Source organism: Spermophilus citellus (assembly GCF_964194105.1).
Source record: "Spermophilus citellus genome assembly, chromosome: 6".
Taxonomy (NCBI): Eukaryota; Metazoa; Chordata; class Mammalia; order Rodentia; family Sciuridae; genus Spermophilus; species Spermophilus citellus.
This window is the reverse complement of record NC_138187.1, coordinates 114,851,412-114,923,500: the sequence shown is the minus strand read 5'-3', so window position 1 is coordinate 114,923,500 and position 72,089 is coordinate 114,851,412. Positions and strand designations below refer to the sequence as shown.

Below are 72,089 nucleotides of genomic sequence, written 5' to 3'. Positions count from 1 at the left end.
TTTTGTAGGGGTCTACATAACAGTATTACATATACATTGTGTGTGTGTGTGTGTGTGTGTGTGTGTGTATGAGTTCACAGAAAGTACTTTTTGTCCCATTTTTTTATAGACTAGTCAGAGGTTTTATAAGTTTTACCACCAAAGCAGAAGTGACATCATCAAGTCTGTGGCAGAGAGATAATTGCAGAAGCAAACCACGTGGTTGAAGAGAAGGATAAGGAATCAGCCCACAGGAGGAGTGTGGATGAAGACAAGGACAGGAAACATTCTCCTGGACTCCTTCTTCCATATATCCCTAACCTCTTATCTCTAGTCTATCATCTTGATGTCTTAAATCTTGAATCAATCAGTAAATGTGATTTATTCATCTCATAATGTTGATCATTTTTATTGCCATTTTTTTTCATTCTCATCATGTCACTCCCAACCAAATTATTGCAAATCTTCTGCTCTATAAAATATGATCAAAATGTATGCTTTAGCCAGACGCAGTGTACATGCCTGTAATCACAGCACCTCAGGAAACTGAGGCAGGAAGATCTCAAATTCAAGGCCAGCCTCAGCAATTTAGCCAGGTCCTCAGCAATTTAGAAAGACACTGTCTCAAAATGAAAAAATGTTTTAAAAAGGGCTGGAGTTGTGGTGAGCACCACTGGGTTTAATAATAATAATAATAAGTGTGCTTTAATGTTCATACACAATCAGGCTGACCCCCTTCCCCATGCAGATTATTAGGAGGACCAGCATTTTTCCTTAATTCCCCTCTGCAAACACTCTGAGTACAATCCAAGGTTGCACAGCTGATCCGTCAATCAGCCCAGGCAGAAAATCCAATGCTCCCCTGGAGGTCAGCTGTCACGACCCCTGGAGTCCAGACTCTGTCCCCTGCTGCCTGCTGTCCTTTCACTCTCTTGCTACAGTAGAGGCCTGAATCACTGCTGAAGCAAGAAAATGAGGCAGTGGAAAGATAAGCCCCCAGTATCCCCCAGAGTCATGTTGATCCTCAACATGGAGCTGCAGACAAGGGAAGAGAGTAGAAGATGGCCCAGAATATTTCATAAGCAAACCTGGAAGTAACATCCATCCACACCTAACTGCAAAAGAACCTGGAATACTGGACCTAGCAGCATTTCCAAGAAGAGAAAACAGATTTGGGGACAGAGGATGGTAATGACACATAACATTCTATTAACTTGGAGCAATAATATTTGACTCATAGCAATATGCTGAGGATGGGAAATTATAGATCGTACAAGGTTTCTTAGCCTTTTACTTGAGACATCTGCAGTGGGCGAATGATCAGATTTCCCTTCCTGCCTCCTCTGTGGTCTCTCTTCTCCCCAACCCTTTTGACCTTTTATTTCCTCTTCAATGTGTCTGAAAGTTCCACTTTTATTAAGTCACTGTCAACTTTCCCCTTCATTGGTGGGGGTTTCCCATTTCCTCCAGGACAAAGTCTGAACTAAGTCTAAGTCCACGTCTAAGGCTTCCACGCCTAAGGCTTCCACGCCAGCACCCACCCTCTTCCACCCCAGTGCCCTTGTGCAACTGCTCTGCTCTGGGAAGTCACCCCATGGGCCTGTGTCCATGGCGATCTGTCTAATCTGACTCATGTTTCAACAACTAACTCAGTTTCCCACCTTCTCTGTGAGCCTCTACTTACCACTCAGCTCTCCCTTCCTCACCTGGAGTCTTATGGCAACATTATTTCTTCTTACTGGACATTGTGATCCTTCTTCAAGACATTCATTAACTCACTTCTGGGTTGCACAGCTTCTGGTCTTCCACTCTGTTGTAATTCCCTGAGGACAAGGATCATGGCCTATTCTTCCTTTAATTCCTTTTCATTACCTACACTTTTATTGTCTGCAGAAAAAGTCAAATGACTACTATCTGTTGATTAAGGCGTGAACTACAATAGTGAGATGTACTAGGAAGAGCTCAGATGGGAGCTTACAATCCAAGCACACAAGCTGCATGACTAGAGACAAAGTCATCCTTGAAGATGTTGCTAAATAGGAGCTAACTACAGCTACCTGACAGGGTGGGTGAGAGCAGTGAGATAACTATAGAAAGCACCTAGTAAGTACCTAGAAAATAGAGTGCCCTTGACAAATATTAGTTCCCTTTCCCATGACAAGGGACCAACCTCTTAAGACATAAGCTAAGTTGACCAATGTACTTTACATTCCAAAGCTCAGGGGCCCTGTTCCAGGAAGCTTTGCTCTTGGCAATATGTGGTGACTCTAGGAGGGACTGGGACAAGGATCATCAGATGGCAAGATGACAACAAGCTGGAAATCAGAGGTGTTTCAAGAACCACGTAAATCCCAGTGGTTTGACCTCGGAAGACGCAGGAGATTGATGGCCCACTCCTTTGTCACTACAGAAAAGGGAGCGTTCAGCCCTGAACAGTCACTAGTCCACAAAGACCTGGTTGAGTGACCCAGTGGTTAGGGCTCTAGTCTGTTCTAAACCAAATGAGGAAAGTTGGAGGTTCAGTCAGGGATGGACCTGCAGGCTTGCATCCCCTGTATGTGTTGGCAAAGTTCATAACTGGCCAGTAGGAGAGCATCCTGTGAGACACCCAGTCCAGCCCCAGCTATTTCTAACCTGATGAATGTGTGAGACCCAGGATAAAAACACCCCTTTCCAAGCTGGGGCTTCTGGCTGTGATTTGCCTTTGTGTCCTCACATTGCCTCCCAGTGTCATAACATTTACCTTACCAAGGGTTCTGAGCATCCAACGCAGATTGCTAATGTTCCCAGAGTGTTGGTACCATGCTTGCTGCTCTGTCCCTGATAGCCATCATTACATGACTCCAAGCCACTAAACTGAAGAGCAGGACCATATGTTGTAACAAAGTATTAAGCATGGATAGGGCTCAAGTTAGGGAAGCCATAAACAAAAAAAGAAACAAAAGTAAAAGGGATTAGAGTACTGAGAATGGCATTTGCCCATCTCTGCTCCTGAGACCCCTCCTTGGGTTCAACAGCTCTTCTGAGGTCAGGCATGACTGTCTGTCCTCTTTATTTTCAAGCCTTCTCCGTTTCCCAGAGCTGTGGACTCATTTTGGAGCAGCTCATGTGCAACTTTCCTGCCCACCTTATCCAAATTTTACAGGTGTGAACACAGGAAAGGTGAAATGAGATTTCCAAGGTCACAGAGCTTGAAGAGTTGGTAGAGTTGGTATGCAGTACTATTGACTCCAGTGTCACCCTTCCACCCCATTCCTCCCCACCCTCTCTAAAGCAACCCTTCATCCAGGACTTCACAATAGTGGCTACAGTATGGAGAAAAGTGACCAGATATGACTGAACTCGCATTGGGTTCAGTGATTCCAAAACCCACACAGTTGGTTCAGAGAGCCCCCACTGAGGCTGCCGTGGCAAAGGCACCAGTGAGTGAGCTGACCAGACCCATCCCCACAGAAGATGCTCCTGTCCCTGTGTTCATTGACTCAGGCCATTCCCATGTTGCTACCTTAAAGTGATCAATGCTACTGATGAAAAGTAGATGCTTGGAAAGGTGATGTTGCCTCTTAGATGTGTGGTCAGCCTCTCACAACTGAGAAGAGCCCAACCAGATCACCAAAAAATGCCCCCACTTTACCAACTCCCATCAACACAACCATCTGCCACAAGCTCACTTCTCAGCAGCCAAAGGCCAGTGAACACCGTGCCTGGGTGACAGGGCCGTTCAGTCTGCACACATCATGGTCAGAGCCATATCTCAGACCTAGGACTGAGTCCCCGCTGGTTCTCATTTGCTCTCAGGCCAGGCCTGCTGCACGGTTTCATTTAATTCATGTATTTTCATCATTTGATATCTGTAGCCCAAAGCCTGTGGGCAGTAAACGTCCCTTTCCATCAGTTCAAGCAAGAAAATGTACCTGCCATGGTCCTATTTGCCTCACTGGGCTGCTGACTTATTTTAAGAACTGAATCTTTCCTGTTACTCTGTTTTTCACTGTGCGGGGTTCGCAATCCCCAGACATGAATAACTTGGGTCTAGGGCAGGAGCGTCCTCTCGTGTGGTGACCTAGCGCCACCTAGTGACCACTCGCTCAACAACAGCCAAATGAAATAACGGAGGTAACAAAGAACCAACATGTTTTGTGTTCCCGTGAAGTTTTATACACATTCTTCTCTAGTCACGTAACAGAGTTTCCCTAACAGTATTATGTTCATCTTATTTTTAAAATAAAATTCAAGGCAACAGCAAGAAAGCTGAGTACGTTTTTCCCTTGCCAACTCTGTTTCCTGCTTTCCTGCTTTGGTGGCTGTCATTTATAAATGATGAGCTCATGAGAGGCAGACTAATGCAAAACTCCAGGTGCCCAGAACACAGCCAGGGAAAGAGACAGCCTCCATGGGACCTGATGCAATCGCCTTGTCTTTATTTAACCGTTGAGACCAGTGTTTCTAAACTTTGGGTGCAAGATTATCCCGGCAGAACCTCTAAGGGGCATAAATACCAGTGTTATTATTATCTGCAGACTGCCACCGCCACTCATAGGGAAGAGGTGCAAAGTCCTTCTTCTGGAGCAACTGGGATTGGTGATGGGCTGCTCACGGCTCCCTCAAGTCATTGCTCCTTGCCTCACCAGTGGAATTACCCTATTACCAAAGAGGTCTTCGTGTTCCCAACTCATTGCAAATATCTAAGCCACGATTTCTTCTTGACCTTGGCACCATTGGGTGAGATAAGTGCTTGATGCCTAGGAGACTGTGAATGTTTAGTTAGTATCCCTGACCTATCCAGAAACCAGGAGCACCCACGGCTGTCCCCACTCCCAACCCTGTTAAAACAATCAAAATATCTTTACACATTGCCACACGTTCTCCAGGAGTGCAATCTCATCCCTAGAAATCAAGTATACAGGAAAGAAGAAGATAATGAGGAAGAACTCTTACTACTATTTAAAACATATGAATTGCCCCCAGAAATCTGGTCCCCTAAAAGGCACAGATTGTGTGCTAAAACCTTGGTAGCCTCATCTTATTTAATCTTCACAACCAAGAAACTGGTCTGTGGATGATCAGAGGAAACATGAAGAAACTTAAGTTCCCAGATGTTAAGTCACTTGGCCAAGGTCACAGAGCTGGTAGTGGAAGAAGTACCATAGGAAACTAGGTTTCCTGACTCCAAAGCCAGAGTTCATCATCACCTCCGGATTCTGAGACCACAGATGAAGGAGAATTCTGGAACAGTCTTAATTGTCAACAGACCTGCTACAGTGTGCTAATAATAGATTCATATTTAGACTTAAAGACATAAAGACTGTAGCTATTTTCTGTAAGAAATTTGATCCTAAGAGTTGGTACTAAAGGGGAACTACTGTAAGCTAATGGAGGAGCCCTGGGTTAGGAGCCCTAAGGTAATGGGTTTGAGTTCAGACCCTGAGGCTAATATGTGACTGGATGGCCTTTATTATGGCTCAGTTAGTCACACTTTTAAAGCCTCTGCTCATTCCTTTACAAGATAAAAGCTTTGTTAGACCAGTGAGTCTCAACCCTGGCTGCAAATAAAATCACTTGGGGAGCTTTTAAAAAGAAATGCTTAGGTCCTACCCCAAGCAATTAGACCAAAATCTCTGGGGCCCCAAAGACATTTTATTATTATTATTTTTTTTTGGGTTGTTCTAAACATTTTTTTAAAGCACCGGGTAGGCCTGAAGTGCAGACAGAACTGAGGCCTATGGGGATAGATGAGCTGTAAGGTGCTCAAGGGCTACGTTTCTATCTTAGATGCCCACACCCTTTGGACTAGAGGCCATCTCTTCTCCTACATCCGTTGTGCTCTTAGGACACAAAAGAGATGGGGGTTTTGTTGGTTGGTTGGTTTGTTGTCACTGGAGATTGAACCCAGGAGCACTTTACCACTGAGCTACATCCCCAGCCCTTTGTGTGTTTTTTGTTTGTTTTTGGTTTTTGGTTGTTGTTGTTTTGTTTTGTTTTGTTTTTTGTTTTGAGACAGGGGTTCACTGTTTCAACTAAGTTGCTTAGGGCCTCACTAAATAGCTGAGGCTGCCCTTGAACTTGAGATCCTCCTGCCTCTGCCTTCGAAATATCTGGGATTACAGGCATGCACCACAGTGCCTGGCATAAGAGATGTTTTGAGAGGTGGCTAGTTTGTCTCTTAGGACTGTCCCAAAAGTCTTGAAGAATTTCCTGGACCTTCCTCACTGTCTCAACAGCTCTCCTGTCTGTGAACCATTTTCAACATCTCATTCTACCACCAAAAGCCCCAGAGCCCAGCTCAGTCACTGTGGAACATGGGGGTTAGAAACCCATTCCAAAGGCTGGCAAAGAACAGGGAACATGACAGGAAACAGCTGCATCCACTGAAAGATGATCTTCTTAGCTCCATTGAACACTTGCCTGTTTGACTTTGATAAGTTTCATTCTAATCCGTGAACTTTCGGGACATGAGAGAACCTCCCCTTTCTGAACATGACTCACTGACCCCTGTATCAGCACCCAGGAGAGGGTGATAATGTCTCAATCAACAGGTGTCTGGGAGCAGTTTTGGTTACACCCGTGAAACTCTAGACCCAAGTCCCCTGGTCCTCCTCCTTCCCTTTACCTCCTGCCACCCCTTTCTGCAAGTGACCTCCTGCAACAGCTGCACACAACACTCTCAGATTCAACGAATAATGCAAGTAATTGACATGGATGTAGTACTCCCCAGATATGGGGAAAGAACTTACATGCACCATTTCATTTATCCTTCACAGATACATACCCACACGATTGTATTATTGTCATTATCGTCACTGGCACCCCCATTTTGAAAAGGAGAAAAGTGAGCCATCTGGATTTGCTGTTCCTCTTCCTCAGCTTTGGTCTCCATGATTCCACCAATTCTCTAAAGAATGTCCATTCCCCCACTAGTCGATGAGCCCTGCAGGGGCAGGACCACACCTGGTTTGGCTCACCACACTGTCACTAAACTGGCAAGAAAGCCAGGTGCCACCCCAGATGCTGTGTGCCTGACCTCTGCTTGGTGGAGGGTGAAACCGTGAAGGTTGAGAATCAGGCTCCTGGGAGAGGGCTGGACCCCGGGGAGTGCAGGCCTAGGGCTGCAGGAGGGGTGATGAAGAGGGGAGTACTCAGTGGTGTCACACCAAGGTTTTAATCAGGTCACCTTTGACCTGGACCAATGACCAATGAGGATCTTTTCAGTGCACCTGTGGGGGCAGGTATATCAGGGGTTTTTTTTGTTTGTTTGTTTGTTTGTTTTCCTTCGACCAGAACAACCTAGAGGAGGAAATGTTTATTTTGACTCATGGTTTCAAATGTCTGGATCCTTGGTTGTCTGGCTCCATTGTTCTGGGTCTAAGTGAGGCAGAACATCATGGCAGGGAGGCTGAGGGAGAGCAAAGCTGCTCAGCTTATGGTAACCAGGCAACAGAGAAAGAGAGAGAGAGAGAGAGAGAGAGAGAGAGAGAGAGAGGGAGGGAGAGAGGGAGGGATGGACAGACAGACCAAGAAGGAGACAGAGCAACAGAGAGGCAGAGGAAGAGTTCAGGGACAAGATAAAAGTTCCCAAGGGCACAACCCCAGTGACCTAGTTCCTCCAACCATCCTCCACCCACCTACAGTTGCCACCACCTCTGAGCAGTCCATTCAAATTATGAGTCCATCAAATGGATTAATCCACTGATGAGGAAAGAGCCCTTATGATCCAATCACTTCCCAAAAGCCCAGCCTCTGGACACTGCTGCCTTAGGGATCAGCCTCAATGCATGAGCCTTTGGGGGACCTTCCAGATCCAAATGGTAACAGAAGGTAGATGGGGTGAGTATAAAGAGGGGGAGGCAAGGGGCAGAAGCAATGTGTGCAGACAAGTGTTTGGAGTCAAGGGAGAGTTTTGATCATTTTAGGTTATCATGTTTTCTGAGACAGTCTGTCCAGGGGATAAAGAGAAGAGTGAGTGCTATAGGGTTCCTGAGAGGACAGAAAGGTGGAAGGACTGGCTATGTTTGGGAAGGCAGGAAATGGACCTGACCATACAGGTCCAGGTAGGCAGAACAGGAAAGGGAGGCAAGGCCAGCCCTCTTCTGATCTCTTCACAAACAGCATCATATTTACAGACACACCTCAGAGACACTGCAGGTTCCGTTCCAGATCATGGCAGTAAAGGAAATATAACAATAAAGGAAGTCACACGATTTTTTTTAATTTCTCCGTATGAATGTTTTGTTCATCTTATACAGTAGTCTATTCGGTGTGCAATAACCACATGATGCCTAAAGTATATACATATCTTAATTAAGCAACATGTTATGGAGCTGGGGTTGTGGCTCAGTGGTAGAATGCTTGCCTAGCATGTGTGAGGTACTGGATATGAGTCTCAGCATTGCATATAAATAAATAAAATAAAGGTCCATCAACAACTAATAAAAATATTTCTTTAAAAAAAGAAACATGTTAATGCTTTAAAAAATGCTAATAATCATCTGACGTATTAGAAAAATGGCTCCTACAAACTTGCCCAATGTACGGTTCATCGCAGGCTTGCACATGTTCCCAATTACTCTGCTCATGCAAACTTTCTTAGACCCACCTCCCAGATGAAGAACAAGAGCTTCAAATGTTAGGTAACTTGCAGGACCAGCAAGGGGCAGAGCTGATCTGGGAACCAGGACCCTCTCACACTGAAGCCCCAACTCTGACAATTGCACAGCAAAAAATGAGCTGGCACCAAAAAGTGTTTTTTATGGACTCCGATTTTATTTGGTTGCTGTTTTTGTGTATGTGTGTGTGTTTGTAGCTAATGGCTTTGGTTTTTGTTTGTTTGTTTATTTTGTTTTGTTTTTGCTTTTTAACTTTCTTTGACCAACTCTCAGAAGACAAAACCCATGGAAAAGTGCAGAAAGCCAGGTCATTGATGTGAGCTGGAGCTTCCAACACCAAGGAGGAAGGGGGATCATCATGGGCTCTGCCTGCTTTTGCCCCACCTCGGGACTGTGGGAGCTTCCACCAGGTGAGCAGGGGCAGCTGACAGAAAGGAGACAGTGTGGGCAGATGAGGAAGCAAAGAAAACGTTCACCTGGAAGCAAAAGAAGATCCTTTAACACAGAAAACAGCCAAGGGAAGTGGTTTGGACTCAACTATTTTCCATGTCCTTTCTACTGTTATGGATAAAAACCAAAGTGGAATAGCACTGGTTCAGGACACTTAAACTGGAGCCAGGAGACCTCGTTAAGCAGACTTTGGCTCATCCATAACCGAACTTCTGAACTAAGCTGTCACACATACCCACTTGGGTACCTGCTGACCTTGGGAACTGGGCTGAACAGAAACTTCTGGAATGAAATTCACTAGGCCTTGGGTACAGCTGCTAGGGAACAGACAGACTTGAGTGGTGGGAACACAAGGTTAAGGAAATAATTCCATAATATGGGCCCACATGCTTTCTCTTTTAAAAAGCAATTTACCTGCAGTCCTACCTGGCTTAAGTAGACAGGATATATTACATTCCTCAGCAAACTACCTGGTATGTGCAGGAGAAATGCAGGTCCTAAATGCCAATGAAAAGAACACAAGTCACTCTGAAAAAACGGGACTTTTGTGACAGGCCAGATCCCAGAACTCAAGGACATAAGACTAATACCCCCTACCCATAAAATCTGTAAGAACCGGAGGTTCCAATCAGAACCAGTCAGCCTGGGTCAAAGTGACCTAGAGTTGTCATGGTAATGGGCACTTGAAAGCCTGATGTTATCCTGCTGTCAGTCAAAAGTCAAGAGGGAGGGCTGGGGTTGTGGCTCATCGGTAGAATGCTCGCCTAGCACATGCAAAGCACTGGGTTCAATCCTCAGCACCACATAAAAATAAATAAAATGAAGATATTTTGCCCAACTACAACTAAAAAAATATACTTTTTAAAAAAAATTATTAAAAAAAGGAAGAAGTTAAGAGGTAGGGGCTAAGGTTGTGGCTCAGTGGTAGAGCACTTGCCTAGCACATGTGAAGCACTGGGTTCTATCCTCAGCACCACTTAAAAATAAATAAAATAAAGATATTATGTCTATTTGTAACTAAGAGAGAGAGAGAGAAAGAGAAATCAAGAGGTGGACGTGGGGGGGGGGGGGATTGTCTGGAAAGTTCCCTGGAACTCTGTACCCACCCAATAAAATTGAAGTGCAAAAGAGGTGTACCATCCCTCTTCTCCCTGAGAGGACCCATTCTCCCCTAAGACCCTTTTCCCCCTTTCCTACGCCTTCGAATAAACTCATGCCTATTACTCTGAGCAACATGTCTGAAATCTTTCTGGCATGATTGCAAGAAGTTGGGTTTGAAGAGTATCCTCCAAGCTGCCTCGTTTCTCATTAGGCCTCAGCCCTGTAACAAAACCCCAACCCCCAGCTCTTCTTCCAGAGACTGTAACCAATCGCTTTCACACAAGACAGTTTGACCTTTGCCACACCAATCACAATTCACCAATCACAATTCCCAACCAACAAAAGATGTAATTAACAAACCCTTGCAATTTAATCTAGAAAAGCTGTCACACTAGGTAGTGTGGTCTTTATCCTGCCTAGAATAAGGCCCTGTATGTTCCTAAAGCAGAGGAGGGAGCAAAGCCTTAATAAATGTCAAAAACAAAGTCAGGGGAAAGAGGACAAAGGAAAATCCAGACAAGCTAAAGAAGCTAAAGATGTTGCAAAATTCCAATGGGGAAGAAGAAGCAGAGGGAGTGGAAATGAGGGAGAAGACATATCCCAAATCACATCCTGATTTCTCCTGTCTTAGTAAATTAATATGATCATAGATGTCATTCATTCAACATTTATGGAGCATCTACTATGTGCCAAACACTGTTCTTGGTGCTAGAAATACAGATAAAAACCCCTACCCTTAAAGACCTGACAAGGAGAGCTAAATGAAGAGTCATAAACATAATAAACACATTACCTAGTAGGAAGAAGGTTAAGCCTTCTGGGGTGAAAAAGAGCTTGATAAGGAGAGTGGTGCAGCTTTAAGATCAGCAAGATCTCACTGAGAGACTCAGCAGATAGGTGGAGAAAAGGGAGGGACCCACTGAATACTGGGAGAGCATGATATTCACTCTCCTCTCATTCCTTATGAATGGATGTGCTGGGGCCACAACTTTGTTCCTTAATAAATGGCTCATTAAGCAAAGGGAATGAGGCATGGTTCCCAATCTCAACCATTAAAAAAAAAAAAAAAAAAAGAGCAGGGACAGAACTTTCCTTATCCGATCCAGTTCATCTGGTATTACATGAGAATTCGACAAATGAGTTGCATCAATTTATTCATTCATGATCAGTAATTCACTGGGAGAAAGACACCCCCTCCATAAGCCTCCCTTTAAATGCCAAACTTTTTTTGACATACCATTTTTCATACAAACAATATCAGTGGGTTTTTAAAGGCATAAACATAACTTATGATTAGAACACGATTTCATTTTTTATTTTCCCTTCCAGTCTTTGTGTGCATGACATATGTACAATTTCATGTGTTGTAACCACAAACATACGATTTTGAGTGTTTTTTCCCCCATTTACCATCATGTTGTAAGAATTAGTCTTTAGCATTTTCTAGCCTTTGTAATGGATAATGAATGCCGGGGGTCATTCACTGCCTGCCAGCTAAAGCAAAGTTATTTTCAACATTTTTGAATACTACAATGGCCAGGGTCTAGTGGGCTCCATTAGCTCAGTTGTCAGAACACTGGCCTTGTAAACCAAGGCTCACAAGTTCAATCCTCCCGGGGTCTTGTACTCAACGTGCTTTTTCAAATATCAGACCTGAAAACACACACACACACACACACACACACACACACATACACACACACACACACTCAAATACACGAGTAAAAATGCCAAAACGGACAAAGTGATCCCTGGCAATTTACTTTGACAATATTATTCCTACTGAAATTGATGTTATGTATCCCCACCGTGATTACAGGTTAGAAAAGGCTTGAATGCAACCAGAAGCAGGGAAAAGGGAAACCACAAAAAGAAAAAGAAAAAGAAAACAAGAAAAAAAAAAGCTTAAACTGCAGCCTGAACTGCAGTCCACAACTCCAAAAATGAGGTGTGAGGTTTCGCGGGCTTGTTTTCAACTCCTATCTCCAGGAACCATCCACCGACTTAGCCAGACAAGCGGTGAACTTGGCCGCGCGGGAACAGAGCGGGCCAGGCGCTGCAGTAACGCCGCGCAGTCGGCGGGCGGCGCTGTGGCACCGCTCCCCATCGCCTGTCCCCACTGCCGCGGGTGCGTCCCCCACGCCCTTCCCGGGCCCGAGCGGTGACCAGCTTGGCCTGGATGCTGGCCGGCGCTGTGGCTGACACGTGGCAACCGGGCCTGCAAGTGCAGCCTGGGTCCAAGGTCCTGCCCTTTGGAAGGGCGGGGAGCGACTCCCAAAAATAGAGCCCTGGCTGCTTGGAGAGTCAGACGTGTGCTCAGCCTTTCTCTTTTCTTCGGTTTTTCTCCCGAATTCCAGAAAGCCGAGTGACTCCAGAGTCACCAGAGGAGGATGCCAAGAATCTTTTATGAACACACGAATTTTCCCGACTCGAGATTCTGTTTCCTGGATCCTCGGACCAAAACTCGATGAAGGGCTGTGTGTAAGGTCGCCGGGAGTCACTTGTGCTCCTGGAGTATTTGAAATGTGGCAAACTTGAATTGAGATGGGTGAGGAGTGAAGTACACATGGGATTTAGAAAACTCATAACAAAAACTGTTGTTGTTGTTGTTGTTGTTGTTTTAAGTATAAACTATGTCATTGGTAAATTTTAATTGATTACAGAAATAATAATAATTTTCAACATGCTGGGTGAAATGGATATTTAAATTTACCTAGTTTTTAAAGGTGGCCACTAGAAATTTTCGAGTTACATCTGTGGCTCCCTTTAAGGTCTCAGGTTATCTTTCTGTTGAATGGTGCAGGTTTAGCGTGTCAGAGTCCTGTGACCTTATCTTCAAGTTAATTCTTAACCTGTGCTCACACTAGACAAACAATTGTAGGTGAACTCTTTTCACCTGTGGGTCCCCAGGAGTTCTGCACCTGGCAAGAAGTAAGCATCAAATTCTCTGAGATGAAATCAACTATCTCCCCAACATAATTTTAGAATTCTGCAAAGAGCAAAGAAACTTGCTCTTTAAATTGAGTTAACTAAGAGTTCTACAACTGTAAGACTTTGTATCTTGGCTGACAAGTTTTGAGCTCTGAAGAAACACACTCAAACACATTCATATTTTGTTGGTTATTTTGCTCTTCTGTGGTTGGGCAATCTACTGCTAGGAATGCTGTGGAGGTGATGTGTTCTGAGTGCCTAAGGGAAATAGGACATAGTGGTACAAAAAAAGTATCCATAATTATGAAAAATGTGTCAGAACTTCACTAACACCAAATACTTTTTTGAAAAGTCATTTCAGATTCACAGATACCTTAATACCAGATCTGCCATCAAAGGAACAGAATTATTAAAAAGGAGATCTTTGAAGCGTTCTAATTCCATCTCCCTGCAACCAAGACATCTCTTCTTGTTCCTCCCCACACTGGTCTCTGAAAAGAGCAAGCACTTGCATATATGTATGTTTTGACTTTCTGAACTTTTCAACACCCTAGACTAGGCTATATGAAAGCTGAAGTCTGAATACATTTTGACTTTGCTACCCCATAGAGATTTTCCTTTTTTTTTTTTTTTTTTCTGGTACTGGGATTTGAACCCAGAGGTACTTTAACACTTAGTCACATCACCAGCCCCTTATTTTGAGACAGGATCTCGCAAAGTTGTTGAAGGCCTTGCTACATCGTAAGTGCATAAGGCCTCAAACTTATGATCCTCCTGCCTCAACCTCCTTAGCCACTGGGATTACATACAGGCTTGTGCCACCAAGCCTGGCCCTCTCTTAAGTTCTTAATTTCTCCAGTACTTCATTCAAAAGCCACAACCCCTTCATTGAAGGCCCTCTAGGGAGGCAGATACACAGCAGTTGGTTCAAGTCCAACTGTAATCAATTTGTTTTCTGTTCCCTCCCCACCATGGTCAGGTCAGGTCAGGTAAGCCGCACCTTCCTCCTCTTCAACAGAGGTCCATGGCAACACATAAGAAGCAAGGTGTGGGGATTTCAAGATGAAATATATAAATCTGGCTCATAAGAAGTACTCAGGTAGAATGGTAGTGAAGCCAGATTTAAAGTTAGGTAGTCAGTGTAGTTAGGTAAATCGGGTCTAATACCGAGTGAAATCTAAAATGGAGGCCATGCTGGGAATGACTCAGGGAAAACACAGGACAATTCATGGAATGATGACGAAGTCCCGAAAAGGCCCTAGGCCAAAGTCCACCTCAAAGAAGTGTTAATGAACAGCCCCCAGCAAACTTAAAGATAGCCCATCACAAAGAAGTGTCCCACCCCTCGGGCCTTTCAACCTACATTCCATCACCAAAACTATAAAAAGGGGAGACAACAGCCCTTCCACGGATTCCACCTCTTGGGTCCCCTTCTTCCTCCGGGAGAAGTCTTTTCTGCTGTCCTTTAATAAACTTCTAATTTCTACTCTGACCTTGCCTCGGCGTGCTTCTTTGGTGTTATTCTTCAACATCGGGGAAGCAAGGACTCGTCACCAGTCAACAGCGGTATCAGTAGAATATAGTACGTTTATTGTGCCCTTCACTAAGGTCAAACAGGAGGGGCGGGATGTTTAGAAGTAAGTCTACTTTTAGCCAGTTCTGCCTTGGGGAAAGGAGAACACCAGTTAGAGGGGCTTTCCTGAGAAGCCTGTCACTAACAGGCCTTCTCCTGATCCCTGGATGTGAGACGAAAACACAGTATGATTCTTGGCCAAGCCTGGTGAGGCATGCTAGATTTCCTAATGCCAAACAAATATCCAGGAGATCAAAGGACATATGTTAGTTTAAGTAAATATTGATTTATTATCTCAAGTTGAAGACATTAACAAGATAAGATTGGGCCGTCCAGTGGGATTGCAAGCAGGTTGACAGACTGGTGCATGGATAGCCCAGGTGAGGTGGGATATGTTCTCTTGTTAGAAGCACTACATATGGGCAAGGTGCATTCCTTCATTCAGTTGATGGTGAGATTTCCCAGGGAGAAAAAAATCACATGGGCCCTGCCCCCAAATCCACACAGACTTCCCAGATTTCTAAGGCCCACATTCAGCAGCAGTTTCCACTTGGCTCCATGGGGTAGTCCTCTCGCGTCTCCATCAGCTATCTTGACCACAGCGTCAAGGGAGACTTCTGCCTGATGGCCTCTGCTTTGCCGATGGCTGTATCCCACCATGGTGGGTTTGTAGGTTCTTCTTCCTCTTCCCCTGGGGGCCTGGGGACCACACTCTGGCTTTCTTCTTTGCACCAGGCCTTTGTGACATCTTCTTACTGCTTGTGGGAGAAGCAGGCTTCTTGGAGAAGCCTCTCCGAGATGAAGCCTGGTGTGAGCTAGAAGCTAATGTGGCATTGGATGATTGTCTAGCAGCTTTCTCCGACTGCTCCTTTAGCAAGTCCAAGACTGTCACTGGGAGACAAGCATTATATTGAGTGAGAAATCTAAATCCTAAAAATAACTATAAAAGAAGCACCAACCAGAAAACTTACAACTGCATAAGGATTTTTTAATTAACTTTTTGAGTTTTTTTAAGAGAAAGGGTATCACTATGTTGCCCAGGCTGGCCTTGAATTCCCAGGCCCGCGAAATCCTCCTGCCACAGCCTCTTGAGTAACTAGGATTACAAGTACACACCTCCATACCTGGCTTGCATAAAGATTCTTTAACCCTAATTCTTTTTATTAATGTTTTGTGTAGTATTGGGGATTTAATCCAGGGCTGGTCTCCCACTGAACTGCATCCCCAACCCATTTTTATTTTTATTTTGAGACAAATTCTCACTAAGTTGCTGAGGCTGACCTCCAGCTTGCAATCCTCCTTCCTCAGCCCCCCAAACCCCTGTGAATACAAAAATTCCCTTCAATGGCCTTGATCTACATATCCTCCTTTTTTAATAGGGTCACTCCAGAGATATATGGCTCTGGAATATTTCCCTTAAGATGGTATCCATCTTCTGTAAGTCTTTCCTGTCTACCCACTTTGTCTGGAGGAAAAATTCCTCAAGTTAACGAGGGTACCTTCTCAATGCCCTGGACTTATATAAGGGAACCTCAGAGCTATATTTACTTATTTGCCATCCCTCCTCCCACTTGACTGACATCCTATAGGTCCATTACTGTATCTCCAGGGCTTACCACAGTGCCCATCACAAAGTAAGCACTAAATAACTGATGCCCGATGAATGAATATATGGCCATATAAATAAATGAAAGAAAAAACCAAATGAATGACTAGAGGGCAATTAGGCACAGTAGAGGCAGGTGTCTCTCCCACTCTGATATTTCGAAGGGAGATACAGACTGAGCAACAAGTGACAATCCTCTTAGAGAAACCAAGTCCCTCCACCCTGTGGTTATAGTGTCTTTGCTGAGGGCTCTTCCTGCAGCTCAAGGTCAAGATTGATACCTAAGACTCAAAGAGGAACTCACCAGCAAGTGGCCTGAATTGGATTCGCTTACTGGTGATCTTCACCGGCAATGGCTTATATTTGCACTTGCCTGGGGGTGCTCGCCTAAAAACACAGACAGAAAGGATGAAGGACAGAAAACTGTGAAGATGTAACCAGGAGATCAAGATCACTGAAAAGCCTATGTTGGCAAGAATTGGAGTCATCCTTCTCTTATCCCGGGGATTAGGTTGAAGGAATAGGAATACCCCACAGGCTCAGAGGGAGAGGAGAAAGGCATGGGCATCACAGGGCTTGGGATCTGGGAGACAGTGCAGTGTGGGGTTAGGAATATGGACCTGGGAACAGACAGAATCAGGTTCACATCCTGGTGATCAGCCTTGCTAATTTCTCACCTATAAAATGCAAACTATAAAATACTACTCATCTCACATGGATATGGCAAAGATTAAATAAGAGCTGTGTGCCTGGTGTACTATAAATGATTAACAAAGAATGAGATTTAAAAAAAAAAAAAAGGCACTCAGAACAAGGCCTAGCACAGGACATGTGCTCACCAGATGATGGTGGTGGTGGTGGTTCCCCTTTAAGGAAAATCCCTCCCAAAATGCATGGCAGAGCCCTATGTAATGCAAGCCTCTCTGTCCAGCAGCACACTCCTTCTTAAACTGCTCATCCTTGGGTGCATCTTCTGAAATAGAATGGACTTTGGGCAATGTGAGAACTCCCATTATGCAGAGCAGAGCTGAGACTCCCCCACCCCACGCAATCCCCACTTTTTCTCTATCTGACTCCAAATCTCCCTTTTGCTAGCATCATCCTTAGCCCAGGTGTGGGGGAAAAGTAATTTTAATTATTTAGGAAGTATGTTGTAGCACTTAGGCACTATTCTAAATATTTAATAAATATTAACTCACTAGATGCTCATAATAACCCTGTGCGATAGGTACTATCATTAGCCCTGTTTATTTAGTTTTGATTTATTTTTGTTTCCAGGGATTGAGCCCAGGGGTGCCTAACCACTGAACCACATCCCCAGCCCTTTTTTTTTATTTTTTACTTTGAGGCAGGGTCTTGCCTAGTTGCTGAGGCTGGCTTTGAATTTGCAATTCTCCTGCCTCAGCCTCGCAAATTCTGGGGATTACAGGCATGTACCACATCACCCAGCTATCCCCATTTAAAAAAAAAAAAAAAAACTAAGGTACTTAAAAGGCTAAGAATCAGGCTCAAGGTCACAAGATTAGTCAAAGGCAAAGCCAAGATTCAAAACCAGGTTCTAGGGTCCTTGTTCTCAAGCACGGTATTTGGCTACCTCTAAAGGAAGGGCAGGAGGAAAAGTCAGAAAGAAAGGAAGGATACAGAAATCCATCCATGCCACTCCAAATGCCGGGACAGGTGCACGAAGTGCAAAGACAGGCTGCACGAGCAAGCAGAGCTGAGTCTGGCCCACTGCAGCTTTAGAAGTCTGTGTGAGTCAATGTAATGATAACTGAGCCAAGTAAGCAGAGCTGAAATAACTGATCCCAAAGGAGAACTGAGTTCCTATCTTGAGCCAGGTCTTCCTAGCCACCTTAAGGGAGCGATTTAACTTGCCTAGGCTTAGGTCTCCTTAGGCCTAGACTGAGCTGCTAACCTGCTTCACTGGGATGCTGCCACCATTCCAGGAGAACGTGCATGCACAGCACTGAGGGTAGCCTGCCACATTGTAATAACTCAATAAATGCCACTGCAGAAAAAGGCGAATGAGTGAGGAGATGTCTTCTGTTGTGGGAGAGGCCTTACTACTACCTTCTGTCTGGCCTCTTACAGCTGCTCTTCTGAAAGAGTTGAATTACCTCCAAACCAAATAAGGAAACTACCAAAGGAAAGAAAAAGTGATTCACACAGGAAACCTTTGTGTGGAAAGACCAGAACCCTCCACCCCAGGCATTATCAACTCACATGAGCACTTCAAAGGCTGGGGATCTCTCCCTCCCCTGAGTACAGGGGATGTATGCACAGAAGCAGAGACACTCCAGTATCAAATTCACCCCTTGGCACTTGCTCTCCATTCTCAGCAGAGCCCCACAGGCACAACCTAGGGTACTGAGCCTCTTCTAGGAACTTCTGGGAACACACAACCCCAAAGCCCAGTTAAATAGAAGCTGAACTGGGCAGGGCCCCTAAGCCCTGCACATAGGCCTAATGGCTACTGAACACCAATCACATCTGGGAGACTGGAGCCTCAGAAGGTCATGTTACAGGTCCCTCTGTAAGGTGATTAATTCCTGGGTAGATCTTCCTGCTTTGAGTAAAACTCCTGAGATAATTGCAGTGCACTACCCAGACCGCTCAGTATGGACACACTGCCTCACCCTACAGGGGCAGAAACACTGACCAGACTCAACAACCTCACCAATGAGAAACTGGATTGTGGCTCTGATCTGTTCTGCCAGAAGATGGTTAGACTCTGAGAGAAGTGGGTAAAGCAACAGCAGTAAACAACAACAAAAAAAAGAATCTACCAAGTGATGAGATACTACCACTGATTCCAGAGAAGGTCAGATGGAAATAGAAAGAAAGCTGACTGCTGAAGGTATTGGCCAAATACCTTGAGACCTCAACCAAGTCCAGCAGACAGGGTAGCAATACTTGCTCAGGTGGTTGGGGGTGTATTCCTGTTGTCATATTGCCCCCAGACAGAAATCTTCAGAAGACTATCTTTTAAAAAATAGGCACCGGAGGGATAGACCAGTCACCGTATAATGCCTCAAGGTCCTGGTTTCCAACTACAACAAGACCATTTCCCAAGGAGCCCATAATTCCCAGGGACACATTATCCTACTCACTTGTTTGCCCAAACTGCTCTCTTCTAGGGCATAGATGTACTTTGTGATCATTTTTGGCAATTCTTGGGAAGTAAACACTGTTTTTTTAGGTCACTGTCATGGAGAAAATGGTTAATAAAAATTAATAAAAATGTGCCTGAGAAGAAATGACACCAAATCTTACCTTGAAGGATCAACAAATTTGTAAATAGATCCATGTGGCGCGTAGGCACTTGGGTAAGAGGTGGCCAGGAAATACAGCTCCCCTGAGTAGACAAGCAATAACAGGTCATCAGCAGGGCTGAAACAGGGATGCAGGCACAGAAAATGAAATGAGGTAATGGCCCTCAAATGCAGTGAGCCCCAAGAACAGAACTCTGTAATCCTGATTCAGCCTTCACTGGACTGTGACCTCCTTGAGGATTAAATCCACCTTTGAATCCTAAGACCAGCTCAGAGCCCAGCTGGGCAGCACACACCTGTAATACCAGCAATTAAGAAGGCTGAGGCAGGAAGACCACAAGTTCAAGATCAGTCTCAGCAACCTAGAATGATCCTTTCTCAAAATAAAAAATAGAAAGAACTGGGGATGCAGTGAAAGGATGCCCCCTGACCCAGACCTCCATACTGATAAGATTCTCTGAGACTTGGAAATCCACTATCCATAGACCAAGGACCATTATTGGTTGCTTGTCTTCTGTTTTGTTTCCCCTCAGCCTCAATCTCTTGTCCCCCCACCCCCACCCCCTTCCTTCACTCCCTGGACCATTTATTTCCTCATGACCTTCCCTACTCTTCAGCCTTTCCTCTGGCTCTTCTCATTGCCCTCCAAAAATCACCTCCATGCCAGGCGAGGTGGCTCACGCCTATAATCCCAGCTGCTCAGGAGGCTGAGACAAGAGTATCAAGAGTTCAAAGCCAGCCTCAGCAATGTTGAGGCACTTAGCAACTCAGTGAGACTCTAAGTAAAATACAAAATAGGGCTGGAGATGTAGCTCAGTGTTGAGTGCCCCTGAGTTCAATCCCCAGTACCAAAAAAAAAAAAAAAAAAAAAAAAAAATCACCTCCATTCACCTTCTCACATATCACTTAGAAAGTGCCCCACTTCTCCCTATATCCTTCTGTTTAAATTTCAGAAAACGTCATCAATTCCATTCCCACAGTACCTACCTCATTCCACCTGACTTTGTAATTATCTGTGAGGGACAGAACAGATGAGCCCCACAGTTAGATAGATCTGGGTGTGAATTCTGTGGATTCTGATGACACCAGTTACCAGCTTGTTAGCCTGGGTGACCTCCTAATCTGAATAAACCTCCAGATAGTTATTCATTCATAAAATGGGGATCACAATTGATCAAATAAGAAAGCATTACTTTCTTATTTCTCTATTTCTTAAGTCCACATGTAACCTGAGTCATTCTCCAACAGGAGTCCCTCCAAACCATCAAAGACTTCCTGGTCTCAAAGGAGAATCGAAAACCCTGTCCTGCTGCATATTCCCTTCACATAACTACCATCAGTGTAAATTATACATCTTCAACTTGCCGTAGACTTCCCATGTGTAGTTAAGGGGAAACAAAACTAGAGGGAATTTTCTTCATTTTATTTATTTTTTCTTATTTTTCTAGGGATCAAACCTAGGGCCTTGCACTCTAGAAGCAAATCCCAGCCCAACAGAGGTGAATTTTAACTGTAGTTTCCAATTGATATTTTTAGTATCTATTTTTCTAATTTTTTATTTGTTTCAACTAGTTACACATGACAGCAGAATGCATTTATGCATTTTAGTATATCATACCTAAATATAATTTCTCATTTTTCTGATTGTACACGTTGTAGAAGAATCACATCAGTCAATCATACATGTATATAACATAATAATGTTTGTTTCACTCTACTATCCTTCCTATCACCATATCCTCTCCCCTCCCTTCACTCACCTCTACCTAATCAAAAGTAACTCAATTCTTCCACAGCCTACCCCCATTATGAATTAGCATCCACATATCAGAGAAATCATTCAGCCTTTGATTTGGGGGGATTGGCTTATTTCACTTAGCAAGATATTCTCCAACTCCATTCATTTACCAGCAAATGCCATAATTTCATTCTTCTTTAAAGCTGAGTAATATTCTATAACACACACACACATACATATCACATTTTCTTTATCCATTCATCTGTTGAAGGGCACTTAGGTTGGTTCTATAGTTTAGCTATTGTGAATTGAGCTGCTATAAACATTGATTTATCCACATCACTGTAGTATGATGTTTTTAAGTCTTTTGGGTATAAACTGAGGAGTGGGATAGCTCAGTCAAATGATGGGTCCATTCCAAGTTTTCTAAGGAATCTCCCTACTGATTTCCATAGTGTTTGCACCAATTTGCAGTCCCACCAGCAATGTGTGAGTGTTCCTTTTTCCCCCAACATCCTCGCCAACATTTGTTGTTGCTTGATGATTGCCATTCTGACTGGAGTGAGATAAAATGTTAGAGTAGTTTTGATATGCATTTCTGTAATTGCTAGAGATGTTGAACATTTTTTCATATATTTGTTGATTGATTGTATTCTTCTGAAACAAGACAAGGATGCCCTCTTTCACCACTTTTATTCAATATTGTCTTCAAAACTCTAGCCAGAGCAATTAGACAGAAGAAAGAAATTAAACGGATACAAATATGTAAAGAAAAACTCAAACTATCATTATTTGCTGATGACATGATTCTATATTTAGAAGAACCAAAAAATTCCACCAGGAAACTTCTAAAACAAATAAATGAATTCAGCAAAGTAGCAGGATATAAAAATCAACACCCATAAATCAAACGTGTTCTTATACATCAGTGTTGAATCCACTGAAAGAGAAATTAGGGAAACTACCCCATTCAAAACAGTCTCAAAAAATAAAATAAATACTTGGGAACCAATCTAACAAGAGGTAAAAGACCTCTACAATGAAAACTACAGAAAACTAAAAAAAGAAATTGAAGAAGACTTTAGAAGATGGAAAGTCTGCCCATGCTCCTGGATAGGCAGAATTAATATTGTCAAAATGGCCATACTATCAAAAGCATTATACAGATTCAACACAATAACCATTAAAATCTCAATGAATTCTTCATAGAAATAGGAAAAGCAATCATGAAATTCATTTGGAAAAATAAGAGACCCAGAATAGCCAAAGCAATCCTTGGCAAGAAAAGTAAAGCAAGAAGCATCACAATACCAGACCTTAAACTATATTACAGAGCTATAGTAACAAAAACAGCATGGTTTTGACACCAAAACAGACACATAGGCCAGTGAAACAGTGTGGGAGGCCGATTAGCACGTGACTACGTCTGTCTCTCCTTCTGATTGGTGTGGCATCATCATTTCGTTGGTCACTCTATGATCTGGTTGCCTAGGTAACCGAGATGATAGCCCCAATCTTTAGGGTGCAAGCAACTGTGTCTTTGTGCATGGGCATGCCTTCCTATGCTCACCTGTTCCTTTGTGATATTACCCCTTGCCCTGTTTGGGATAGAATGTTCCATGGAAACACCCTTTGTGTGTCCCCTTCTCTTCCGTTGCCCTTGGGTGTGGCCTTCCTAGATGTCAGTCAACCTGCTGACAATAGACATCATGAAGCTAGACTTAGCCCCTTGAAACCTGACCCCTTGCCTCATTTGAATAGCTTCTCCTCAATAAAAGGGGTCAGCATGTGTGGGCTCCTCTCTCTCTCTCTCTCTCTCTCTCTCTCTCTCTCTCTCTCTCTCCCCCCCCCCCGCCTTTCTGTAGGCCCTTAAAGTCAAAGGAGCCGTCACAGCACCCCCAAAGAAAAAGGTATTTCTGTCTCTTGTGTGGTTATTTTGTGCAGCCCAGTTCCCCTGGAGTGACCCCTGAGTGTTTTAGTCGTGAGCAACCTGGCAAAACAGAATAGAAAACACAAAGGCAAACCCACACAAATACAGCTGTCTCATACTAGACAATGGTGCCAAAAACATTTACTGGAGAAAAAGACAGCCTATTCAACAAATGGTGCTAGGAAAAATAGAAAGCCACATGTAACAAAATAAAATTAAACCTCTATCTCTCGCCCTGCACAAAACTCAACCCAAAGTGGATTAAAAACTTAGGCACTAGAATAGAGACCCTGCACCTACTAGAAGAAAAAGTAGACCCAAATCTTCACCATGCTGGCCTAAGATCTCACTTCCTTAACAAGACCCCTATAGCACAAGAAGTAAAATCAAGAATCAATAAATGGGATGGATTCAAACTAAAAAGCTTCTTCTCAGCAAAAGAAACAATCAATAACGTGAAGAGAGAACCTACAGAGTGGGAGAAAACCTTTACCACATGCACCTCCAATAAAGCATTTATCTCTAGGCTATATAAAGAACTCAATAAACTTAACAGCAAAAAAAAAAAAAAAAAACCCACAAATAACCCAATCAATAAATGGGCTAAGGAACAGGACACTTCACAGAAGAAGAAATACAATCGATCAACCAATATACGAAAAATTGTTCAACATCTCTGGCAATTTAGTATCTATTTTAAGGAGAAAAAACTACCATATATCATTTGAAACAAAATACATGCAATATGAATTTACTGCAAACATCATTACTTTGGCCAGCCCTCTTGGAAATGAGCTTAGGTGACTGACATTCAGAAATCCAATCAATCAAAACAGCAAGGGGTGGTCCCACATCAGCCATTCATTCAGCAATTATTTATTTATACTAGCTATCAACTCTGAGCTCAGTAAGTAAACTATGGCATTAGTTGAGGGAGAATTCTGGTTCCACTAAAAAATAATTCATCTAATGCTGGTGAGTGATAACATAAAATAATAAAAATTTTTAAAAAAGATTTTTAAAAAAGTTTCCAAGTGGAAAGAATATGCTAATAGCAAAAATACAAATTCATTTATGCAACAACAAAAAACCCCACCAGCTCTGGGAGAAATTTATTTGCCTGGGGAAGATTCTCACTGGCTTCAGGGCTTCCCTTGGGCAAATACCTGGCAAGTCCACTTCTTAGAATTCAGCCAAGGACACTTAGTTTTGTCTGCCAGATATACTGACTGGTTTTCCAAAACTACCTGCTTTATCCTGAGTCGCCTGCAGGCTCAAGAAACCAAACCCAGGGGTCTGTGGCCTCCTGTAAAATAGTTACAGAAGATGGCTGCCCAGTGTTCCTGGGCGGCCCTGCCTCTGGGGGTCCATCCTCCAGGGGGCTCATCCACAATCATACACTTTCCATCCTCCTGCCTGCCTGTCGGTCCTCTCCTTTCTTATATGTTTGGACTTCTAATTTGGAACTCACACTGGTGTTTTTCTGTTAAAAAGGCTTGAACTTTCCAAAATGCCTTCTACTTCTATAAAACCTTCATCTCAAACTATCTATCTACTCATCTGCTGGCTGAGAGGAAAGAATCCAGGAGCTAACAGATCTCTTTATAAATTCTACTCAAGTAAAGATCCTGTACAGCCACCCTGTGGCTCAGAGTGGAAAGAAACCAAACACTCAGGAACTCTTCAAGGCTCTGATGTCCACCTACAGAGAATCCCAGGACTGGAAGAGACTCTAAAAGAGAACTTTATTATCTTCTTTGCCTCTAAGATGTCTAGATCCAGTGCCAAATACTAAAAAGATCACTATACACACCTGTATAAAAACAAAACAGAATTTATTTAAAATTTGGAAGTGTAATCTCTCAAAATGAAACATAATGTGAAGCTAAAATTAAAAGTCAGTTCTCTAATGATAAAAGTCTTGGAAAATTTTTAGAGCTGAGTGTCTCTTCTCCCCTCTCATACATGAGCCCATGCCTAGCTTCAATGATGCCATTAACATGTACCTAGCCACTTCCTATCTACCTAGCTGTCTACTCTTTCTTCAGATTTCTCAGGAAATAAATTCTCCCTTACTCACAAATTCTTGGCAGGGTCAGGCCAACTGGTGAGCTGGTGAGCCAATCATAAGAGGTCCCTTCTGCTAGGCCATCCCAGGAGGGTAAGCGTTCACAATCCATTTAGCCTGGCCCCCTGGCCTGCACATGGCCCTGAAACCGTGAATAAGAATAAAGAGGGAGGGGCTGGAGATATAGCTCAGTTGGTAGAGTGCTTGTCTCGCATGCACAAGGCCCTGGGTTCAATCCCCAGTTGGTTTGTTTGTTTGCAGTACTGGGAATTGAACCCACGACATTGCACATGATAGGCAAGCACTTTACCACTGAGCCTGTTTCTTTGTTGGTGAAATGAATCTAATAATTATGTCACAGAGGTGTTGTGGTTACTAGTTAAGGTGGAAAACATGAAGTGTTTTGAAGAGTACACAGTATGTTAAAAGAGATGATTAAATGATAATAATAGTAGAAGCAGTATTTACTGTATAAATAATGACAACAATAATAAATGTTCAGTCGATGCTTGTGATAATCTAAGTAAAGTAAGCAGACATCAAACCGCTCTGCACATGGATTACCTGCTTCATCTTCAGCAAAGGAGATGATGAACTTGCTATAGGTGCTGATCAACCCTGGGAAAGCACAAAATGAGGTGCTCCCCAGGCAAATGTCTCTCTTCTTCCATTTCTGGGTTTTTCTATCTTCCTGCAAAGCCATAAGTCGACTAGATGAAAAATAAAACCTTGTATTTTAGGAATCCATATTTCCACTCTGCAGGATGTTTTTCCACCTAGAATCAGCAATCATTGAGTGCCAAGGCTAGGTCTCCCACAAAGAGATCAATAACAAGCCTCCCACATAGAAGAACCAAAAAGCTGCTTCAGTGATACTTCAGACCCACTTATCCTTGATGGGGAAGCACATTTTCTATTATAAGTTTAATGCCCTGAGAAGACTGCACCACTGCAAAAGACTCATCTTGGGCTGGGGTTGTGGCTCAGTGGCAGAGCAGTTGCCTTGCACATGTGGGGCACTGGGTTCGATCTTCTGCACCACATAAAAATAAATAAACAAAATAAAAATATTGTGTTCATCTAAAAAAACTCATTTTTTATTGTTTCTATGACCTTTGGCTAGTTGTCCAACATCTCTAAACCTCAGTTTCCTAATCTATATAATGAAAAAAAAATTTATAAAGTGAACCAGGCACAGTAGTGCACATCTGTAATCCCAGTGAATGGGGAGGCGGAGGCAGATGGATTGCAAGTTTTAGGCCAGCCTCTGCAACTTAGTGAGGCTCTAGGCAATTTAGTTGAGAACTTGTCTCAAAATAAAAAAATAAAAATAAAAAGGTCTGGGGCTAGGGGTGTGAGGCACTGGGTTTGATTATCAGCACCACATATAAATAAATGAATAAAATAAAGATCTATCAACAACTAAAAAAAATTTTTTTAAGGGCTGGGGATGTAGATCAGCAGTAAAGTGCCCCTAAGTTCAATTCCCAATACCCAAAAAAATATATAAAAGGAGGGTAATGAAAATATAGTTTACCACGTAGAAAACTGCAAATATTAAGTAAAATAAGCTATGTAAAGATCTCAACAATGTTGTGACACATAGAAAGGACTCAAAAACTACCAGCTGTTATTATTAAGTTATATGCAAGCATGAATATGTCACAATGAATTTCACTATTATTCATAATCATAATGCACAAATAAAAAAAGAAAAACTCAACTAGCTGATTATTATTATTATTATTATTATTATTATTATTATTATTATTTCTATACAGAAGCAAGTAGGTGCTCCATATATCTCTAGCATCTATCTGAAGAAGAAAAGGAAGCTGGGTAAGCCCAGGGTGCTCAGTGAATTGCCTGAACATTTTATAAAGACCAAGATGCCCAATACCAGGTGATTCTAAGGCATATACTTCAATTAAGAATCACTGCAGGGCTGGGGCTGGGGCTCAGTGGTAGCGCACTTGCCTGGCATGTATGAGGCATTGGGTTAGATTCTCAGCACCACATATGAGTAAATAAAATAAAGGTCTATCAACAACTAAAAATATATTTTTAAAAAAGAATAACTACATATCATCCAGGTGTGGTGGCACATCCCTGTAATCCCAGCAGATCAGGAAGCGGAAGCAGGAGAATCGAGAGTTCAAAGCTAGCCTTAAGCAACTCAGTGAGACTCTTGTCTCTAAATAACATATAAAAATGGGCTAGGGATGTGGTTTAGTGCTTAAGCTCACTTGGTTCAATACTCAGTACCAAAAAAAAAAAATCATTGCATATCAAAAAGTGATATGTGAAGGGGTGATGTGTTTGGGGATGGATAAAGGTAAATGAAGTCCTAATGATGTAATAAGTAATGATGAAGGACCTAACCAATTAGTAACTATACCATCTCTACAACTAAGAATTGAAGGATGAAAATAACTACATCTTTCCTAAATAAGATGAAGTAATGGGGACTAGATTTACCATCCCACCTTAATGAGTCAAAACCTGTACAAAATAGAATAAGAGTGGTTTAAAAGACATTGACAAGGGCTGGGGCTGGGGCTCATTGGTAGAGCACTTGCCTAGCACATGTGAGGCTCTGGATTTGATCCTCGGCACCACATAAAAATAAATAAACAAAATAAAGGTATTGTGTCCATCTACAACTAAAAAAAAAATGCTAAAAAAAAAAAAGACACTATCAGGCAGCATAGATGTGTCTTCCCTGAGAGATAGAAAACAGATGAGATGAGCTTTGAGATTGTTCTAGATTCTTCCTTGAGAAAGTTCCCAGCACAGAGAGGGAATACACAGGCAGAGCCCAGTAGACTCCCTGAATTGAAAAGATAGATCTAAGAGTCCAAGAAGATCAAAGCAGTAAAAGTTTTCAGGACAGAAAATAGAGAGAAGAAAATTACACGGAGAAAGATCTTCAGAGATCTTCAAATACTCATCAGTGGGCTCAACAGCAGGCACCAGAGGGGACTACCTAAAGCAAGGGAGAGAATTGGAAGGGAAAGTGCCTGGCAGGGGTCAGGAATGGTACATGCATCATTCACAGGACATTGGCAAAGCCTCGGGAAGCCTTGCCTTAATAGTAAGAAATTGAGAGCTCTAGAAAAAGCACCACTTTGGTCCTGCTTAACAAATAAACAGCAAGAAAGGATCAAACTATTGTTGAGGAACTTGACTGTGACCCAGAACAAAACTCAAAAATATTTATAGGAACACAAAAATATGCAGCACCTACAAACTTATATTAATACTTTCTGGTATTAAATAAAAAATTACCATGCAAGTAAAGGAGGAGGAAAATATAACCCATAATAAAGAAAGATCAATTAAAATTGACACACAACTGACATAGGCATTAATATTAGCAGACAAAAACATTAAAATAGCTGGATATGGTAACAGTCTTGTAAGTTACACCTAATAAAATTGTTCAAATAAAAAAGGCAAAAGCGACATCAACACTTCTTACCCACTCATGAAGTCTCCAAAGATATAGAGGCCATTGAGATTTGGAGATTCACATCCACGATAGACATAGCCCCCAGTGACTGACTTCCCCACTGCGTGGCCATAAGCATAGATTGGCAGAATGTCATCTATCCAGGAACAAGGAAAGACAGTAAGTTTCATCACCAAAAATTAAAAGGAAAGAGGGGGCTTTTTTTCTTAGATGTTGATGGACCTTTATTTTATTCATTTATTTATAGATGGTGCTGAGAATCAAACCCAGTGCCTCACACATGCTAGGCAAGCGCTCTACCACTGAGCCACAACCCCAGCCCCCAAAAGAGGCTTTATAATGCAGTTACCTGATTCAGTGCATGTCATCAGTAGGACAGGTAGACAAATGGATTGTGTTTATTTTTTTTTCAACAGGCCAGCCACAATATTTGTGAGCTTTCCAATTGACTGTTATCTAAGCCCTACCCTCCCCCCATCTATAAAGCTGTGTGGTGGAAGATTCAGACACATAAATTTCTCCCCAAAGTTGACGTAGTAGTCAAGTTTAAGAATATGGAAAGTATTGTGAGGATCTGTAAGACTGCTTTGTAACTTAAAGAATCAAAAAGACCAAGAAACAGTGATAGATTCAGCACACTGGAATTTTGATCCAGATGTGGTTTTTAAAACACTTCTTGATTATTGATGCTCAGGGATTATATTCTTCCTTGAGTATAGGTGGAATATCATTTCATTGGGCTGTTACTATTTGGGAAATAAAGAGAAACATGCAGCCACCAATTCTGCTCTTCCAGTGGATCTGAAAATAGTTTGCCCAAACCTCACATGGGTAACTTATTTAAAATACAGATTCCTAGTCCATCCCAATCCCCCACCCACCCAAGATGCAAACCTATCAGGTCTGACCTAGAGCATCAAAATCTACTTTAAAAAAATAGTCTTAATTGGCTTTATTGTTTTATCCTAGAATTGGGCAACATTCCATTTCATAATAGAACAAGTGTTCCTATGGTCTGAGCAAGAGTTTGGTTAGCTTGAAGAAATCAGAAAAACAAAAACTGGTCTTTCACAGTTATTTTTTTTTTCTAGGGCTGGGACAGGGAAACAGAATAATAGGAAAATGACTGATGAGTTAACAGCAAAAATCCACTTCTTAACAAGCACCACTAAGGTGTCTAGGGCTAGTGGCGGGAGAACAACTCAGGGAAGCAGTGTCCCAAAGGACACAAGCAAGGACTTAAAGGACTTGCAGGACACTAGGATTTTATTCCTCCAGGAGGCTACCCACTCAACTCATTCAAGAAAGCACCCAGACAGCTTTTTACTTACCCAAAGAGGCATTGTGACAAAGATTTTTGTCGTAACACTCAAACCCTTCCTTTGCCCTCCATCCATAGTTCCCGCCTTTAACAATGAGGTCAACTTCTTCAAACCTGTTCTGGCCCACGTCCCCACAGAACATGCGGCCTCGGCCCTGGCGTGTAATGGGGTCCCCTCGGTCCACAGCACAGCGCCACATGTTTCTGATCCCATAGGCGTAGATGGCGGGCTGGGCCCCTGGCTCAGAAACAAAAGGATTGTCCAAGGGCACTCGGTAGCGCTTGCCTTCAGAGCCTGCCCTGTTCACATCAATCCTTAACACTTTCCCAAGCAGGGAACTTCTGAAAGACAGAAGGCCAAGAATCAGGCTCAGGTAAGCATGGACACAAGACCAGAGGTAACCACCAAGGAGGGCTGATTAACAATGATGACAGGAAATGGCTGGGAATCACATAAGGATAAGTACCTTTTTTTAAAAAAAAATATATACAGGATGTTAAGACTTCCCTATTTTTGACTCAAGGAGAACTACTAAGCAAAAGGGTCCACATAACCCTGAAAAAGTTGCAGCTTTAATTGTTAATTTTAATGATGAAAACTGTTTCTCTACAATTTGGTCTAATCATTGCTTTTAAAGATGGTTTTATTATTTTTCAGATAGCAAAGGGGTCAGCAAATAAAACAGAGACTTTTATGGAGTGGGGGATACCAGGGATTGAACTCAGGGGTACTCAACCACTGAGCCACATCCCCAGCCCTATTTTGTATTTTATTTAGAGACAAGGTCTCACTGAGTTGCTTAGTGCCTCACCATTGCTGAGGCTGGCTTTGAACTCATAATCCTCTTGCCGTAGTCTTCGAAACTGCTGGGATTACAGATGTGAGCCACTGCGCCCAGCCTTAGAACAGAGACTTTTAGGAGACTTTTTCAATGACTTTGATCTCTGGGCTTTGGTGTCCTCAATTGTAAAGCAGAGGAGAGTGACATTACTTAACAGTGTGATTGGGTTCAATGAGTTATTGTGCATATAGTACTTAATGCAATTCCTGAATCATGGCATTCAATAAATGTTAGCTTTTATTATTATTAATTTTAATATTTATAATACTAGGAATAATGGGAGCCAAGTGTTGACTGGGTGCAAAGGAGAGAAGAACCACTGACCTTTATAGGCAGCAGAGCATCAGTGAACTCTGGCACTAGATCATTCAAGCTATAATTCTGGTTCTGCCACTTACTTGCTATGTGACTTCTGTGCCTCTGTTTTCTTGTCTGTAAAATGGCTCTCATAATACCTACATATCATAAGATTCACTCATTCCACAATATTTACAGAGTGACGGGTGTGCTGAAGATAGACCAATTAACAAAATAGATAAAATTTCTTAACCTCAAAGGTTATTAGAATTATAATTCTCAAATACACATTACGTATTTGGAACCATCTCTGACACACAGTTAGCACCCTATATGCACTAGCTCTCTTTAACTCACTTTTTTTTTGGGGGGGGGGGTTACCAGGGATTGAACCCGGGGGCACTTAAACCTCTGAGCCACATCTCCAGCCCCTTTTTCATATTTTATTTGGAGACAGGGTCGGACTAAGTTGCTTAAGGTCTCACTAAGTTGCTGAGGCTGGCTTTGAACTCTCAGTCCTCCTGCCTCAGCCTCCTAAGCCGCTAGGATTGCAGGAATGCGCCACCACTCATGGCCACATTAGCTCACCACGCACATTAAGTTTTTAGTGTCCCCAGGGCCTACCACTCCTGAAACATTGAGCTTGGTAACATAATTGGATTAAAGTTAATTGAAAGATTGATTTCATGGATAGTGTCCTATTAACATATTTAAAATACTGATCTTTCTTTACATAGTATCTGAAACTTACACTAGGCATCCATAATATTAACTACCAAAGTAAATGATGTATATTGTTTATAGGACAGAAAACCAAAAGTTTCTCTCATTTGCCTAAATGGGACTATATATTGCAGAAAGCATTCTGGGTTTGACTCCACCTCAACCAAAACACTATACCAAAGGTTGACTCTAAGGAGGCAGGGACCTTGCTTCCATCCATCTTACTTGTTCTGAGCATTTCCAAATTTGCCAAAGGGATCCCCAGCCTGCCCTCCATCCCCAGTGAATATGTACATGTAGCCATCCAGACCAAAAAGAAGTTGTCCACCATTATGATTTGAGGCTGGTTCTTCTATCTCCAAGATGACCCTGGAAAAGAAAAAGAAACTTCACTTTGACACAGCTAAAGCTACATCCTCTAGAGACACCCCAAATAGACTGGTCCAAGTCACCAAGATCTGCAAAGTCAGCCAAGACCTGCTTCAGGAATTGCAAAGCAAGTAGCTTGGGGTTCTGAGATGATCCCTCTTTCCTTCTATAACTCCTTCATGGGTCATTTTTATTCCAGACCATGACTTCACAAGCTGAGACACAGTCAGGAGAACAACCCTCCCTTTCTAGCTCTTGCCTATTAGTCTCTGGCTCTATATGAACTTTCAATTTCTTTGTTTGAGCAAGTTAGGAGTGATGGATCTATCCATTCCTCATGCTTTCTCCAATCTTTCAATCTGTCTGTGATGGAAAAGAAGACAAGGTAGAAAGAAGAGGAGAAATGGGCAGGGTGGTAGAGTGAAAAGAACATGAACTGAGGTCAGCTAGAACTGGGATCATTTGATCTCGTATCACTAGTGTTATGGCCTTATGCCACAGCTTCTTGCAAGATCCCACATTCAAGCTAAAAGGGCCTGGAATCTAAGGGCCACACAATAATTAGAAGCTGTAATTATTGAAGCAGTGATTGAACTCAGGGACATTCGACCACAGACCACCAGCCCTATTTTGCATTTTATTTAGAGACAGGGTCTCACTGAGTTGCTTAGCACCTTGCCATTGCTGAGGCTGGCTTTGAACTCACGATCCTCCTGTCCCAGCCTCCAGAGCTGCTGGGATTACAGGCTGTGCTGCTGTGCCTGGCTCACTATATTTTTTATAATCACTTCTCAATCCCTCTGGCTGCTAGTTCTTGCTTATCCTCTGTAAAGACAACTAAGTCAGACTCTAATTCGGATTGTCACGTCCCATAAAAACCCTTGCCTAAAGAGTCTAACTTGGGCTGTCCTCATTAATTGACGATTCCTTTAACATTTTAAGCTAGTGTTCTAAAACCAGCAAGGTTCCATCTCTTGTCATTTCAAAGGGCTGATCCGCATTATTTCAGAACACAGTAGAGGTGCATTTGCATGAGTCCATCTCACCTCTCCGATTTGGGGTCAGCTTTATTGGGATCGGCCTGAGAAACCTTCATCTCACTAATCCGGATCTTTTCTACCTTCTTCTTGCCCAGGCATGAATAATAAATATAGAACTTTCTGTTGCGACGGAATTTGGGGTGAAAAGCCAATCCCAAGAAGCCCCTCTCATCCCCGATCCATGGAGTGGTCAGTACGATGCTCTTGAGATCCAGGAAAGGTTGCTCCAGGCGACTCCCGTCAGGCAGGTACACCCACACCACTCCCACCTGCTCGGCCACAAAGAAGCGATGGGTGCCGTCCCCGGCGTGCACCATGGAGACCGGGTTCCTGAGCCCATTGGCCACCTCGGCCAGGCAGAGCTGCAGGCAGCCCTCAAGGTCCTCGGCCACCACCCCCAGGTTGCGATTGAGATAGTCATTCCTCAGGATGTTGGGGAAGCAGTAATCCTTGTCCGGAAGATTGAGGAGGTGGCAGAAGTGGGCACCGTCCTTTTTGTGGGACTCTCGGAGACCTCGGTCATTGGTTAGGAGGGAGATGGCAGAGTGACAGTCAGAATGGAATGCCGAGCAGTAGTCAAAGCAGAGCCCAGGAAGGTTCCGGAGGGGTGTGTGAGGGTTCTCGGCATCGTAGAGGTGGGCTGCATAGGGCGAGCACTCCTGGAAGACAGCTGAAGGTCAGTCTCAATTGGAGCAAGCAGAGAAATGGCCAAGGGGAAGAAAAAAGTAGCATTCTGTCAGCAGTAGTGGTGCACACCTGTCATCCCAGTGACTCAGGAGGCTGAGGCAGGATGATTGCCCGTTCAAAACCAGCCTCAGCAATTTAGTGAGGCCCTAAGCAACTTAATGCGACCCTGTCTCAAAATAAAAAATAAAAGGGCTGGAGATGTGTGTGGCTCAGTGGCTAAGTGACCCTAGGTTTAATGCCTGGTACCAAAAAAAAAAAAAAAAAAAAAAAGGACTCTGGAGGGGATTTATTTTGTTTTGTGGTACTGGGGATTGAATCCAGGGGTGCACTACACTGAGCTATAAGCCTTTTTTTTTTTTTTTGAGACAAAGTCTCACTAAGTTGCCTAGGCTGCCTCAAACTTGAGATTCTTCTGCCTCAGCTTCTTACTGGAATTACAGGTGTGCACCACTACCCTGGCTGGATTCCAGATTCTGGAGTTTTTATTACCAACTACTAATAAATCACTTCTTGGACCAACATTTTTTATCCGTTAATGCTCCTGGAAGGCAGAAAGAAAAGGGGAGCCAGGTGTGGTGGTGCCTGTCTGTAATCCTAAGTGGCTCAGGAGGCTGAGGCAGGAGAATCACAAGTTCAAAACCAGCCTCAGCAACTTAGCAAGTCCCTCAGCAATTCAGTGAGACCTCCGACTCTAAATAAAATATAAAAATGAGTTGGGGGTGTGGCTCAGTGATTAAGCACCCCTGGGTTCCATTCCTGGTACCAAAAAAAGGGGGGGGGCACTCTGTACTATTTTTAGCACTTAGTTCTTGACACTTGATGTTACTAGATGTACATTTTAAAGAGAAAATGGTATCAAAGTTCTCAGTTTTTCCTCTTGTAAATGCTATATCTGCAAGATTTTCTTTCTTTATCAGTTCTTAAGCAATTTGGCAAAAGTTTCATTTATTAAATCTGGGTGTTGGAGATATGAGATGTTATTTCATTCTCTGGTTCTCCATGTATGAAATATTTTACAGTTAAAAAGTAAATGATCAAAATGGACATTAAATGTACCACTCCCAGAGACTGGATGTCTAGTAATTTCTTCAGGTATTTGTAAAACTATTTGTGTCTGATGTGTTCAAAGCACTGCGCTGGGAACTATACGTATTTGAATTATGACATTTGGGCAATATGACTACTCCTTACACAAAAACATATGAACAGTGTGTCCAAAAAAGTATCTGCTACTTAGACCTCCCTAGACTCACAGAAATTTTTAGGTGAGAATTCAATTTTGTGGACAATCAGCTCCCAATGGTGATGAAAGAGAGAGAGGCAACTGAGCCTTGGGAGGTAAGAAAGACAGATTAACTGTGGAGTTTGGAGAGGCAGAGGCAGAGGAGAGCAGTTTGGAGGGTCCATTAGCCAAACCCCACTGATTACTAATCTCTCTCCAAGCCCACCTGTGGGCTGACTCAGTTGCCTGTACTCTCTCAACACTTCACAAAGGAAGCAGCAGCACTTTCTATGCATATCTGTGTCCCTGTCTTCTCTTTTTTCCTCTGGACTATAGATTGCAGAACAAGTTCTTGTTTATTGGGCAAAGAAAAAGAAAGAGCCCAGAGTTTCACACACAGTCTCTCCTTGGAATGTCTGGGTCAGCTGAGAATAATTATCAGAGTAACAACAAGCAAAATGACCTGTTCCTGAGTGTCACCTCACTGACTCCATCCAACTCTGGGAGATGGAATAAAGGGAGAAGGGACACAAAAATAAGAACAAAATACTAAAGAGCAGAAAGGACGATGGAAATGTCACCACCAGCATGGCACACCTTTATGCAGCTGTTTATAGAGTTTGTAGAGTTTCTCATAACTAAACAAACATTTTTTTCCAGTTCATGGGTAAGAAAACCCAGGCCCAGGCAGCATCTCTACTGCACACCTTAACTATTGAGTCTCTCCTGCATGCCACGCCCTGCTTTTCGGCACCGGGCACCAGCAGCGAGTGCACAAATTCTCTACTGAAGCTCATGCTTCCTGGAGTTCAGAAAAGCAATTAATTGACCAGTGCTGTTGCTACTATACTTTGATGTGATGTGATCACAGGGTCACAAGATCTGGCGTCTGAACATCTAGATTTGTGCCCCAGGACTGTTTAACCTTGGACAAATGATTCCGGTAAAATGGAACTCATAATACCTACAGAATCATTGCCAAGAACACACTACAAGTCTGGGGGAAGAAAGAGTGCCTTGTAAATTTTAACAGACATGAGTCGGGTTGTTTGGCTGAAATTACTCTTATTCCTCAAATCTCTAAAACAAAAGAGATGTTGCATGTGACTTTTTAAAACATCACCAAAGAGAGAAGTTGGAAGGAAGAGACATTTTCACCAGGGGAGCTCTCAGAAATAAACAATCTGAGTACTGCTCATAAAAGCCAGGCTTCTGCAGGGTGCCAGTGCACACGCCTGCAATCCCAGTACCTGGGGAGGTTGGGGCAAGAGGATTGCAAGTTCAAAGACAGCTTCAGCAATTTATTGAGGCCCTGAATGTAGCAAGACTCTGTCTCAAAATAAAAAATAAAAAGGGCTGGGGATGTGGCTCAGTGGTTAAGAGCCCCTGGGTTCAATCCTTGGTCCAAAAAAGAAAAGCCCAACTTCTGACACCACATGGCTATCCCAGAGTTAATTCTAGCGGAAACAGCAAGAGGTGGTGCTCTAGGTGAAAGAGTACAGCCCTGGGGCAGTGCCACCCACGTGGCTGACTTCTGCGCCAGGCTCAGTGGTAATTCCTGCCTGGACTCTGGGGGGCTCAGATAATTTCTCTTTGCAGCATGCAGGGAGTTGGGGTGGCCAGTGCACTTCTGAATAGTGGCAGCAGCAAGGGACATGAATGCCCAGCAGGGTCTCAGATAAAAGGCCTGTCTGGACTTTTGTCACATCGTTAGAGTACACCTTCCTCATGGCCACTTCTTTCATCAGCTCTCTCCCTGCACCCCTAAACACCCTCTTCCCATAAAGTCTGTGTGCAGCCTGTACACATCAGGTTTCCAGGCTGAGCTCAACTCAGGCGATGCCTCCCAGAAATGTGGATTTTGGCTACTGATGAGCCTGGAGAAGCAGAAACTCTGAGTCATCGCTTGTCAGCAGCTTGAAGCTCTCTCAGTCCAGTTCTGGAGTGTTGGGCAGCCAGTACCCCACAGAGAGCCCCATAATCTCTGCCACTGTTACCATCACACCAGAGACCCCCTTGGCACAAAGCACCCAGCTAAGCAAGGGCTGGACCCCAGCAGATGCCAATGCTTCCCTCTTTCACATACTCTGGAAGTGTCACAGGTGTGCTGTGCCCAGCTCTCTGATCATTGCAGAGAAGACATGGACAGCAGCGGTTCTGAGAGCTCCATGAAAAATACCTCTCTTATTCTTTTGGCTCCTGGGGAAGAGCCCCAGAGGGAGAGCTCTGAGGAAACTGTGCAAGCCAAACTCAGCACACCTGTGCCTCAGTGTACAGAGCACATTGCTGTCCGGCAAGGCACCTGGCAGGCAGGTAAGCTCTAAAAGGCTGAGTGTCCAAAGCACCCTCCCCCTAGGACTCGCCAGCAGCCCAGCACCCTTTACCACTGGGATTGGAAGGCACAATGCCAAGCTGGCTCCATCGTTTCACCTTGGGTTTACACTCAGGCCTACCTGGCAAAGGATGTCTTTAATGTAACCTCCGCACAGCTTGTGGCCCTTCAGATCGAAATAGTTCATGATGTCCCAGTACCGAGCAGCGATGTGGTTGTCCTTGCGCTGGTCACAGCAGCCAAAGGACTCATAGTCGGAGCAAAACTCAAGGTGCAGGGGAGGCCGAAAGGGAGGCCCATAATCCAGGCACTGGGGGTGTCCCTGCAGCAAGCCCATCTGGCCCACGAATGTGAGACAGAGACAGACAGTGCTGGGAGAGAGCCTGGGGACCCAGGAACACCGACCATCACGCAGATCGGGCTTGGGCTTTCTCAGCATTTTGGCCTTGGGAACACTCCCGGCTGCTGTTTGCTCAGGTTGGCTTCCCTGCTCTGCCCACATTCCCTCCCTCTCTTCCTCCCTGCTCCTCAACCCCCTTTCTCTTTCTTCCTTCTACCCCCATCCCCGCCCCTAGTTCCAAGAAGTGGTTTCTGAGCAGTGTCCCTCCTGTGGGCTGGTGGCCAAGCGTCCCTTGTGGAAGGAAATGGAAGTTGTCCCTACCTCCTCCGTCCCATCTAAACATGAAGCTTGTGCTACTCTCAATGCCAGCGCTGAGTCGTTGGGGCACACGGTTTCTTAGCCAAAAGGTGCAACAGTGTCAACAACAGAGGGGCCTGATTCCTTAAAACTGCACAGAATTCTGCAGAGCAGGCCGGAAAATCCACACTTGTTTACTATTTCTTCACAGGCCGAGTGGCCCAGAGTCGCTGTGAGAACACCACGTTACTGAGTCCCAGACAGCAGACTCTGAAGGCAGGCTTCCAGGGCTCCTGTGGTGCTGAAGGGCACTGTGGAGACTCGAGTGTGGGTGGGGGGAGATGGAGGGAAGCTTCGTGGAAGCCAGGGTGCCCTATGGCCCCTGGGGTCTGATAAGGTGTGTATGTGGATGGGAAGAAGGAAGGACATGTTGTGAGTCTTGCATCTGCAGCAAGGAGTGAGGAAAGAGAAGACAGTAAAGGAAGAGGAGGGTGTCTTAGTCAAATCAAGCTGCCGTACCAAATATCACAGGGTAATTTATAAATGACATTTTTATCTCATGGTTCAGGAGACTAGGAAGTTTAAGATGGGGGACAAGTTTTGGTGTTTGATGAGGGCCTTATTCCTTGTTGATGGCACCATTTGCTGCATCTTCATGACATCACATGGCAGAAGGGTCAGAGTGAAACAAACCAACTCTCAAGCCCCCTTACAGAAGCCCTAATTGAATCCTAAAGGCATCACCTTTTTGTGTGTGTGTTGGAGATTGAGCCCAAGGTCTTAGCATGCTAGGCACTCACTCTAACAGAGCTACACCCATGGCTGCTATAGTTTGTTTGTTTGGTTTTCCTCCCAGGTACCAGGGATAGAACCTAGGGATGCTCTGAGCTACATGCCCAGCACCCTGCCCTCCCCATCTTTTGAGCCAGTCTCACTATGTTGCCAAGTCTCACTTCAAAATTTCCATTCTCCTGCTTCAGCCTCCCAAGTTGCTGGAAGTTATAGGTGTGCATTACCAAGCCCATCATACAGTTTAGACCCTGAATGTCCTCTTAAGGTCCATGTGTTAAAGTCTTGGTTCTTGACTCATGGTGCCACTGGAAGACAGTAGAATCTCTTGGAGGTGGAGGAAGTTAGGTTGCTGAGAACGTGTCCTTGAAAGGGATAGTGGACCCAGGCTCCCCAACCAACCATGGATTGAAACCCCTATAACTGTGAACCAAAATAAACCTTTCCTCTTTATTAAACTGATTACCCCAGGTGATTGTGACAGTAACAGAAAGCTGAATAACACACCAGCCCAAGGCCCTGCCTCTGAATATTAACACACTGGCAAATTAGTTTCAGTATATTAATTTTGAGAGACACATTAAGACACAGGAGTGTGGCCCAACAAGGACTGTTTGGGATAATTTTACCAGGAAGCACAGGATGTTTGGGTTATTTTTTCCAAGTCTATACCAGCTTTAGGGGTACTCCTCCTCACTTAGTGTAAGTTCCAACATCACTTAAGAATGTGTTTTGCTCTGTACGTGTCCCTTACACATAAAAGGCCTTTGGAAATTCTTCTTGAATGAGTAGACGAATAGCCACAAAACCAAACAGAGGCACAAATAGGGACACAGGTCCATGGGGACATCTGGTCCCTGAGCTTACTCTTTATTTTCCATGTTTCCAGTTCACTTTGCAATTTCCTTTCTTGCAAAAGCTTACCTTTGAAATGTAAGTTTTTTAAAATTTTTTATTTCTTACATACATGACAATAGTGGAATGCATTACAATAGTAATTATCCATTCAAAGCACAATTTTTCATAACTCTGTACATAAAGTATGTTCACGCCAAATTATACCATGATACATGAGCTCTTATTTTTTTTTGCATTACAATTCTTAATACACCTTTATACCACAATTTATCACATCTCTGTATGTATATAAGGTATGTTGACACCAAACTCACATCTTCATACATGTATTTTGTCTAATGATGACCCTCTCCTTCCACCATCCATACTATTCCTCTTCTCCCTCCCCTTCCCTCCCACCCCTATTCCCTATCTAGAGGTAATCTTCCTCCCTTGCTCTCCCTCCCAATCTCATTTTGAGTCACCCTTCTTATATCAGAGAAGACATTTGACATTTGTTTTTTTTTGGGATTGGCTAACTTCACTTAGCATAATCTGCTCTAATGCAATCCATTTCCCTGCAAATGCCATGATCTTATTCTTATTTTTAGTGCTGAGTAATATTCCATTGTGTATAAATGCCACATTTTTTTTTTTTATCCACTCATCCACTGAAGGACATCTAGGTTGGCGCCACAGTTTAGCTATTGTGAATTGTGCTGCTATAAACATTGATGTGGCTGTGTCCCTGTAGGATGCTGTTTTTAGGTCCTTTGGGTATAGTGCAAGAAGAGGAATAGCTGGGTCAAATGGTGGTTCCATTCCCAGCTTTCCAAGGAATCTCCATACTGCTTTCCAAATTGGCTGCCCTAATTTGCAGTCCCACCAGCAGTGTATGAGTATACCTTTCCTCCCCCCCCCCCCCCGCCCTCGCATCCTCGCCAGCACTTCTTGTTGTTTGTCTTGGTTCCAATGTGTTGCTACAGAGGGTACCCCACCTGGCTTCTACTCACACACAGCCTTTGCCAGCATGTCAAGAGGGGAGCATGAGCCTCAACCTAGCCAAGTCTACACTTACAGTGCTCTCAATTATGAAAGCCCAAGCAGCATTTAAAATCCAAATCTTTATAACCAAGGAAAAAGTCAGGAGGGAGTACTCAGAATGATTGTCAATACAGCTCTGTACTGTTCAATATCAGACCTAGTTGAGTGTTCCTTCTTATTTGTGGTGCTAAGGATGGCACTCAGGCCTCATGCACATTAGGCATGTGCTTTACCTAAGCTACATCCCAAGTCCCTGCTTTTTAAAATATAATAAGGCATCCATGATGCAAAGTTATTATACTAGAAGAGGAATGTTTAATGGAAAATTGATAAGCAACTTTTATGCTGAGAAGGCTAAAAGTGACCCTACCCCCAAATAAAAACAGATTATACTAAGATAACAGTAAGGAAGGAAAAAATTGCTATTCAGAATCCAAGGAAAGAAATGACAACAGCTGGAAGGGAACAAGAAAAACTTCTACCTGAAGGTGAAGTACAGGTAGAAAAAACAGAAAACGTTTTTAACTTGAGTGTTAGGTGAACTTACTCTAAGTCTGAAACTAAAAACTAGAACCAGACTGAATCACCTCAGATCTCACTCTGAAGCAAACTTTAAAAAAAAAAAAAAAATCATTATTTTTAATTTCTAGGGCTGCCCTAACGAAGAACCATAAATTGGGTGGCCTAAACAATAGAAATCATCTCTCAGTTCTGGAGACTCAATGTCTGAGATGAAGGTGTCAGCAGGGTCGGTTCCAGACCTTTCTCCAAGCTTCTGATGGTGTGTGTTGCATTTCATGACTTGGAGATACCCAATCTGTGGCTTCATGTTGGGATGGTATTCTCCCAGTACGTGTCTGTCAATCCCCTTCCTGTTTTTTTTTCCCCCTTTAGTTGTAGTTGGACACAATACCTTTATTTTATTTATATTTATGTAGTGCTGAGGATGGAACCTAGTGCCAAACACATCCTAGGCCAGCTCTGAGCTAAAACCCAAGCCCCAATTTTTTCCTTTTGATAAGGATACCAGTCATCCTGGATTAGGGCCCACCATAATATCTGCATTTTAACTTCATTATTCCTGTAAAGACTGTCTCCAAATAAGGTCATATTCTAAGATACAGGCTAAGGTTGCAGGGGAGTGGTTATCTGATATAGAAGCATGTGGGGACACAAAATGGGAAGCCTACCAATCGCTTGGGAGAGTAAGAATAGTTTTTGCTTGAGCCAATGGCCTCTGGGTTATGAATCCCTTTCTATTCTTTTTCTGGCTACCCAGTTGTGCAGATAGTAAAAAGTGACTTACTTGGGAGGCAATACAGATAGCACCAGTGTGATCTTCAGAATCATACTAATTAGGTTAGCAACCCTGCGCTAACACCTACTAGCTGTGACCTTGGCAAGTTACTGGCATCTCCAAGGACTCTATTCACCTCCTTGGTAAAATAGGAATAACTCATAGAAATGTGGTGGTGTTATAATGAAATGTAAAGTCCAGAGTGCTTCATAAATTCTGGCCATTGTTATTATTCACGGAACTGGCTTTACCTTCAGTGGACCTAAATAATTTCCACAAGGGTTGACTCATACTGCTTTTACCAAAAAGTCAGATATGAACATGCTAAAAAAATTCTAGAAAAGCTTTGTGTGAAAACCAAGAACTATATCTACTCACCTCAACATTCTGAACCTCCATTCTGTAGCCATTTTACAGCTTTTGATAAAGGTTTCAGGGAGTAGATAGATGCTCTGGCTATCTTGACCTTTGTTTTGAGATTTTGAACACATTATCTGGGAATTTCATTCCTCTAGTGGTAGTCTTTCATATACAGAACTCCTACACAACCCAATCACCCACTCCCAGCAGTAAAGTTAGACCTATTTATGTGGTGGCTTTAGCTTGATTTGTTCTGGCTCTTTTGGAATACCTACTTGTTTTATGTGTACCCTGTAAGGCTGGACATTTATTGATAGAAGTGTTTTTATTAAGTGCAAAATAATACTGAACTATAAATTGACAAAGCATAATTTATCCCCCAATTTTCTTGCAGATGCTTTAGAGTTAGATAAAGTACAGGTAGAAAAGAACAGAAAACTTTTTTAATTTGAGTATTAAGTAACCTTCGTAAAAAAGTACAATGGGAAAAATGTGTGGCTTGTCATCTAAATATTAGGCTTACTGTAAAGTTAGTGAGCTTTCATGGAACTCAGTTACTGGTTATCTGAACACAAAATGCATAAAAGGCAGACATTTATGAAGCACTTCCTTGAACACCCGAACAGCTATCACAACATGCTATCACGCCCAGCTTGTGTTCTCAAAAAATTGCCCCTGGGCTTATTAACTGTGTGATGCTGGGTTACTATGTCACTGGTAAGGAGTCTTCCACCAGGCAAATGCTTACTGCTGCATTCTAGTTTCCAAGAAAGGAGAGAGGACACCTGTGTTCTAAAACATCTAAGACTGATGTGCTAGGCAATAACAAAACCTAACAGCCTTTTTAAATTATGCAAGTGCCAGCTGAAACAGCCAATTCCCACTACCTCTTTGATCCAAATTACTCCTTCGTGGTAGAAGGTTCTTTTTCTATCTGGCAGAAAAATTCTCAACCCTAAATTTCCATGTCTTAATACAAAAAAAAAAGTCACTTCCTAAAATCCATCTCTCTTTCCAAAATTCAACAGAACTCATCACTAATATTTTTCTCCCTCGTGGTAAATCTAACATGAGTAAATTTAGAGTCTAAAAAAACAAAAATTCATTTTGCACCACTAGTTGTATTTTATTACATAACAGTACGAGGCAAGTTATCTGCAAATAATAACTGCTTCAGAGCTATATTCTCTAATTAAACATATTTATTTTTTCACTTGGAGAATCATTCCATATAACGTTTTATTTTACATTACAAAAAAAAGAAAATGTGTGTGTATATATATTTACAAGGAACAAAGGCAGCGGCATTATTTTTCTAGTTATAACTTACAGTAAAAGGAAATACAAAAATACTTTCTATAGTCATATAAATACTTTCTATAGTCATACTTTCTAAAAATATCAAATAAATACATTTAGTAAAAATCTACTGCTACTACAGTGTGGCTACAACTGTGAAATAACTAAAATTTAATATCAGACTCCTGGATTTACAATACTGTATTTTTTCACTGATTTCTTCATCCGCTTAATTTTCTTCTTTAACACTTGATGATCTTGTTTTAAAATATACCGAAAATATCTACAACCTAAAAAATAAAATGAGCAAAAGATTTTAATACTTATCATTCAAATTTTTAAAGTACATGTGTATAGTTTGAAATTTTTGCTTCAACTCTCTATATACCAGTATGGCCCACACATATTCTAAGAGCTGCCACCAATGAAATGTATTACTTCACAAAGATGTTTTTGATCCATTATGATTAAAGCATATATTTTAGCTTTTTTCCTTCTCTTTCCCCAAACCCTATAGTGATATACACATTATTATTTATGTATATTCGTACATTAAAGGAACATTCTCCAAGATCAAATTAGTACTACTTCCCTCTCAACTGTAGCTTCTAAGTCAGCAAAAGAACCATTTATCACAGTCAGAAAAAGGTAAACAATCTACAAAATACACCTCTTTGTAAATCCACTAGAGAGCTTAACTAGCAAAGCAACCAAATAGCTGAATTTCAACCAGAAAAGGTCCCTCCAAAGAGCAAGGGGCCCATCTTGTTTCTCATACAGCATGGGGAGAAAGCTAACATACCCCATTCTAAGCCCAAAGCAAAAGCAGACCACAACCAGAATTTGAGTACTGTGGTGTAATGATGATAACCAGAACAAGAGGAGAAAAAAAGCTCAGCTTTTGAATAGATTCACTCTCTCCACACTAACACCCAGACAGGAGAGATGTGCCCATTTTCAGGCATAACAACACCTGATATTCCTAGACAACTTCAGAATTCACAAAGCCCTTTGATGTTGATGTTCACTTGATATTTCACAAAGGACAATCCCAGTGTCCAAATCCCTTTGGACAATCCCAAAGGTTAATTGCTTGACCCAAATCACATGACGAGTAGAGAATGAGAAAGTTAGTCCGGATCTTTGGACTCCAAATTCATAAAGTAGAAGATAACAATCTAAATAACATTTATGTTCCTTTTCATCCATGCATTAAAAAGCCATTTTAAAATCACTTTCTAAAGCCCTTTCTTCCTATAAAACTAGTATTTTATTAATTTTAGTAACCATCTGAAACATATATTAAGGATACATTGTTGAAAACAATATAAACCATAATCCAAAGTGAACTGAAGAATCTCTTTAGGACACCTTAAACTCCCTAGCAAAATATATCTTACTAGTTGTCATCATACACATCATTTCTGTACATTTTGTAGCAGTTTCATTTCAGTACTGGCTAACTTTTAATATTTCAGTAGTACAAAGCCGGTACCGGTTTTATTGGCCAAAATATTCCATAAAGAAACAATCAATTTCTCATTCCTTTTAAGAGGACTATTTGACAAGTTAATGGGAGGTATTCTTAAGGAGAATTTTTCTCCTTACAGGAACATTTAAGTGTATATAATACAGATCTATTAAAGAACAATGAGGTATGAAAGAACATTCTTTATTAGTAGACAGTCTCAGTAAACCTATGCAACAAGGCCAAGCAGTCAGTGATTGTGAAAGTCTTGCATGGTGCATCTTAATGCCCCCAACAACACCCAAGTCAGAGCATGAGAAATAATCACAATCAACAACATGAAAGCACTGTTTCTAACCCTAGGGGATTCCTTATAAGCACATTACCAGTTCCCAACTCATGATCCACTCTTTATGTATTTTTGTTGTTGTTTGGGGGCGGGGGGTACTGTTGATTGAATGCAGGGATACTCAACCACTGAGCCACATACTCATCCCTATTTTTGTATTTTATTTAGAGACAAGGCCTCACTGAGTTGCTTAGTGTCTCACTTTTGCCGAGGGCTTTGAACTTGCAATCCTCCTGTCTCAGCCTCCAGAGCCATTGGGACTACAGGCATGCACGCCCAGCTCAACAATTATTTCTTGAGCACCCAGAATCCTTATGGACCACACTAGATAAGCTCTACAATGAAAGAATGGTCATATTCAAAAGATAAAATTAAAAGAAAACAAAAATTTACCTTTTCCTAACAGTATTCCAGCTACAAAAGCTTTCTCACAGGTCAAATCTGCATCTTCCTTCCAATCACTTTTTGCCCAAAAGTAGCTGAAGTGAAAGGTTGGCCACCAGCTTTTCCTGGAACTCCATTCTTCTTGAACCCACGCAAGACGATTCCTAAAAACAAAAATGTCAAAAGGGAAGGTCAGTGATGGGGACAAATCTGTACATTAGAATTTGATTTTAGCTATAGGAAGCTATTTCCAGACTAACATCAGCAATAACATAAAATCAAATACTTTTTAATTCTCTTTGATCTCCACATTCTAATTTCCTCTTAACTAAATAGCCAGTTCATTACAGTAAAGTGATGCAGTGATTCTGAAGCAAAAGTCCTTTAAATTTCAGATATTCCATTTACTATTGATCTTGAGCAGGTTGCTTAACCTCTCTGATTCTCAATTTCCTTGAGGATAAAAAATGATACTTATTTCATGGCATTGTTATTAGGACTAAACTAGTCCAGTAGTAATAGCAGGTTTCACATAAAGCTCCTTTTACAGTATCTGGTACACAGCAAATGTTCAATAAATGCTTTAATTATTTAAAAGTTACTTTAAAACCTTAAATTATATGCTACCAAAATTTAATTAAAATGACATTATTATAAAATACATAAATACATGGATCTCACAGCTTAAGAGCAATGCTAAATGTTCATCAATAATTTGAGGATATACTTCTTTAGCACCTGTATGTCTCCTGTGGCAAAACTTCTAGAAATTTAAAAAGCAAACACTATGTTTCTTGGCTTTCAAAAGCCCTATGGTAGCTGGGTGTGGTGACACACCCCTGTAATCCCAGCGGTTCAGAGGCTGAGGCAGGAGGATAGCAATAAGCAACTGGGTGAGAGACTTTGTCTCTAAATAATATACAGAATAGGACTGGGGATGTGGTTCAGTGGTCAAGTGCCCCCTGAGTTCAATCCCTGGCAAACCCCTCCCCTGCAAAAAAAAAAAAAAAAAAAAAAAAGCCCTATGGTTTAGCAGGGGTTTAAACAGTCCTTTATATTTGAAAGGAGTTTACATTGAGTGTACGATCTGAATGCTTGCCCACCCTCCACAAAAATTCATGTTAAAACCTAATCACGGGCTGGGGTTGTGGCTCAGAGGTAGAGCGTTTGCCTAGCATGCGTGGGGCACTGGGTTCGATCCTTAGCACCACATAAAAATAAAATAAAAATATTGTGTACACCTATAACTAAAAAAATAATAAATATAAAAAAACCTAATCACCACTGGAAATAATTAGGACATGAGGAGATGAATCATGACCTAAATTAATGATCTTTTAAGAGAAGCCCCAGGCAATTGCCTTGCTCCCGTGTGAGGACATAGGGAGAAAAAACCCTCTATGAACTGAGAATCTTGTTCTTTATCAGACAGTGAATCTGCTGGTACCTTCACTTTGGACTTCCTAGCCTCCAGAACTTGTGAAAATAAATTTGTTATATAAAAGCCACCCAAATTATGATATTGTTACAGAAACCCAAATAGACTAAGATACACATTTTTTCCCCAAGATCAGTTTAAGTCTGAAACAAGTTTCCACTTACCCTGGGTACCTTATACAACTAAAATTAATATATAAACAATTTTGTGATATCCTTTATTCTGACAAAAAACAGGTAAAGTTTTACATATCCAGCTCACAATGGACTTACAAGATGTAGTATTTGATAGTACACAGTATCTGGAGAGAATTGTTGTATGTTAAGTTTGTGACTTTGTATTTTCTAGCTTCTGACACTCAGAAGAAAAGAGCTGAAGAAATCCAAAAATACAAGCAAATAAATGCTGTGTTTATTACTCACTCCATTAAGAGCTGTCTCAGATATCTAGCCAAATATTTCCATGCAGTTATGTTCTTAGTGCATCCAGCAAAATCCAGGACTCCAAACAATACTTTCAACCCCAATTTACGGAGTTCTTCTTTTTCTGCAACATTCATAACAGTTCAGGTTTAAATAAGGTATTGATTGAAGAAGTGCATAAAGCTAAAAAGTATGTACAGCTGATGAAAATGAATTATGTAAGCCTTCTAGTTTGGTTAATGGTTTAAAACAATTCATTATGCTCATACTCCTGAAATAAATCAGAAGAACGCTCAATAATATCAAACATGCTAATGAGGTCCAAGTGTTCAGTTTGATCCCTATATTGATTATATGCACTAATTCATATACTATAGAGAACAAGGGTTAAAGTCCCTGCCCTATTTTCCCATCTTTGGAACATTCTCTTCCCTTAGGTAAAAAACCAATGCAATCTTTGCACTGATTTATTTGGATTAGTGGACTGATTTTCATCTAAGAAGCATGTTATTTTCTATACTGAAGCCCAGGAGGCATTAAAACAAAGTGAAATTACATAAATTGAAGGCAATTTTCTTTTTCCAATTCGGAACTGTTGTTCTATAGCAGGAGTAGTCAAACTTCTGTAAAGGGTCAGATAATAAATATTTTACTATACTAGTCTCTATTACAACCACTAGTTCTGCCATTATAGTGCAAAAGCAGCTATAGAAAATACATAAATAAATAAGTTCTAATGGAACTTGATTTATAAATACAGGCATGGGGTCAATTTGGCCACTGGGACATAGTTGGTTAATTCCTTGACTTTAGCTTATCTGTACAAAGAGGCATAAAACAAAAACTTGTTTACCTGATTTTCTAAGTAACATATGGAATTCTAACATCAGTCTATGCGAGGGTACAATCTGATACAAATTCTGGAAAAAAAATAATCTTGTAATTTATACAAAGACATTTCTCAAATTTCAGCTTACGTTCAAATAAAGCTCTCATTGGTTAATATACTCTCAGTAAGTTAATCAAGGATTTAAAAGATATTTTGCTTTTATCCAATTTTAACTTGGGTATAGAAAGTATTCTCTGTAAATAATTTTTTTAAATAAAAATCCGGCTAACATGATAGACAAGATTATCGGAGGAAACAGATGGGGAGAATTCTTAATTTGCATCTTATACATAGCTACAATATTTACCACACTTAAAATAATTTATTTTCAGAAGCAAGGACGGGGGGGGGGGGAGAAATCACACAGAAAATACTGATCAGAAGAGATCACAGATTACAAAGTTTTATATACACATTACATATAAAATATTATGAAATGCCTTTATATAATACATAAAACAAAAATTCAAAAAGGGGCAACAATTTTGGAGACTGGACTTAGGGACACGGTACCCTAAAGTTATTTGGGTAAACAATTTAACATTTTTTTTTAAGTATTTATTTTTTGTTTTAGGTGGATACAATATCTTTTTTTATGCGGTGCTAAGGCTCGAACCCAGTGCCTCACACATGCTAGGCAAGCACTCTATCACTTGAGCCACAACCCCAGCCCACAATTTAACAATTCTTCTACACAACAGGAACAAATTTAAAGGTTTTCCTCTCTGAAAACAAGGACTGTTTTTATGAATATGCAAAACCCCAAAATTTTAAATTCTTTCTCATTTCAATACACATAATACTAAACAAATTCACTGTCTACTTTCCAAGGTACTTTGAACTTAAAATGAAATAATTCCCAACAAAACAAAAAATAGTTTGTTAACTTAATAATTTCTAAAAGATCAATCAACCATGTTCAATAATAAAGATCAACATACCAGTATCAGAGAATATTATTAAAACTTGGTTCCTACCAAAATCACATTGTATACGGCTCAAGTCACTTAGTTTTAACTTTTTATTGAAATATATATACTAGAAAGGTATAAGTCCTATGACATTGAATAAATCATCACAAAATTTAACACACCCAGGTGACCAGTACCCAGGTCAAATAAAAGACCATCAGAATTATAAAATTTCTCCATCAGGAAGATTCATAGGAAAACTGGGAATGGAACCACTATCTGACCCAGCTATATCCCACTCCTTGGTTTATACCCATTTTCTGCCTTTTCCAAGATTCCAATTACTGTATACTATAGAGACACAGTCACATCAATGTTTATAGTAGCACAATTCACAATTAGCTACATTGTGGAACCAAGCTAAATGCCCTTCAGTAGATGAATGGATAAAGAAAATGTGGCATATACACACACACAATGGAATATCACTCAGCATAAGAGAGAATAAAATCATGGCATTTGCAGGTAAATGGATGGAGTTGGAGAACATCATGCTAAGTGAAGTAAGCCAATCCCCAAAAAACAAATGTCAAATGTTTTCTGTGATATGAGGATGTTGATCCATAACAGAGAGGGGTGGGGGAAGCATGGGAGGAATGGAGGAACTTTAGATAGGGCAAGGGGAGGGGAAGGGAAGGGAGGGAGTATGGGGGTAAGAAAGGCAGAGGAATGAGATGGACATCATTACCCTAAGTACATGTATGAAAACACAAATGGTGTGACTCTACTTTGTGTACAACCAAAAACATGAAAATCCTGCTTTATATGTGTAATATGAATAAAAATGCATTCTGCTGTCATATATAACAAAATAAATAAATATATTTTTTAAAAAATTTCTCCATCAACTTTAGAAAATTCTTAGCCATTAACTGTTCAAATACATATATATTTTTATTACTATTTGTTTTTGTCCCATTTTCTGCCTCCTCCAAGACTCCAATTATAGGTATCAGATGTTTTCACCAAGTCCCCAATACAATCTTTTTTTTTAATTTATTTTTTTTTAGTATTTTTAGTTTTAGGTTGGCACAATGTCTTTATTTTATATTTATGTGGTGCTGAGGATTGAACCCAGTGCCTCATATATGCTAGGCAAGCGCTCTACCACTGAGCCACAAACCCAGCCCCCAATACAATCTTTTTTGCACTTTCCACCTTTTTGCTCTGTCCTTTAGGCTGCTTTTTCTACACATTACACTAACCCTCTCTTTTGTTATACCCAATCTGCTATTAAACCCAACAATTTGAGCTCTTAGATCCCAATACTGTACTTCTCAAAAGGAAAACAGAATTTCTCCCTAAGTCTATCTTGTCTTAAGAATAAATGTTCACCCTACTGATTTCCTAATCGACTTTTAAAAGACTAACAGATAAGAATTTCTGTTAGTCATCTGTATAGGCTGAAAAGAACCTTTCTTCTTTCTCCTCTAAAACAGCAGATTAAAAACTTACCACTAAATATATAAAGGACTACTATAGGAGATGGGGGTGCAGTTTACAGCACCCGTAGTATATCTGAGGCCCTGTGCTTAATCCCGACACACAAATTTCTACAATCCAATACTCCAAAACCAAACAATCCAATTCAAAAAAGGGTGAAGGACTTGAATACTTGGAATAGACATCTCTACAAAGACGATAAATGGCCATAAAAAGATGTCCTAGCATCACAAGCCATTATTATGAGACACTACACTATTGGAATACAATACTACTAGAATAGCTACTATCAAAATGAAAAAAAGTTAAGAGTTGGCAACAATGTAGGAAAACCGAAAACCTCATGTATTGCTGGTAGAAATGTAAAATAGACATAACTAAAATGACTGTAACCCCCCAAAAATCTAGAATATCAACATAGATGGTGGGAATGTTAATGGTACAATCACTTCAAAAAACAGCTGATGGTTTCTTAAGAAGTTAAATATCTATTTTCCTTACTCAGCAATTACACAGCTACCCAAGAAAAACGAAAATATATGTGCACTCACAGAAATACAAATGTTCTTAGCAACATTATTCGTAATAGTCAAAAAGCCAAATGTTCATCAAAAATTTAATGTATAAAAATGAAGCATTACTCAGCATTAATAAATTGCTAATACAACATCATGGCAAAAACTCAACAACATGCTGAGTAAGAGAAGCCAGACCCCCCCCCACAAACAAAAAAAAGTATAAAACTAAGATTACATTCATATGAAAATCCAGAAAAGATAAAATTAATCCATGATTTCAAAAAGCAAACCAGTGACTGCCTGAAGGCAGGAATATGTGGGTAATGGGGTTGTGAAATAAAGAACTTTTGGGAGTGACAGCAATGCTTTATATCATATTATTATGAAAGTGACATGGATATATGTTAAAACATATCCAAGCATATGTTTGCAATAAGTACACTTACTATATATAAGTTAAATTTCAATCGTTGATTTAAAAAAAAAAAAATGCAGAATTCTCCAACCAGAGTGGCAAAGGGTTTCTAAAACACAGATCCTCTCTCCTCAGTAGAAGTAGAGTGTCTTCCTAGAGCTTGCAGAGGGAGCAACTTTCTCTGTATACCTCAGCATACCATTCATACAATGTCATTTTCTATGAGTGCTATAATATAAAAAGTTAGAAAACAATAACCCCGAAATGTTTGAACATCAACCTCCAAAACTGTTCAAATAGTGAAATAAAAAATCTATACCTTAAGCACACTTAACAGTTTCGCTCTTGGTGCCTTTTCCTTCTTTAGAAAATTGTATAAATATATATGAGCATTCGGATTTGATGGGAACTTTTCATCATAAGCATAACTAGTAAGTATCTTTCGGGCTTCATCTTGATCACCATAGAATTCCAACATCTATATAAAATAAGTTATAATATCTTAGCTGAATTTTATAAGATATAAAAGATAATACACAACTTTACTGCTGAGTACAAAATTGACAAATAGTACCACAGAAGGAACATGCTTCCACTAGCATATATGTTACATCATCTATGAAAAAAAATCACCTTAAAATGGAGGACCATAAAGTTCATTTTTCCTTATGCTATTTTGTTACTGAAAAAAATATAGTAATTTCAACATAAGAACTATTCCTATAAGAAATTCATGTCCTCAAAGCAAGAATATATATAATTTGGGGGTGGGGGGACAGGGATCGAACTCAGGGGAACTCGGCCACTGAGCCACATCCCCATCCCTATTTTGTATTTTATTTAGAGACAGGGTCTCACAGAGTTGCTTCACACCTCGCTTTTGTTGAGGCTGCTTTGAACTTTCGATCCTCCTGCCTCAGCCTCCTGAGATGCTGGAATTACAGGAGTGTAATCCCACCTCACCCGGCTTCATAGCAAAAATATTAATGACTAAAATATGATGCCTACTAACCTCAGTGCCCCACCTATAACTTTAGTCACAAAAGAGTGCATAACAATTATAGCTTCTTCCATTTTGTTTCCATCTTTTCACGTTCAGCACTTTAAGAACTCAAACTTTCAAAGAACGATTTATTTTGAAAATTTATTCCTATTGTTCAGTATCAAAGCCCTCTGACAAATGACTTTTTTAAAAAAATATTTTTAGTTGTAGACACAATACCATTATTTTATATATTTACTGTTTTTTTTAATGTGGTGCTGAGGATCAAACCCAGTACCTCACACATGCTGAGCAAGCACTACCACCGAGCTATAACCACTGCCCACAAATGGCCTTTTTACAATGACTGTGAGATGATAGACAATCTTCAAAAACTTTCTAAAAGCCATTATTCTTCATCTCATATATTGTGACCTAGTTTCAGATTTTTTGTTCATTTCTTTTTATATCCCACCAAATCATAAAAGATCTTTCAGCTTTTAAGCTCAACAAGAATAATACAGAACAGACGCTTACAATTATATTGTTATTTACTTTGTAGATATTTGGCTATCTTTCGGGCTTCATCTTGATCTCCATTTGGTGAAGGCCCAGACAGTTTATCCAGTAATGAAAAAAAAAAAAGTAACATCAACAGCTTATTGTTAAACAAAATGCCAGGTGCAGTGATGCACACCAGCAATCCCAGCAGCTTGGGAGGCTGAAGCAGGACGGAGTTCAAAGCCAGCCTCAGCAAAAACGAGGTGTTAGCAATTCAGTGAGACCCTGTTTCTAAATACAAAAAAGAACTGGGGATGTGGCTCAGTGGTTGAGTGTCCCTGAGTTCAATCCCTGGTACCTGACACCACCTCCTCCCCCAAAAAACTCCAAATTATTTAGACCAAGAAAGAAATATGCCATACTCTTTTTCTATTTATTTAGTTAGATTTACAATTTTCTCCATTAAATTTCCTCCTGATCAATAAAGATAATTAGAAATGCAATCTAGGCTTAAGACAAAAATAAAACCAATACAATTTTATGAAAAGTCTAGTTACCTCTACATAACTCTTCACAAAAGGGTCCCAAACTCCAGGAGTTTTAATCAATCCACAAATATTTACAGATGTCTTCCAGCTGTCACTGAGCATACTTTGGGTTGCTGAACTGTATGCATAATCATTTTCATCTGCCCGAAGATAAAAAATTTTTTAAAGTCATTTGGTGAAGGCCCAGAGTTCAATCCCCAGCATCACAAAAAACAAGAGAGAGAAAAGTCGTTTAGTATTGAGAACTTCTGTTAAGACAATAGTAAACTGAGCTATTGTTAAAAGAATAATACATCATGCTCAAGTGGGATCTATTCTAGGAATGCAAGGTTGGCTTAACAACCGAAAATCTATTAATGTAAATAAAGATCTACTGATCTAAACCAAATCAGTAGACCAAAGAACAAAAACTACATGATCATCTTGTGACCATCGACAATCTAGGAACTTTCCACAATCTAATTAAACAGTTATCTATGAAAAACCCAGAGTAAACATGAAATTTAATAGTGATAGATTGGATGCTTTTTTCCCTAAAATCAAGAACAAGATAAGAATGTCCCCTCTCACTATTTCTATTCATTATACGGGAGGTTTTAGCTAGGGCTTACAGCAAATTATAGAAAAGACATCTAGACTGAAAAGGAAAACTATATTTTTTGTCAAGAAAATTCTAAAATTCCATTAAAAATTTATTAGAATTAATAAATGAATTCATCAATGTTGCCAGGTACAAGATAAATACAAAAAATGAATTTACAATGAAGAAGCAAACAATGAAATTAGGAAAACAATGCCATTTGTAAAAGCATCAAAAACTAAAAATAAAAGGTGTAAGTTTTACAAAAGAGATGAAAAGTTCCATCTGAAAAGTAATATTGTTGAAACAAATTTCAAAAGACCCAAATAAATATAAAGACACCTCAGATACACAGGTTGGAAGACTACTATTGTTAAACTAGTCTACAGAGTCCTATAATTCCTATCAAAACCACAGGTAAAATTTTTGTATAAATGGACAAGCTAACTATAATTTATATGAAAATCCCAGGGACTGAGAATAGAATAAAAAATTTTTAAAAAGAACAAAGTTGGAAGACTCATACCATGACTTTACAAATTCATTACAAAGCTACAGTAAGCAAGACAGTATGATATAGGTGTAAGGACGAAAATACATAGATCAATGACAGAAAATTGAGTGTACAGAAACAACACCTTCATGTTTATGGTATCTGATTTTCAAGAAGGGTACCAAGACAATTCAGTAAGAAAATACTTGTTTTCAACAACTATGTTGGCACAACTGGACATTCACATGCATAATAATTTAGTTAGATCGTTTCCTAACTCATATCACACACAAGAGTTAACTCAAAATAGATTAAAGACCTAAATGTTAGAGTTAAAATTATAAAACTCTTGTAAGTGAAAATCTTTGTGTCCTTGAAGTGGGCAATGGTTTCTTGGATATGCCAACAAAACCACAAGCAACAAAAGCAAAAGCACATAATTGGACTTCATCAAAATTAAAAAAAAAAAATTGTGTTTCAAAGGACATCAGCAAGAAAATAAAAAGGCAACCTACAGAATAGGAGAAAATATCTCCTATTAAGAGACTTCTGTCTAGAACATATAAAGAACTCATGACCCAATAACTAAAAATTAATGGTTTAATCAAAGTATATGCAAAGATATAAATTTCTCCAAAGGCATACAAATGGCTCACAGGCACATAAAAAGAGCTCAACATAATTAGTCCCTATAGAAATGCAAATCAAAATCACAGATACCATGGACTTTAGTACCCTTCCATTGATAATGGTGGTAATTTAAAATAGTGCAGCTATTTTGGAAAACAATCTAGTGTTCCTTCCAAAGGTTAAACATAGTTATATAATCCAGAAATCTCACTCTTAGGAACATATTCAAGAAAAATAAAACTGTACATAAATATTCACAGCAATATTATTCAAAAAGTAGAAACCACCCAAATGTCTATCAATTGATAAACATGGAATGGTTAAATGTGGTATCTCTATACAATGGCATGTTATTCAACAACAAAAAGGAATGAAATAGTTACTTGCAACCTTAAAATCATTATGCTAAGTGAGCACATATTGTACAGATGGTTCCACTTGCATGAGATTCCCAGAATACATAAATCTCTAAAGACAGAAAGTAGATTAGTGGTTGCCTAGAAGCTTATGAAGAAATGGAGAGTTCAGGGTTTCTTTCTGGGGTGATGAAAATGTTCCAAATTTAATGATGGTGATGATTACTGGGCAACTCTATGAATATATTAAAAACTATATGCTTTAAGTGGGTATATTTATGTGGCATATAAACTATATTCTCAATTTTCAATAAAGCTATTATTTTTTAAAAAAATATGAGACCACTATACCCAATAAACTAACAGATATAAAAAAATTCTGAAATTAACAAATGTTAAGGAACATACTGACAAAAGAAAACCCTAATCAGATTACCAGTGGAATATAAATTGGTACTACTTTGGAAACAGTTTAGCATATTATATATTGCCATGGTTTTTGTTGCCCAAAGACACACTATGATTACTGGCTTGGGCCCCAGTGTGGTACTATGGGAGATGAAAACAGTGGGGGATGGAGCTTTGTGGGAGGTCCTCAGGCTAATTCTCATGTAACCTCCTGTGTTCTGACAAGAGGATTGTTAGAACAGAAACAGCCTGGCTCCACCCTCCTTTTACTTGGCACTCATATTCAAGATGTAACCACTTGCTTCTACCTACTGTAGAGCCACCCAATCTTGGACACTGAATCTCCAAAACTATGAACTTAAATAAACCTTTTCTCTTTGTAAAGTTAGCTTCCTAAGGTATTTCATACAGTGACAAAGATGCATATACTTTATGACAATTCTACTCCTAGCAATGCATGCTTATGAAGGGTTAATTTCAAAGCAGCATTAAACTGTAATACACTAAAGGCCATCAATAACAGAAAGAATCATTAGTGCAATAACATACATTTTTTAGCAGTAAAAATAAACTAGAGTTACATTCAACAATACAATTGTCTTAAAAACCAATGTTGAATAAAATATGCAAGGCCCAAAAAATAAACACAGTAAAAAATTTATATATAGGCAAGAAATTCATATATAAGCAAAACTAATTTTGTTTACCATTTAAAGAAAAGCAAGAGAACGACAACCCTAAAAGACCTTACAATGATTTTCGTGATACAGAATGGGATGAAGTATGATCAGGAAAGCATACATAGAAAACTTTTACATTAAGGTGACAGCAATGCTGTGTTCCTTAATCTGGATAGTAGTTAGAGGAATGCAACTTTAAACTTATGCATTACAGCACTCATTTATTTCATATGTTTTTCTTGTCTACATTATATTTCATAACATTAAGGTTTAAACAGCAACAACTAGTAGAAGCACAACATAATACCACAATAAAAACAGATGTTGATATTCTTTTCTAAGTGAACCAATATGGACTCCATATTGCTCCATACGGTATCTCACCTTCATCTCTTGTAGCCAGAGAACAAAATGTCAGTTGCATAAAAGTACTGAATCTAGTCATGAGAGTGACAGTCTAAATGTCATATTACAATTGCTTTAGTCAAATATTTGTTCAAGTTTTTTCTAACCATGTGTAATAAAAAAAGTAAATAGTGATTGTAAAACTCACCTAATCAATTAATATCAACAAGCCTTTTTAAAAGGAAAATTTATACCAGAAATGATAGCAAGGTTAAAATAGAGGAAAAAAGAAAATTATATCAGAAATGATAGCAAAGTTAAAAGAAATAGAAGACAAACATGTGACATCAAAAGATGGCTTAATCTAAATAAGAAGATACAGCATAAAATATACCTGAAAAAACTTAGAACAATTAAAAAGCAAGAGATGAAAAGCCAAATGACATAGGCTGAACAGGCAGCTGATATAGAAGGTTTAAAGTATTATGAATCAGGTGCCAGGGCAGGTTTCGAAGAATCTTAAAGGACAGAGGGTATGATAGATGAAGAAACTGCAAAAAATGTCACAAGATTAACATTAGGGCCTTCCAGAAGAATCTTGGGAGACAAGAAGAGGTAACACAAGAAGAAGGATGGGAACTGAGATTAGTGAAATCTACATGCCTAGGGACAAAAGAAATATTACTTACTACATAAGGATAATAAGGAAATAGTGTTTATCACCTATAAAGTGATAAATACCAGGGCTAAAATTGGGATGAAGGATGTGAAAATAGAAAAGACTTAATTCTAGAGAAGCTATGGAGGAAAACTATACAAGGGAAAGAAAAGTGCAGAGAATCATGTAGCTTCAAAGAATGTATATCTGGGAGTAGGAGAGGATGATATCACCAAAGAAGGTTAAGAGAAGGGGAACTCAGCTTGAGAACTGAGTGCCCAATTTTTGGTATGGCCAGTAAATCAAAAAAATTGCATTATAACCTTTGTACAGAAATTACTTTTTATCTTGCCGTATTCTTTAAACGTTATTCTGGGGAACAATAACATGGAACAAACTAAACTCTACTCTAAACACACAAGAGTTTATTACATGCAATAATGGCTGCTAAAGAAAATTTATAACCTTTCTCATAAATTCAAAGACTCTCTCCTAGATCAAACTCCAACCAGCTCCTCTAAGCCTAGTCCCTCTTTGGACTATGCCCCAATCCTGGCCTACCTATAAAGACTTTAAGAAACACTAAGATAATTTCTTTTCTTTTTTTTAAATATTTTTTAGTTATAGATGGATGCAATATCTTTATTTCATTTTATTTATTTTTATGTGGTGCTGAGGATTGAACCCAGTGTCTCACATGTGCGAGGCAAGTGCTCTGCCACTGAGCCACAACCCCAGCCCCAAGAAACATTAAGATAATTTCTAATGCGAGGCTATATCCCTAGGATAACCTTAGGGCTCCTTAAAGGGTATACTCAAGGCTGCCTAAAGAATTTAGTTTGTTCTAGCCAACACTTCTAAAGATAGGGCTCCTGACTCTTAACCTCTGTGGGAGAGTATATGCCTCACTTGCATAAACCCAGTTAGTAAATCCAGATGGGTTTCACATGGACTACCCTTCTTCAGAATTTTTCACTTTTCTTACTCTACTCAAGGCACTGTCATCCCCCCCCCCCCTTTCTATTTAAGACACTGAATCGCCTCTATAAAACTGCAATGGAGCTTAGCTCTTAACCTACTGAATGTGTTTTCACCACTGAGGTCCAGCTGTTTACCTCTGACCAAAATTTTAAAAATCATTAAAATGGTCATGAATTCAGCAATGAATCATCTAATTTATGACCAAGAAGTTTTATGATATATCATAAATATCATAAAGGATGATCAAGAATTTATCTGAATGAAGTCAGTAGATGGATTACTAGATTACTCCTTAAGATCCCTTCTGCTCTTCAGTCTCTTCACCATAAGAAAATAATTTATTCATATTCACTCACCAAGCTTTGACAATTCAGCTTTCTTTTTGGACCACGTATAATACTGCAAAAGCCCTTTGTAGGCCTGAACAAGGTTGATTAATATTTCCTGGGAAGACGATTTTTCACCATATCTCCATGTCTCTGCCTGACTTAGATTTCTGTTTGCATCCTCAAGCATTCCATGATGCATAAGGTACAATGCATGTTGTAAGGAGATCTGCACCAGTAATAAGAAAAAGCCCACTGTCACTGAAGTCATTAAGATAACCATTACTCAAAAAACACAGTAAATATATGATGGACTAAGTCCTTGATTGGATACGAAAGATAAGACACTGTCCCTGTCATCAACAATTTCAACCTAACAAAGAAGAAAGACAGATGAAATGACACTATGTAAATGAAAGCTAAATTATGTAAACTTACAAAGAGAAGACAGTACAATAGTGAAAAAAACAACAATAAAAAACAGGGGTTTTGAAGACAGTCCTGGCTCATATGCCAATTAATGCTAAATAAATCTGAATAACTTATTCGTCCTTTTGTCTGACCTGTTTTATGAGGCAATTCTTAATCCTTCAGAAGGGTGTAGTTAGGATTAAATGAGATTTAACTTTTGCATACTACTAATTCCTAGTTTGGGCTACAGTAGACAACCAATAATATAACTATTTTAAATATATTAAATCAGCTCAAAAGAAAACATCTTAACAGGGAGTGTTGGAGAATGATGTCAATTCCAATGGAAAGGAAAGTGCATGCTTCCACTTATCTAAAACATCTAGAATGGGCATATTCATAAAAACAGAAAAGATATTAGAGACTGTCAGTAGCATGGGGAGGAGGAGAAAATGGGAAACTATTGCTTAATAAATATAAAGATTCTGTTTGGAGTGATGGAAATGTTTTAGAAATAGTGGTGATAGTTTACAACATGGTGAATATAGTTAATACCACAGAACTGTATACTTAAAATGGTTAAGATAGCATGTTCCATTATATACAATCACAATTTAAAATTCCAGAAAACAGGAAAAGTAAAAACAAAACAAAATTTAAAACTAGCTACAAAGTAAATATTTTAGGCTTTGCATGGCACATGACTTCTTCATAATTACTCATTTTCATTAAAAAACAGCTATTGACAATATGGAAATGAATGTGTGTGGCTGTATTCCAGTGAAACCTTATGGCCTTGAAAAATAATTAAAAGCAAATTATAAAATTTTATTGAAAAGTGCTCTCTCTGTTAGTTAAAAAAGAGAGAGAGAGAGAGAAAGAGAGAGAGAGAGAGAGAGAGAGATAATCTTGGAAATGTCTCAGCCCTTTTGTTAATACTTTTAATAAAACATATTAACTTGGAGAGAAGGTTCAATGCAAATAGGAATTAAAATGTTTTTACACATTCAAATTCCCCACTTGTTTCGCTTTTTCCAAAAATACCAACTCAGCACAAATAACTTCGGCAAACAGTAGAAGCACAACTTCAACATCTGATGGACTGGTTTTGGCAGCCAGAGATAAACAAAGAGGAGGTATTTCCCATCAGACAACATGGAAGGTGATCAGAAACTAAGGAATGGCTGGCACAACACTGCTTTCTTTCTTATTTATCCCAGTATCTTACCCTTTCTTCATTATTGTTTACTTTACACTGATACAAACAATTCAGAAAACAATATGAACACTGTAAATATAAGTTCACAAAGTCTATGTTCTTACCTTTACATAATTCAGGACACCAATATTTTTCATCCGGTCAGCAAAGGTACTGAAAGTCTCCACATTGCTTTTGGGGTGATAAAAGAGAATTTCACTTCCAAGCCTCCAAATAACCTGTCAAAGCAGAAATTATTACCCAATGTAAAGTCCAACCCTGCCTTTATTCTATTTTTCCTGTAAGTTTTGTTTTTCTGATTACATATAAAAACAACCTAAAATTCCTTTCCCTAGATATCATAAATGTCTATGTTATTGTACTTTACCCAGTAAAACTAACGTTAGATCTCACATGACAAAATCTTTTCAATACTAGTTTTTAAATTCTAGGTAAGTATAACAGTGCCATTATTAGATTAGCAGTCTAAAAGAGGAAGAGGCAGTTAAGATATTATTAAGTATAAAACTTAATTAATATAGGAAGAATAAGTAAGAAACTAGGTTTTGGTAATATTGGCTTCTTATCTGGTCTCAACCTCATCTTTATTCTCAGCAAAGTGAGTGTAACAGACTAGTTTCTTAAGATCTTATCAATATTGATTATATTTATTCCAATATTTACAACACAAATTTAAGAACTATCATCAAATATAAACAAATTTTAATAAAAAATATTTTCTCTTCAGATCACCAATCCTGGTGAAAGAACTTGGGAGTTCTTTTTTCATGGAAGCAAATGTCTATTTCTCTTACCCCCATTTAAAGTACTTCAACCATACCAACTTTAAAGTGAACTTCAAAGTCAATTATTTCTAGAAGGCACACATTGGTTGTTTGGTACAGTAACTTCATATTCCCAATTTAAAAAAAAAAAAAAAAAAAACAGGGCTGGGGCTATAGCTCAGTGGTAGAGCGCTTGCCTTCCATGCATGAGGCACAGGGTTCAATCCTCAGCACCACATAAAAAATAAACAAATAAAGGCATTCTGTCCATCTGCAACTACAAAAAAAAAAAAAAAACAGATCAAGACTTCATTGTAGAATATCAAAAGTAGCATTGAGGAGCTTAAAGAAACTTGTAGAGGGCTAGGGAGTAGCACAGTGGTAAAAGCAAGGCAGGTACTAGGTTTCATCCCCAGCACCACCAAAACAAAAACTTAAAAGATTATCCATTATCTATAGTTATCTACAGTTGTTCTTAAACCCAGTCATAAGAAAGAATTACCTGGGGCACCTATTAAAAATAAATATTCTAAGCCACCATGCCCGTAATCCCAGCAGCTTGGGAGGCTGAGGCAGGAGATCATGAGTTCAAAGCCAGCCTCAGCCATTCGGCAAGGCCCTAAGCAACTTAGTGAGACCTTGTCTCAAAATAAAACATAAAAATGGCTAAGCCAGTGGTTAAAAGCCCCAGGAGTACGGTACCAAAAATAAATATACATACGTACATATGTATGTGTGTGTGTGTGTGTGTATATATATATATATAGAGAGAGAGAGAGAGAGCGCGTGCGCGCACACGCGATAGATAGATAGATAGATAGATAGATAGATAGATAGATAGATAGATATTTATTTATTATTTGGGTTTTTCTTGAGGAAGTATTGGGGATTTAACGCAGGGTGCTTAATCTAAGTCTCCAGTCCTTTTTATTTAGAGACAGGGTTTCACTAAGTTGCTGAGGTTGGTCTTGAACTTGCAATCCTCCTGTCTCAGCCTCGAGCTGCTTGGGATTTCAGCTGTACTCCACAGTGACTGATGGAATCTGTATTTTCAACACATGCCCTAGGTAGTTCAAAAGGATTCAAACAAGTATCTGGAAGCCACTCATTTAATTTCTTCATTTTATAAAACAAAATCTGGACAAAAGAGAGGTATATAATGCCTCTCTGTCATTACTAATGATTTACAGATATATGTAACTTTAGTCCCTAAATTAAAATTTGTCAATAATTATATTTTCTTTTTACACACACACACACACACACACACACACACACACACACACACACACCAAGTAGCATGTATGTACTATTTGGTATTTTTGGTTTTGGCTCCATTAGATTGATGCACTGGTTACTATATTAGTAAAAGCACCTGAAATAGTCAAGTAAAGTTATTTGTGGAGAAACTGCTTTTTACTCAACAAATTTAGCAGTATATGCCAGGCACCGTTTCACCCCTTCTCTCAGAAATGTACATTTGATATGGAGAGACACACAAGAAACAAGAAACAAAATTACATTGACAAGTATTACTGGAAAAGCGTGAGAAGGACATGGAGTTCAAGAGTGCCAGTACAAAGTAGGAATAAGAAAGCAAGAAATGCAGTTGTAATTTTAAATAATCAAGGTAGACCTCACAGAGGTCACAGAAAAGCAATCATACAGAAGGGCAGACATGATGATAGCTGAAGAAAGATCTTTCCAAGTAAAATAAATAAATAAATAAGGTAAAGATTGAGGTAGAATATGCCTGGCTTATTCTAATAAGAGCAAGGCTAGTAAGACTGGAAAAGAAAATACAGGTGAGCAAGTAACAGGAAATGAGATTAAGAAAAGAAAAGGTCAAATGGGAATGGGTGAGCACATCACACAGGAACCTTGATTACAGTGTTTTCAGCAGAGGAGTGAATGAGGACTTAAGGTTTTAAAAGGTTCACTCTACATCATTAGACATTAGGAAAACAAAAATCATTTTAAAACCACGATAAGATATCACTTTAAAACCACCAGGATGACTAAAATCAAAAAGAGACAATAAGGCCCGGGTGTAGAGAAGCTGGAACTCTCAAATATTACTGATGGAAATATAAAATGGTGGAGTCACTTTTGAAAATAGTCTGGTAGTTTCTTGAGAAGTTAAATACAATTACCACATGATCTAAAATTCTACTCTAGGAATATACCCAAGAAAAATCAAAACAAACATCCACATACAAACACTTGTGCATGAATATTTATAGAAGCATTATTCACAATAACCAAAAAGTATAATCAACCCAAATGTCTAACAAACTGATGAATGAATATATAAAATGTGGTATGTCCATATAAAAGAATATTTGCCAATAAAAAGGAAAAAGCATGAATACTTTTACTACAACATAAATGAACCTTGAAAACATTTTACAAAGTAAAAGAAATCATTCACAAATGACCATTACATTATAAGATTCCATTTATATGAAATGTCCACCATAGAAAATAGTAGATTAGTAGCTTCCAGGGGCTACGAGTCAGTGGAGAAGTACTGAGGAAAGACTGCAAATAGGTACAGGTTTTCTTTTTGTAGAAGATGAAACTATCCTAAATTTAGATTGTGGCTTATGTTTGCACAACTCTGTGAAAATATTTAAAATATTAAATTGTACAAGTCAGTGAATTGTATGGTGTGCTAATGTCTCCATAAAGCTATTTAAAAAACAGACAAAAAGAACACTCTGGTTGGAGAAAAAAACTTTCAAGTTTTGTTGAACAAGAGTACAAAACAGGTGCACAACCTGTGGAGTAAGTGGGAATTAAAATGATTTCTAATTAAAAAAAAAGAATTAACACCTTTGTAGATGAAAGGTGTTGAGGGTTCCAGCTTCTCTACACCCTTGCCTTATTGTCTCTTTTTGATTTTAGTCATCCTGGTGGTTTAAAGTGATATCTTATCGTGGTTTTAAAATGATTTTTGTTTTCCTAATGTCTAATGATGTAGAGTGAACCTTTTAAAACCTTAAGTCCTCATTCACTCCTCTGCTAAAAAACACTGTAATCAGGGTTCCTGTGTGATGTGCTCACCCATTCCCATTTGATCTTTTCTTAACCTCATCTACAAAGGTGTTAATTTTACCCTATACAGAGGGTAAAATAATACAAGGTAAGAAGGAATTATTATTGGAATGAATGAATACTGGGAAATTTGAGAATGCACAACTCAAGACTATTTTTAGTCTTGATATAAATTCTACATCCAACATTACTTTTAGCAGCTTTTAGTAAATTCAGTTTGAAATCCCCCTAAAGCTTTGTGAATGGAGCTAGAGGCAAAATCTTTCAGGAATCTGCTGTTTCTTTCAGCACACTCACACTTTGTTTACCTCTGGTGCAGCCTGCTTTTTGTAGGTGTCTGAATCTTCCAAGGTCTGCAAATAGCTGTACATATACTCTGCAGCTTGCTGCCACTCATGCTTCAGAAGGGCTTCTTGGATAAAATTTAAACAAGCACTTGTTGTCTGAGCAAAATCTTTCTTCTTTTTCCCTCCAGTCACTGTAAAGATGAGGATAAGGGTCACCCAGTGACTCCAATTCAACTATTACAAAAACTTAATTTCTCATAAATAGAACAGTAGGTATTACTTGACCCAGTCCATCCCCAAGTATCAAAGTCAACTTCATTTGAAACAAACTCTTCCACACATATTGTTTTTTAGCAAATTTCTAAAAATCTAAATTACATTCTTGGGCTACTACAATCACCAGATCCTTCAAATCTCATTCAATCATCCTTTCATCTTGGCATTAAGCAATTTTTTGAACAAGAGAGTAGAAAACAAGTGCACAACCCATGGAGGAAATGGGGAGAATCTCTCAATAAGATCCCCAAAAGCACAAGCCCTGGTAATTAGAATAGGTAAAAATCACCAGTCACCCTATGCAAGCACAATCTTTATTATCCACCAACATTCTGAAAATTCCAAATAAACTTGTTTATTTTTACAGTACTAGGGATTGAACCAGGAGTATTCTACCACTGCTGAGCAGTTATAGTCTTTCTTTCTTTCTTTCTTTTTTTTTTTTTTTTGTTAGACAGGTCTTGCTAATTTACTTGCCTAGGCTGAATCTCAAACTTGCCATCCTCTTGCCTCAGCTCCTAAGTATCTGAGAATACAGGCATGTGCCACCTCACCTAGCTGGGCTTTTATATTTTAAGTACCAATTTCCCAGTAACACAATGATATTAAATGCAAACGAAATTAAAACAGCTATAGACATTAGCATTTATATCCCTTAAGTATTAGCAATTCCTTTAAGGATATCTGGACTTAGTTAACAACCTCATTATATAAGTGACTGGTTACTATGCTTTCCTTCCTATACAACTACCAGACCCCTCTAGGCTAGCAGTCTTCTAGCTGGGTACCCTTACCCCTGCAAATACAATAGACCAATAGGTCCTCTTAAAGCAATCAATTTGCAGATTCTACCTCCTTGTATATTGTTTCCTGAAATTAATCTCCTAGAGTGCTATGCCCATAATCAAGGTCTCACAATCAAAATCATTACATATTACCTGAAGGTATTTTCAACACATGATGAAAACTGAATGATTCTAATATTTACTTTTGCAAGTCAAGTGATTCCCAATTCTTTTATCAAAACTGTAGAATGTTCTAATAATTTTAAATAGACCATGTAATTTTTTGTGAGTAACTCATGAGTCGAAGATCTGATACTTGCTTAACTAAACTCCATTCTACTTCCTTATGTGACTAAAGTTTCTCAGAGTTTACATTCATTAAAATATAGAATTAATGCCAGATGTTTTCTCATTCTAAAGTTAACATTCTTAATGATACATGAAGTAACTGGGGTAAGATTAAAAAATTAAAATTTACTTGAATACTTAAAACATATCTCAACCCACAAGAAATTTTAAAACTTAAAAATTTATAGGACGTTAAAAATAAGTGCAAATACAGACATACTTTTACTGCAAAATGTACTACAAAAACAGGAACAATACAAAATTTCCATTTATAAAAAGTTTTTTCATTGAATGTTTTAAGGTTGGCAATGGAAGGACATTACATCTCTGCTATTTAGATTCTACCAGATCTACTTTTTAAAGTAATATAATTTAATGTAATTAAAACACCATCATGTGCTGGAAATTTATCTCTTGCAACTGATAAACTTTTTAGAAGAAAATTTTTAAATTTTTAAATTGTGCAAAGCAGGACACAGTTAAAAAAAAGAAATATGACAGTGGAAAAGGTCAAAGACTATATTGATCTAGGTACATATAAATCACTAATAAGGTACATATAAATCACCTTGGGATCTTGAGCCTGGCTACTGGATGTGGTTCTGAAACTAGCAACATCAGAATCACCTAGAAGCTAATTAGAAATGCAGAATACAATGCCCCATCCAGATCTCCAAATCAGAGGCTTCATTTAACACCACCTATACTCAAGCTGTTTAATCAGCAACAATCCCTGGCAACTAGCCCAGAAAACTAACAAAACACAATTTCCTTGAAATATTCTTTGTTCATCTAAAGGAATATTATACTCAGGTTAAGTTCCCTTCATCTCAGTGGTTAGAAGTGAATGCTCTAAAATCAGATACACATGATTCCTAATAGCAATACTTAAGAGTATAAATTTGTGAAACTCAGTTTCTTCATACTAAAATGCCTAGCACATAAATTTACTGAGGATTAACTGAGATCATCAAATAAAAAGAGTAAAATTTTTTTTTAATGGGAGCTAAACTTTAGGATTCTTCATTGAAATAACTCATACCTATTCCAAACTGAGAATATTAGTTACTTTTTATCTTAATCTAAAAATTTCTGGATTGTACAGAAAAACAGCCACCTTTTCATCTGATAAATATCGCTTGACCAGCAAGATTCATTGCAGTGATATCTCGGGTGGCAAACTAAACAAGAAAGACAAATGCCAAAGTAAATTTGGAATTAATCCTAGGAGCCAAGGAATCACTGCCAAAGGGGAAAGAAGGCTGGGATAAGAAAGACATTTTGACGCAATAAAGAAAATGTTGATTCAAACGTATTCCTGGGGTTATACCACCCAACATGGCAATGTACAAATAACTGATTCTTGTATATATCTTTAAGGAATTTATCCTATAGAAAATTTTGCTTGTATTTACATTAGATAAAAATGAGGGAAAATATTATTTTTTTGAAAGCTATGTGCTTCTCAAAAGAAGAGACTATATCTTCTTCATGTATAAGTCCCCAATATTTAGACTTATATATTAGATATTAGTGCTCAGAAAGCACTGCTGAAAAAAAAAATGTGGCTGCAACATAATATAGACTGTATATTAATTCAAAAGAAAAGGATTCTAAAAGAAAAAAGAATATTTCTTATGATTCCCTTTCTGCTTATAGTCAAAACAAGAAAACAACTTATATATTCTTAAAAACTAAACCAGCATGGTTCATTTTGTATACATATTGAATCTATACTTCCTTGCACTAACGTTAAAATGGTTCTGTTATTTTACTTACCTACAGTTTCTAAATGCTTCTGAAGCCAAGGAAAATACATTCCTGTACCAGTGAGCACAGATGTTTCCACCTGGTCATCCTCTGAAATGGTCTTTGTCAATTCTTCACTGAAATCACTCATACCTATTCCAAACTGAGAATATCAGTTACTTTTGGTATATTTTTTTTCCTTTCTTTTTTTATTGATTTTTTTTTAAAAAAATGACAGCAGAATGCATTACAATTCTTATTACACATATATACCACATTTTTTTCATATCTGTTTGTATATAGTAACTTTATACAATGGATTTTCTTGAGAGCAACACAAAGCTCCTAACATTGCATACTGCAACTTAGTATGTAACTGAGGAATAAGCTACACAATGCTGCTAAGTCTGTAACTTGACTAGTAATACATTGAATAATATATACTAATGATGCCAGGGGCCTATTGATATAAATAAAGCTGGCAGCTTGACCTCTCTGCCATTCTGCCATCTTTCTTTCCTCTGCATCTTGTCTGTGTGTCTCCCTTATTATTTTTCCTTACATTTACTCTTACTTGTATTCTTTTTTTTTATTTTTTATTTTTTTATTGTTGGTTGTTCAAAACATTACATAGTTCACTTTTGGTATATTTTAATCCACAAGTTTCTGAATTGTAAAGAAAACAGCAAATAATAAATATGACTTGAGCAGCAAGATCCATTGCATTGTAGGTTTTTAAAATTATATATATATATATATATATATATATATATATATATATATATTTAGTTGTAGATGGACACAATACCTTTATTAATTTATTTATTTTTATGTGATGCTAAGGATTGAACCCAGTGCCTCACACATGCTAAGCAAGCGCTAAGCAAGCACTCTACCCATTTAACAACTCCAACCTGCAACTGGCAGTTCTTTTAAAGTAAAGAATGAATTTGCCAAGGCCTGTAATCCCAGCAGCTCTGTTCAGCTCAGTAGGCTAAAGCCAAGTGGATCACAGTTCAGAGCTAGCCTCAGCAACTTAGCAGGGCCCTAAGCAACTCAGTAAGACCCTGTCTCTAAATAAAATACAAAATAAGGCTGGGGAAGTGGCTCAGTGGTTAAATGCCCCTAGGTTCAACACCTGGTACCACCCCCCACCCCAAAAGCATTTAATTATGTGTCAGAAACAGCCAAAATAAATAATCCATTACTCAACTATTACTATGTTCCAAGCACATAAAGATATTTCCCCTTAATTTAAAAAAATTCAAGCCTAGAGAAAGAAACAACAAAATGCAAATAACAAATACAGTACAAATAGTAGTAGCTAATATTTATTGGATCTTTACTACATACCTGGTCTATTATTTAATTTGGGGCTAGGGATGTAACTCAGTGGTAAAGTGCCTGACTAGTGTGCATGAGGCCCTGGGTTCTATCCCTCCCACACAGCATCACACACACTCACACTACATACTAATTGTTTTCTTTCACATTATGTTGAAAAAAACTAAGGGAGTGAAATTATGAAACTTGTCCAAGGTCACATATACACACACAAAATGAGGACAAGAAAATTCAGAGAACACAAAACTACTAGGCATGACTAGAACTAGGACAAGAGATAGGTAGGAGGCAATGATATCTCAAGTGGCAAACGAAACTAGAAATACGAGTTTGGAATTAATCCTCAAGAGGCTCAGTGTCTCTCTCCCTCATTTCCCACATCGACCCAAGCATTAAAGCTTCTGATCCTACCTCCTAGAATTTCCACAATATTTCCTCTTCTCTGGAATTCTACAACACCCTGAAATTGTGTTAATCACTGCATTAGCTTTCTAACTAGTTACCCTGCCTAAAATACTGCTTTTCCACATTACCACCAGAATTAAGTCTTTTAAAGTCAATTTCCGTGGTTAAACACCTGAGTTTGAAATAATATGTGACTCTGAATGCGACCCAGCATGTACTTTGAGGAGTTATAACACAAATTCTCTCTTTTCAAATCCTCAAAAACCAGAATCGGTAACACATGGTTGTCACAGTAACCAAAGCTTCTCCAGCTTGCTCTCATTTCCCACAACCCAAGGTTTTAGAGCATTAGGAAAAAAAAAAAACTCAGAAGGAAAACACAGGTAAATCCAAGCAAACCCTTTTTGTCTTCTTCTAAACACGGAAGCTCGCAATTATACTCGCAGCACTCACCCACCTACCGCCGGGGCTCCGCAGTAAACCGCCTCCCACTCCAGAAGAAAGCTCTCACCGGAAATTGTTAACGTGCGCTTGCTCTGAGCATGCCCAAAAACCTGCCTTGGGAGCATGCGCAAAACCTAGCCCCGCCCCAACTCCTCCTTTGAAGGTGGAAATGGAGTTGCCCGCCCCTTGAGCCGGTACCGGCTAACGGAAGTGAACCAGAAACTAACTATAGGCTGCTGCCTTCCCATTTGTTTGGCCAGAGATTTACATCATTCTGTCCCATCCAGAAGGTGTAAGATTTCCATTGCAAATAGAGATTGTGGAGAGGGGACGGCGGTTGGACTAGGGGAGTAAGATGTCACTTTACCTGGTGGTCCTTTGGCTTTTGCTTCGCTTTCCGACGCCCTGTGCAAACGGAAGCATGGCTGATGGTTCTTACGAGAAAAATACATGAATAGTCTTTTAATTGGTTCCTTGATCATTCTTTTCTCTTTTATTACAATTTTAGCTTTTAAGTGACTCGGCTGCCTTCTCTACTATTTGGTCATGAATTTCTTTTTTTCTTCTCAACAAGGATTGTTCTGGGGACCCAAGTGCTGTCAGCTTTTATAAGGAATGTTGATTACTTTATATGAAATAGGATGGAAGGAGGTTGATTAAACCCTGTGAAATGAGAGACAGTTGAGGAATTCTGGGAAAGATGGCCGTGGTCAAGGATTCGTGGGATCACAATGTACTTCTACAATATTTGTGAGAGGGATGTGTGAGATAAGGATCAGATTTTTTTTAAATAGCATCAGGTATCAAAACCAGCACTAATGAGTGAAAGCTAAAGGGAGGCAGCTTGAAAGTCTTTGCAAGAAAGGATTTTGTTCATAACTATGATTTCACAAATAATGACTCTCCCAGGATTCTCTGAATTTCCCCTCTGAGAGTGGACCATTTGAGTAGAACCAGAGTATCAAAGAAGAAATTTTAAAGTCTAGTAAAAATTTATATGTGGATTTTTCAAAATGCTACAAATAGTTGATTCTTTGCTGTCTTTAAACAATATACAGTAATCACAAGAAAAGTTCCTTCTGTTCTTTGTGTCATTAGTTCTTGGCCTCACTCAAACCTAAATGATGATGTGGAGGAAGAGAGCACACAAGATAACATGGTTATTAGCTTCCAGTTTAGAGGCTTGTCCTGGCGAACATTTCTTCTCTTTTCATGAGGTATAAAAATATAACCAAAACCCATCAGGACAGATTTTATATGGCTAAAAATTCATGCTCTCATGAAAATAGGGAAGAGTTTTTCTGATTTAGTTCTCAAACACATCTAAATAGTAGATAGAAAAGACAGTGGAATGAGATTACCATCATTACCCTAAGTACACATATAAAGACACAAC

The 72,089-nt window shown here is 39.6% G+C and overlaps 2 protein-coding genes across 10 annotated transcripts; both read right to left on the bottom strand.

Moving 5' to 3' along the window:
* Positions 1-12,112: 12,112 nt before the first annotated feature.
* HHIPL2 (HHIP like 2) lies at positions 12,113-38,058 on the bottom strand (the record flags this gene model as incomplete). The annotated part of the gene is made up of 10 exons (XM_081298210.1): positions 12,113-12,666; positions 15,295-15,528; positions 16,548-16,630; positions 19,517-19,598; positions 25,816-25,961; positions 28,733-28,859; positions 30,055-30,386; positions 32,132-32,275; positions 33,322-33,974; positions 37,678-38,058. 10 exons carry the CDS (start codon positions 38,056-38,058, stop codon positions 12,113-12,115), a joined length of 2,736 nt encoding a protein of 911 aa, XP_081154336.1.
* Positions 38,059-43,653: 5,595 nt separating this feature from the next.
* TAF1A (TATA-box binding protein associated factor, RNA polymerase I subunit A) lies at positions 43,654-70,787 on the bottom strand. 9 transcript variants are annotated; one of them, XM_081297239.1, is made up of 11 exons: positions 70,707-70,752; positions 68,531-68,653; positions 65,364-65,533; positions 61,339-61,452; positions 59,635-59,833; positions 54,157-54,287; positions 52,436-52,594; positions 48,734-48,800; positions 47,881-48,004; positions 46,030-46,184; positions 43,654-44,109 (listed from the first exon to the last, which is right to left on the bottom strand). In XM_081297239.1, the coding sequence occupies exons 2-11, from the start codon at positions 68,649-68,651 to the stop codon at positions 43,997-43,999; spliced, it is 1,353 nt and encodes a 450-aa protein (XP_081153365.1). In that variant the 5' UTR covers positions 68,652-68,653; positions 70,707-70,752; the 3' UTR covers positions 43,654-43,996. The 9 variants fall into 9 exon arrangements, with proteins under 9 accessions (XP_081153365.1, XP_081153366.1, XP_081153367.1 ...); XM_081297240.1 differs by having other exon boundaries at positions 70,703-70,748; XM_081297241.1 differs by having other exon boundaries at positions 70,711-70,743.
* Between the last annotated feature and the right edge of the window lie 1,302 nt (positions 70,788-72,089).

Bases quoted from the DNA above. Each gene is read 5' to 3' on its own strand.
- TAF1A (XM_081297235.1), bottom strand. From the start codon at position 68,651: ATGAGTGATTTCAGTGAAGAATTGACAAAGACCATTTCAGAGGATGAC. The intron at 65,534-68,530 runs GTAAGTAAAATA...TCATCTTTACAG, and splicing joins GAAGCATTTAGAAACTGTAG to TGACTGGAGGGAAAAAGAAG. The intron at 44,110-46,029 runs GTAAATTTTTGT...TTTATTTTTTAG, and splicing joins TGGAATACTGTTAGGAAAAG to GTTGTAGATATTTTCGGTAT.